The sequence below is a fragment of the Podarcis erhardii genome (genome assembly GCF_964252035.2).
Source record: "Podarcis erhardii genome assembly, chromosome: 3".
Lineage (NCBI taxonomy): Eukaryota > Metazoa > Chordata > Lepidosauria > Squamata > Lacertidae > Podarcis > Podarcis erhardii.
Window position 1 is genome coordinate 32,184,328 of NC_138507.1, and position 72,089 is coordinate 32,256,416.

The following is a 72,089-nucleotide window of genomic DNA, read 5'->3' on the forward strand; positions in this document are numbered from 1 at the left end:
TTTCTTCAGGGAAGCGCCGTATTGGGTACCATTTTTACCCACAATCTCAACATTCTTGGTTCATTTGGCCATCTTGTTACCACCGCAGGCCGCAGGGAGAGCGAGCTAAATGGTTCTGTGACAAGATCTATGATTCCCCCCACAATCCCTTTCTGCTCATCTTAACTTCATACTTCATTTTGTCTGGATGACAACCATACTTGTTGCAGCAGGAACCATCTTAGAAAATAATTCCTACCTAGGAAATTCCTAGAAAATAAGGGGGTGGAGGAGATGCCTCTTCTAAGATGGCACCCACCACCTGCAGATTTGGTCCAGTTCTGTGAGGCCTTGAGGTTCAAAGGGAAAGTGGGGTATTCCAAGGGGGCCACAGGTGAAAATAACACACGGCACAAGACTAGGGGGCCACAGAGGGAAGTGAGAAGTGAAGAAAACAGGGAAGTGATTGAGAAAAGAAAAAAAGAAAACAGAGAAGTGGAGAAAATAGAAAACAGAGAAGTAGAATGAACATAATGGACACAGAGGTGATCTTTGGTTATCCCTCACAGCAATAGAACCAGATTTTAAGAAGCTTGTTTCTGGTCATCAAGCACAAAGGTCCCATCCATCAAGAAATACTTAAAGTATAATTTTTTATGTAATTGCATTTTGTATAAGTTATAAAAAATATAAATAAAACATGTTCTATTTGCAAACAAAACATTTGAATAGCTACCTTTCTCCCAGTTGGACAGGGGAGCCACAGGAAGGAAACAAGGTCAGAAGGGGGGGGGCCACGGTTGGAAAAAGCTTGAAAAACACTGGTCTAGAGCATCCTTTGCCTTCTGCTTTAGTCTGTATGAGCAACAGGACTCTTGCTGCCATGGTAGCTCCAGTGCTCTGCCACACCCCACCGGGATTTGGATCGTTCTGTTACTCAAATTAAGGACTATGAGTGGGTCTACTTTTACTTGGATTCAACCTACTGTAGCATGTTTGCAGGGACAGAAAATTGTCACCGTCAACATCCAAACCCTTTCCACTGACCATTTCCCAAGCTGTTTTTTTAGATGCTAACTTCATTTTCTCCCCAATACAATTTGATTATTGGCATTTCCAGATTTTAGAGGTTGTTGTTTGTTTTGTTTTTTTAAATGAATGCTCTATAAACTGCTAAAGAGAAGCTTGCCATCCCCACAGCTGCCTTGTGAGATAACATTTTGTACCCAGGTGGTGAGGGGGGAAGGAATCCAAAGATAGGGTCGAGAGTGGATGTCTTCTCCAACATACGAAGGCAAAGAAAAAGGTTATCCTTCCTAGCAGCAAATGAATACCAGGAAGATCACAGAAAGCAAGAATGCGCCTGAGCTGCCACATCTATAATACGGACCAACAAGATTTCTTCCTGCTGGGTGACCCGGCTGCACCACCCATCAAAGAGAATTAGTCTCAAAGGAATAGCTTGCTTATGGATTTATAGACGTTGACAATAATCCTAAATGGATGCTAAAGGAATTGACAAATCTTAGCATTCTTCCTCAGTGCCCATGCACCTGGGGGAAACACTGGAGGTCTCAGCATTTTTTAAAGAAGGGAGGAAGTCACTGACAGCTGATAGACAAACAGGTAAGGAAAGCCTAGAGAAGAAGGAGCCATTCGCTGATGCAAAATTCTGATGGAAACATGCAAAAGGAGTGGCCTAGTCAAGGTAATTGTGGACAGGGGATATATGGTGGCAATGAGTGGACTGGCTAGGTGGAAGAGGGATTGTGTTTACAGGCTATTCCCTCTTCCGGTCTACCACATAGCCATAGGGACCTGATCTGATCTGCCAAAGTACCAGTGGATCTCATAGTGCCAGGTTGCTCTGCAATGAAAACTAGCAAATGAGAAAGCTAGTCTGGGTCCTGTGGATTTCTCTTCTGTCTTCCTGTTGCTAAATTAAGTTAAATATCTTTATTACAGTTAATATTAAGAAGTGACTGATATGAGCTACTGCAAAGCTCTTTGCATTGACAACTATGGAACACTTGAGTGGAAGCACATTGTTGTTTGGGGAAGCACTGTGATGTACTGATTCCCACCAGTATCCTGAAATGGCATCGTCCCAAGAGATCTTTGCAATAGCCCTCTGGTTCCCCACTGAAACTTTCATCATACCTAGCCGTTGGCCATGCTTGCTGGGCCTGATGGGAATTGCAGTCCAGTAAAATCTGGAAGACCAAAGGTTCTCCACGCTTGCTCTACAAATCATGTCCTCCCTAAAAGAGGGCACATGTTGCAGTGAGACCTGGAGACTGACCTCCTGGTTGTGGGTGGGTCTATTGGATAGCCACAACACCCGATTGGTAGGTCCCTCATTGCTGAGTGTAATCTGGCCAATGGGACGCGGTCTAAATGGATCAAGGGACCTATATATGCCTATGCACGTGTCCTAGAGCTTCCTCTTTCGGCTTGTGCATCGGAACACCCGCCCACCTCTCCCTACTTGTAGGGCTTTGCGATTGTCCTTGCTATGCCATCGTGTGTCATCTGTCATTGGGACAGGGGCATGGCAGGAATTTTACCCACTTGGCTGATTGGCTGTGGCCATTTGGGTTTCACCTGCCATGTAGCAATTTGTCACAACTTGTAAGGTTGCGGATAGGCTCTGGTTCATGTGATAGGGATGGGAGAACCCTCTCGCCATCCCTATGTGAAGGGTATTCCATTAAAGGAATCCAGGGACTCAACTTGGTTTGGTCAACCCCTGAAAGGGGGTTGTGCCTGTGCCTGAGTCCAGGGGAGCATCTGGGGAGTGAACAGAGTCTGTTCCCAGGCTTTTCACCTGCCTCAGGTGTTCACCCTTGGCTGACCTATGATAGAGCTCTGGGTCAGCGCTACCTGCAAGGGTGTAGGGAGCTAGTCGAACCAGAGCCTATGCAACCACTCACTTTTCTGTAATCAGTAAAGTTGTGGCCTAAATTCTGCCAAAAACCCAAACTAAAATTTGAGTCAAATGTGTCTTTATTCAAGGGGGAAGTCTCTGGGTCTGAACACGCAATGTGCTTTTTGAATCCTTGATCTGAATGCCTCACAAAGGTTATTGATCTTATTGTTGGAAATGCCAACTGGAGTCCCATAAAGCTGATAGGCAGAGGGGGAAATTGACAAAGGCCTGAAGTGTTTCATAGAACAATCCAAGGTAGCTTGGGTTTTCATTGCAGTTGTGGAATATCTATTGCCACTAAACTAGCCCACAGGTGAGAACCAGGGGCTAGGATGAACTGGCTGCCTGGAGCCAACTAAGTTGGTGACTCCCTTGTCTTCCTGTAGAACAATTCTCTATCCTCATTCTTTTCCAAGTGGAGCACCCGACCAGTGGGAAGGTCAGTGGATGGAATGCAAGGAGTGTGGCCATAAATGAGGGGAATGACAGAGATTCAGCCCCCTTGTAATGCCACAGTCTTTCCTATCTGTGAAACCTATGAATGACCTACAGGAAACAAAAGTGGTTGCCAGTAAATCAGATGCATCAGCCCACATTCCACCGGCAGGTGTGCAAACCTGTCAAGAGGAATATGGATGAGATAAACAGGGACAACAAAGAACTGGATAGCCTTTGACTTGAGAGCTGATCCGGATAGTTGGTGCAGCAAAGGTCACCTGAGGTTTCTTCCTATCTTGTTGTTTGGCCGGTGAGAAACTAGAACCTCTGAAGGAAAGCAAACAAATTTGAGGAAATCGTTTGTTGCACAAGGCAAACACATGATTGCTAATAGTATAGCAGGAAATGAACATCCCCTGTGCACAAAGAAACGTTAACATAAAGAACATACTATTCGTTTTTTAAAATGTGCCTCAAAGCTAAAGAAAAATACATCTGAACAAGTCTGCCAATGGTACTCTGTCTTAAAATTCATCAAATTTTCCATTGACTGGAAGCAAGACTACAGCTCTGTTTATCAACCAGAAACCAAAGAACACCTTCCTCTCCCCACTTCTCACATTTTTGTAAGAAGGCTGTAGGCCCTTTTAGGGAAGGAATGCAGAGATTTCCTGCTGATTATAAAAGGTGAGTGATGGAGATGGGGGTACATTAGAAATGATTACAGGAATCCGATATCATTATCTTTTGTACTTCGTCACAACGGCAAAGACGACTACCTGGGGCAAAGCAGACATCTTACTTCCTACATCAGATAATTAGCAAAGACTGTCAGTACACACACACACACATATGAATCCAACTCTGTCTTTCGTTAGATTCAGATTTGTAGTACTTTGAAGAAGCAGATAAAACTGTAGCGCAGCTCAGAAAACCATGAACGCTGCTGCTTTTCAAGTTCATCAGACAACTTCCCCTCCACTGTTATGGGGGTGGGGAGGGAGACCCTATGTTTATATAAAGTTTGGGTTTCAGGCTTACTTTTTCAGATGACAGCAACGTAAGGCGCCTAGACGAAGTGAAGCTTAATCCAGGCAAGACAGAAGCACTTCAAGTAGAATCGAGCTAGGATGCTACCTTGAATAAGAGACTGCATTGCTACAGTGGAACAAGCCTCTACTGGCACAGTTCCTATCCCTGAACCTGGGGGATAGGAACAGCTGAGGAAGCTTACTCATTACATGGATTTGGTAGTAACCTGAAGGGGAGGGTTCAGCAGGGGTAACAGAATCAAGGACCTGGAAAGGATCCAATGGGATTGTTCAGCTCACACCTACCTAGAAAGGACATCCAATCCCTTTCTGGCCTGTGCTTTATGTCCCGCTGAGTCTATGGTCATAGTCAATTGAACAGCAGTCACCTACAACAAAAAGCCCAAAATCTGTTTCTGCGTACAGCTTTCCTTTTAGCGCTTCTGTTTTGCTCTGTTTTAGGCTGCTGTATTATCAATGCCAAGACCTTTGATGTGTACTGTGATTCTGGCATCTCTCAGAGGATGTTGTCTGTTGGCGTATATAGCAGACAATGTAAGTTGTCTGTTGGCAACTTTCGTATATCATTTTGCAATTTTGTCGCGCAGTGGCCCTTTGCAGAGACGCTATTTTAAACCAGTTTGAATCCCATGCCTGCACACATACACGAAAACAGAATTTGTCAGAGGAAATATAGAAGAGAAAAAAATCACAGAGGTTTCAGCCTACCGTTCACAGCAGAAAAAGAGAGAGAGATGTTTCAACACAAGCCTAATTGCAGTTTTGTGAAGCACTGTTGAGACGTGCTGTGAAGTTTCTTCAGGACACAGATTTTATTATTATCATTATTGTTCTTTTGCATTTTGTTGCTACGGCAACTGCTACTTCATGGTCTAGTTTTGCAGAGGAGGCTGAACACCTGCAGGAGCATTGGGGGAGGGATTATAAAGCAGCACTTACAGGATTGGGCCCCAAATTAAGATGAGAAACTCCCCACAAATCCCCCATAAGTGCTATTTCAAAAGGGTTGTGGAAGAGTGAAACTATTTGATGCCCACAAATCCGGTTTCCCTTTTGTATGAATGCTTCCCTCCCTACTCCCCATGCCACATTAATGCTTTCAAATAAAAGCATAACAAACAAACATACACAGTGCAAACAAACAAACAAACAAAGTTAAACAGTGCAATGCTATATATGTGTCCTTAGAATTAAATACAGACTCTCCAAGTGTCCCTGTTTTCTAGGGACAGTCTTGGATTTACAGAAGCCATCCTGGTTTCTGATTGGATACTAGAATGTTCCTTAGGACGTCGCTATTTCCATCTGAGAAATGTTGGAGGGTAGGGAGTTATGTGACCCCCGAGCCAAGAAGATAAGTAACTATAAACCTTTATAAGACACCTGAAGGCGTTTTTTAAAAAATGCTTATTGTTTTTATATATGCTGAAAGCTGCCCAGAGTAGCTGAGGCAACCCAGTCAGATGGATGAGGTATAATAATAATAATAATAATAATAATAATAATAATAATGGAATAGGATGTCCCCATTTTCATTGGAGAAATGTTGGAGGGTATGTAAGTCCAATAAGTGTATAGAATATTTCAGCCTAAGCAGTCTTTTTCTTTCTTTATTGTCAATCCACTTGGTTGATGATAACCAAAATGCACAAGTGAAGCTCAGCGACAAAATGTTGGTGGCGTGAGAACGTCCCAAAGTGTTTTCTTTTAGTCTTTGCTCTTGAATGGAGTCTAAAGGGCTAGTTCAGTTTATAGCTCATTTCCTCCCCCATTCATCTCGGTGTCAGGGTGCGCAGACTGAGAATGTTTTGTGTCTCGGCAGTAAGTCAGATCACTTAACTGCAAGCAGGTAGGAGCACACCAGTTGCCTTTCTTATCTGATGTTGTTGCCTGAACAAGTTCTTACCATTTTAGTCAGCTGCATCGTCCCCTGTGGTGGTAAGATTCACGATTGTGGGGTACTCTGATGTCAACTTCAGCTATTATATTTCCTGGGTGCCTTTATAGATGGATAGATAACTTTAGCTTTTACATTTCATATGTACCTAAAATTATCTCCTCCCCCGTTTAAATTATACCAGATAAGACATGCCATGGTAGATCAGGCCCGACCTATTTTATCAGTGGTCCTTTTGCAATCTAGGCAACGGGAAACTTTAAATTAGCAAAGTAAGAATAAAATGCATTAAAATGTTTACAGCCACTGCTGGTTTGATTAGGAAGCATTGTACACATGACATTAAGTCACAATCCATATATGCCCTGCATCTATTCTGTAACTTCTTAGGAAATACTGCATTTTGATGTGCTTCTCCCCAAACTAGCTTTAATCCAAACTGAGATTTCCACTTTCCTCTGGAACTGACATCCCCTGTTCGCTCATTTTTTACCAGGCGACCTTGTTGACAAATCGTTGCAGTCATGGTTGATATCTGAAAGTAATTCAAATACTTCATATCTTCTATGTAGCTCTGGCACAAGAAACTGGTTTTGCCCAAAGACAGCTTAGGTCAAATAGTTTAGTAATATGATGGCTAAACTATATTACCCCTCCCCCTAAAAAAAACCAGCATAGCACAAAGAAGTTGATTTAACAAATTCACTTTGAAAAATTCTCCTCAAAATTCTCTGTGTCATACTCTGTTGTCAGAGATTTTGCTACATACTTGAAGATTTGCAGAATACTTAATATCCACATCTGACATGCACTGGTATTTAATTTCAAAGCACATCTGTGTTTGGGTTTGTGTATTCTTCCAGGAAATGCAAATATCATGCAAATTTCATTGAAATACAAACCAAACGAAATTTCTCCCCCACCTCTGCCATATGCACTGCCCTAGAACTGGGATTCTTTTATTTAAAACAATGACATTGACATTGCAAGACGGGATGAACTCCCGTTGCTCTGTCCCAGCTTCTGCCAACCTAGCAGTTCGAAAGCATGCCAGTGCAAGTAGATGAATAGGTACCACTGTGGTGGGAAGGTAAAAGGCATTTCCGTGCAGTCTGGCTTCCGTCACGGTGTTCTGTTGTGCCAGAGGCAGTTTAGTCATGCTGGCCACATGACCCAGAAAGCTGTCCGTGGACAAACAGTGGCTCCCTCGGCCTGAAGTGAGATGGGCCCCGCAAGCCCATAGTCGCCTTTGACTGGACTTAACTGTCCAGGGGTCCTTTACCTTTTTTACCTATATGTGTCTACTCAGAAGTATGTCAAGTTCTCATTTTGAATTTTTTTGTTGTGAACTACTCTGTAATCTCCAGGTGCAGGGCAGTATGCAAATTTAATAGATAAACCGGGCATCCTCAGACTGATGCCATTTTGGAGTGGGATTCAACCACATACCAACAAATTCAGGTTGCACGATTTATAGCTGACTGGGAGTTCTTGTGAAGCAAACGTGCTTTCCCAAAAGATTGGACTTTCTGCAATAATGAAATGTGATGGGCAATTGCAGTGGAAAGTGTGGGGTATTACTTGCTTTGATTACATCTCTGCGCAAGAAAACAGAAAGAATGCTCTTTAAACAGCCAATGTGGTCTAATCTCCCTGCAGACAAATTGGGATGACTGCTCAGTACACAGGTTGCCCAGTTGTGCCCTTGCTCCCAGGTTTGTATGTATCGGCTTGGTGACATAGTTGTAGAGTTTAGTCGGCCACGTGAAAGCGTTCCCTTCCTCTGTCTCCAGCCCAGCCAAGCCTGAGTCGCTTCTAGATGCTCCCTGTCTCTGCTGATTATAATTCCTCGTGTATCAAATGTGTGCTTCTGCTGGCGGTTGTCAGCTGGGGTAAGCTACCAAGCTGTTTTGATGTCTACATTAATAATCCAGTAATTAGCGGGACTTTTCTTTTCCCTTTTTGCAGGACGTGGCCTTTTGAATTCCTTTGGCTGTAACGCTAGCCCCACCGTTCTGCAAAGTTATCTGATCTTGGGATCTGTTGAAAGAGAGCACCAGCTGGACATGTGAGATTGCAACTCACTCCTTTGGCTGCTGGGTATTACCAAGCCCTTGAGAAGAGAAGAGAAGAGAAGAGAAGAGAAGAGAAGAGAAGAGAAGAAGAAGAAGAAGAAGAAGAGTTTGGATTTGATATCCCGCCTTTCACTCCCTTTAAGGAGTCTCAAAGCGGCTAACATTCTCCTTTCCCTTCCTCCCCCACAACAAACACTCTGTGAGGTGAGTGGGGCTGAGAGACTTCAGAGAAGTGTGACTGGCCCAAGGTCACCCAGCAGCTGCATGTGGAGGAGCGGAGACGCGAACCCAGTTCCCCAGATTAGGAGACTACCGCTCTTAACCACTACACCACACTGGCTCTCTTGAGGAGGGAATGAGAGGTTTTTTAAAAGGGGGAAAGACAACTGAGTGCCCAGGAGAGGAGGAGATGTGGTGGGCGGCACCCAGAACTAACTCCTTTCATTATGGCACTTCTGTAGCCTTCCTGCCAAGCATTAACATCTTCCCCAAAAATGGTTTAAGAAATTGGAAGAGGAGTTGTTGTTGTTGTGATATCATGCCACCCTCCATCAAAAATTATGCCCCGCTTCCTATTTTCAGCATGAGAATTATTATCTCTTACCTCTGGGAAGTAGCAAATTTTTTTGGGTGGGTTGGCAATCTAAAGGCTAACCAAGGGAGGCGAAGAAAAATTCTCAGAGTGATCTTTTCGTCCAGATCCAGCAAGGAAGCAAGAAAAACACCCAAAGGCTTGATGACATGTTTTACTACAAGCACAGACCTCGGAGATATCTTTTTACAGGCCCCTTTTTCAATTTCTATGTAAATTTCATTGGCTTAATGTGGCTCCTGCAAAGGAGATTTACCGATAACTCTTTAAAATAATGATGTTGTTAATTCTGTCTGAATTACTGAGCTGATCGCCTTAAAGCACTTACGACAGACACATTAATAATATCTAATGAACCCAGCCTGATTACAGCAATAACTGGCTGTAAAACAGGTATTTTAGATGGCAAAACCAACCTCCCCCTCTCTCTCTTTCTTTCTCTCTCTCTCTCTCCTATCTTTTACTATGCCCGCATCCAGAGAATGAGAGCCCTCTTGGAGCACCCTGGAAACTGCCCATTCAGTATGCAAAAAGGGGGATCATAATGTTTGTGCGCACATGTGCATAGAGGTCAGTGATAGCTAACACTATCCCTTCCAGATGTTCTTGAATTACAACTCCCATAATGCCTGGCCATTGGCTATGCTGACTAGTTTTGACAGCAACTGAGAGCTTGTGTGGTGTTGTGATTAGAGTGTCTGACAAGGACGTGGGGGACCAGAGTTCAAATCCCTACTCAGCCATGGGCCCATCACAGCCTCTCAGCCAACCTTCTTCACAGGTTGTAAGTGAACTCTTTATTAGAAAAAAAACCAGGGTCTGCTCAGGGGTGCCAAGCCTAATGAGCACAGCAACTCTTCTTTGGTAGGTCTTGCCCCCATGTGGCAGTTCCCAAAGCTGCCTACCTCTTCTCTCTTGGATCCTTCCCAAGCAATCTGATGCTGGCATGCCTGTCTTTGCTCGTCCCACTAAATACTTCGCCTGGTCTTGAGAGACCAGGTTGGAAGGGAGCTTATCGCAGCAGAAGGGGGAGACACCCTTGTTTCTTCACCAGCCTGACTCACCTCTGCCTCTTGGTCTCCCTCCTCTCCTGCTTCCACTTCATATGCTGATTTGCTCTCTGCCCCAGACTCTCCTGCCAGGGGAGCTGACATGGGCCCCAGGTTATGGGTACCCAGTGCACATGACATCATGATGTCATTTGGCAACATAACATCATGACATCACGCCCACTCCCTGGCCTCGGAATCTGAGTTCCAGTGCCACCAGAAGCTCTCAGGAGACCTCAGAAAGCATCTCTGGGGGCAGCTCTGGAATTCCGGTGCCCAAGATGCTGTTGAAGGCCTTGCGAGACCTTGGAAGTTGCATGGGGGCCCTGCTGTGTGGGTTCTGAGCACCCACAACAAAAATTTTGTGGGTGCTCACACACCAGAACCCCCTATTGTTGGCACCCTTGCTCCCTGCTCCCTAAACTCTAGTACCTCTCCAGCTTCCTGCTCCTCCTCCCACTCTTCTCCCTCCCTCTTCTCCCTCTGACCACTTGCCATTTTCCCACCACCAATCCTCAGGCCCTAAGCCCATCTCCCTTGTGGGTTCCACAGCTGGTGCCTCCCACCATTACTCTGTGTCCAGCCAGTCTGTAACATCAAGACATGGTTTGGTTTAGCGTTATCAATCAGGGAGCCCAGTCTTGTGGTTTGCTCACCCTCAACAAACCATGAGTGGCAGTGCTGGCTGGTGTCCAATGAGGCTCAGAGGGCAGAAAACAGGGAACACCTGAGTAGGTGGAGCCTGAGACAGAGACCGGCAGAGTTAACCAGTTCTGGTTTTGCCCCCATCCTCCTCTCTGATGAGTTTTATGAAAGCAACAGTGAAACTTGGGAGGAGGAAGCTGACATCCCCATGGACCAGTTGAAAGCAAGTTGTCCAGCTGGTGGGAGCTGCTTGAATGCAGGTTGAGATTGGTGGGGCAGCACCCTATTCACCCTAATGGTGCAGCCTTCCTTAGGTTACAGTTTTATGTAACCTAAGTTTTCTTGAGAGTCCCATGGACTGCAAGAAGATCAAACCTATCCATTCTTAAGGAAATCAGCCCTGAGTGCTCACTGGAAGGACGGATCCTGAAGCTGAGGCTCCAATACTTTGGCCACCTCATGAGAAGAGAAGACTCCCTGGAAAAGACCCTGATGTTGGGCAAGATTGAGGGCACAAGGAGAAGGGGACGGCAGAAGATGGATGGTTGGACAGTGTTCTCGAAGCTACCAGCATGAGTTTTACCAAACTGCGGGAGGCAGTGGAAGACAGGAGTGCCTGGCGTGCTCTGGTCCATGGAGTCACGAAGAGTCGGACACGACTAAATGACTAAACAACAAAAGTGCTGCAGGGCAGAGTGGGGTGAACGATTCTTTTATTCTCTTATTCAGAAATATATTCAGGTCTTCCTCTTAGTTTGTGTTTAGCTTTGTTACCCTTTCCAAGAACAAGTATAAAACACAACGGAGCAAACATCTTTATGATTTTCACACTGTGCACCTCTGAGATTTGAACCTATGTTGCCAGCCTCCATAGAACCAGCCGATATATATTATGAGGAAAGCGATCTCTACCAGTTCCCTCCAGTTCCCCTCGTTTCATCTCCAAAGGATGGCAAACACATTTAGTTTTCAGCGCCCTTGAAACGGCAACAGGCAAGATTCATGGTGTACTAAAACAAAAAACAAAAAAACCCACCACAACCTGCCATATCCTTGGCTTTTTAACAGCACACAGGAGCATTCCAGGCGGAAGTCAGTGGCACAACATTCTGTAACAGTTTTCTGCTTTGCCTGATTACATTACACACACCACAGATATTGAAGCATTCCGGCAGTTTTCCAGCACTCCCAGTGAGGGATCTAAACCTTTTGACCTCAAACATCTTATTAAAGCCTATGCTGAACTACGCTTCCACAAGGGAGAGGCGGGGGGAGAGGAACAAGAAACTCCTGGACTTATTCTCTCCTATAATTCATTCAAGTAAGCCCTTGTTGAGTGGAGGACCTTGGCTTTGATGTTAAAGGCTCCTAATTGGAAGGAAGTGAAGTGTTAGCCTGTCAGGCTATTAGTCTCTCATCAAATACTTTAAGAGGTATGGGGGACACTGAAGTTCTCACACTGAGGCAAAGAAACCCAGAGTGGCCTGGTCTTTGTTAAACTCTTTAAACTTTGCATCTGTCTTTTTCTTCTCCTTTTCTTTTTTTAGAAAAGGTGCTTAATATACATTGAATTATCCCTTGAATTTTCGGCCTTTTTATCTCATTTTTAAAAAATGACCTGGGGTTTGCCATTGACATCTTTTGGCAGACCCTCCAAGTGTCCCTATTTTCCAGGGACAGTCCTGGATTTACAGAAGCTGTCCTGGTTTCTGATTTGATTCTGGAATGTCCCACTTTTCCTTAGGATGTCCCTATTTTCATCAGAAAAATGTTGGAGGGAACATCTCTATTTTCATTGGAGAAAGGTTGGATGGGATGCTTTTGGCAGGAGTATCAGGAAAGGAGGATGAAGGGGGAAAGGCTACAGTTGGCAGAGTGTAGGCCTCACATCAGAGATAGATAGCTCAGCCCTCATCTCTATCATGTGATGTAATTCATGTTTCACAGACCCTCCAAGTGTCCCTATTTTCCAGGGACATTTCCAGAATTACAGAAGCTGTCCCAGTTTTTGATTTGATGCTGGAGTGTCCTGCTTCTCCTTAGGATGTCCCTATTTCCATCAGAGAAATGTTCGAGGGTATGGTAGGACACCCCCATTTTCATTGGAAAAATGTTGGAGGGTATGGAGTTATGTGGCACACACACACACCCTGAGCCAAGTTAACTATACAACCTTTAGAAGACATCTGAAGGCAGCCCTGTATAGGGAAGTTTTTTATGCTTAATATTTTAATAATGTTTTTATATATACTAGAAGCTGCCCAGAGTGGCCAGGGAAACCAAGTCAGATGGATAGGGTATATATATATATATAATCATTATTATTAGTTATTATGGAATAGGATGTCCCTATTTTTGTTGGAGAAATGTTGGAGGGTATGTTTTCACTGTGAGCTTTTGAGCGTGATGTTGAATCTCCCCCACCAAGTTTTTCTCTGAGACTACCTGTATTCAGGTTAGCGGGAAGGTCAAAGATTCCATGCTCATTCTGTCTAGCTAGAGTACCTTTTCTGGAGGGATGTGTGACAGTATCCCAAAGACATCTTTCTTCCACCTTTCAACAAGAGATGTCATCTGTATGTCAAGGAGTGCCACATGCAATTATTATAAGCAGCAATGTTGTTTAGATGGGGTGGATTGTCATAATCTGCTGAATGCCATGTTCCTCTCACCTCTGAAGTGGAACAGTGGTGTCTCACAAGTATTTGCCATATTAGGCCTTATGGGGGGTGGGGTCCCTCACTGCTCTTTGATTCTACCATAGCCCTGTGCTAGTTGAGCAGAAACAGTTCAATAAAAGCTCACTGGTTCAAGAACTATTTCATACAGCCAAATACACTCACACCTCGGGTTGCAGATGCTTCAGGTTGTGTTTTTTTGGGTTACGGGCGTGCCGAAACCCGGAAGCACCAGAATGGGTTAATTCCGGGTTTCAGCGGTCACGCCTGCACAGAAGTGCTAATTTGCACTTTGTGCATGTGCAGAAGCGCCAAATCGCAACCCGCGCATGCACAGACACGCTGCTGTGGGTTGTGAATGCTGCAGGTTGTGAACGTGCCTCCCGCACGGATCACGTTCGCAACCCAAGCGTCCACTGTATGTAGTAATGTTTCCATTATTTTCTGCTCGTATTTCAGAAAGGGGGAAAATAGAAAAATAGAAAAAGAAAACCCCACAGACATATTTGCATTCTGGATGTGAAAAAGTTGATGGTTACAGAGAACCTGCTGAAAAAAGACATTACTGGGCATTATTATTATTATTATTATTATTATTATTATTATTATTATTATTATTACAGAATGTGTGTTGGATCATTAACCAGCACAAATCACTATATTTTGGGAGTTTCCAATATCACAGTGATACAAACTGCAGTCCAGTCATATCCAGCAGTGTTCATACTGCATCTCACAGAATTGTGATGGCAGGAAATACCATCAGTTGTGTGTGTCGACTGTATCAGTTGTTTGAAAGCACATGCTTTGAGCAAAAAGCACGCAGGAATGTGAATCTGTGGTGGGTGTCAAGCTGACCATACCCCCTACTCATGTGTCTGGTGTAAAACAAGGAGTTGCTGCCTACCTTGCTGCTGCAAGCTAAATTTGGTGTGCTTAAATTAGATAGATGGAAAGATAGATAGTTTGCATTAGCCACAAGCCATAGCAATAAGATTAAATATACTGGGGATGGAGCTAAATAGTTAGCTATACAAAATACGTTCCAGAAGTTTACATCAATACAAATGACAGAACTGATACATGATCCTTTAGCCACAGATAAAACATGTGAACCAATAGGCTTTATTTTGATGAAAAAAATAAAGCTGAGAAATGTTAGAAAGTCAAACAAATAACAGATCTTATTCTAATCACCCCTGCTAAAATTTTTGCAGTTTATGCTTAAATGAATAGATTATGTGGTGCTCCTATAAAAGGATCCCAACTAAAGCTGTGTTTCTGTCACGGTGTGTTTTTGGAAAAACTGTGATTTTTTTTATTTATTTAAAAAACCCATGAATAACTTTCTGTAATAATTTTCCATGGAACTGTGGTATATGAAAAGTGGAAAATACTGGCAGCCTATGTACAGTGTGTCATTAACGTTTACTGCACTGAGGTATTTACTTTTGCCATGGTATTTGCTCTACTCTCTATACTTAGATTTTAAAAGAAAGCAAGTTTTCATGTTAAATTTAACTCGCTGGAATTGTTCATTTTGAAGCCGCACTGACATCAACTTGTTACATTCCAGCCTTTCTGCTGGGTTAGATCATACCTAGATATTCTTATTCCACAGTTCAGTACAAATACCACACAAGTTCATAGCGGGCACATAATTCAACCTCTGTAGAATTCGAGTATTTCTCCTTTTTCTTATACCTTGTTGCTTCTTCTGGCCCTCATATGGAGCTGTCAGACAAGCTGGACTTCATAAGGCCTTAGAACAGGAGCGAGGAACTTCCAGACCATGTGCCAAATTTTGCCTGGCATAGTTCCTAATCTGGCCCACTGGGACATTTTGCCCAACCGTCCCCAGCTGATGTCAGATGTGATGTCAGCTGTGCGGCAGAACAATGGCTGGATCAGCTGCACAACTGAGTTCATGGGGTGGGGGGCAAAATATGGGGGAAACCGTATAGGAAATAGGCTTGAAGTCTTCATCCACCAGCTAATGGGCAGTGGCTTCAAGCCTGATGACCAGTGGCACTTCAAAGCACAAAGCAAGTCCGGCATGTTGGCTTCAAATCCCAATAATAAATACGTGGCAGCATTGTAGTGTCTGGTGATTGACAGGCGGGTAGCCCCACCCACCCATCAAATTTAGTTCATCAGTCAGTTCAAACTCCCTACCCCTGCCTTAGGAGCCTGCAACATGCTGAAGGAACAACCACTCCCTCTCAAACAGCTCTCACCAGCTCTGGCCACGAGGGGAGCTCTCCAGGGTCCTGCTCAGCAGTTTGCCTTGCCTTGGACTGGTGAGTTTGAACTCCTGGACTCACACCACCTGGTCCTAGCTCTTCAACAACTCAGAGTGCCCTGAACTCTACCTGGCACATACTCTCCCTGGGCACCCGGTAGAACACATGGCAGCAATCTTTAGAGGAAGGTATTGGGACGCGGGTGGCACTGTGGGTTAAACCACAAAGCCTAGGGCTTGCCAATCAGAAGGTCAGTGGTTCGAATCCCCACAATGGGGTGAGCTCCCGTTGCTCAGTCCCTGCTCCTGCCAACCTAGCAGTTCGAAAGCACGTCAAAGTGCAAGTAGATAAATAGGTACAGCTCCGGCGGGAAGGTAAATGGCATTTCCGTGCGCTGCTTTGGTTCGCCAGAAGCGGCTGAGTCATGCTGGCCACATGACCCGGAGGCTGTACACCGGATCCCTCGGCCAATAAAGCGAGATGAGCACCGCAACCCCAGAGTCGTCCACAACTGGACCTAATGGTCAGGGGTCCCTTTACCTTTTATTGGGGCATGAGCTCACAGAGGCCAAGCTCCTCCTCTGATGGCAAATGTGCAGGAGGAGATGCACAATCCTAACTCTAGAGACTTCATTGTGCAATTGACCTGGTAAAATCAGTGTAGGAGGTTGAATGAAGTGAAGAGGGGCTGTCCCTCTTTTGAAGAATGGAACTATGATGAACGGCCTTCAAACATTACCTGTAAGCTCCTTCCTTGTCAGCTTCCACAGGGTTTCCCACAGCAGGTTGGAGTGCTTGTTTGTTGACACCTGAGGAGCAGTTGAGGTATGTCAGGTGGGGTGCCCCTGCGGTGGCACTTCTGCTCCCCTGGTTTGGCATAGGGTGCCCCTGCCCCTGTACATCCCAATACCCACCTCTGGCCACAGGTCTGCTCTGAAAGGAATGTGGTCCTCAGGTATAATAAAGCACCCGCTCCCCAAGCCTACAGTGTCCCATATTCCATTGATTGTGGGTGACATTTGCCAAGGTCTGGCCTCACTGCCATCTCGATCCTGTGAAACCAGATGAGCCCCAACTTAATTTTACATGACTCGTGCCACTGATTCTGGGAGAACTGCTGAGGCTGAAATGGAAACAATTGATATAATGGTAATTGTGCTTGGCATCTTGTGCAATGAGTTATTAGGCACATTAAATGTAGGAGTGAGCTTTCTTTCCCTTTTTTAAAGCTGTTCTGCCCTATTCAGTAATGCAGCCGCATTCTTAGGGAGTCAGCGGAACCCCTTCCACCCTGAGGACAAGGGATATTGAGATGAATCTCCAAAGACATCCAATTACATGACATTTTAATCAAAATGGCACTATTTAAATGTCATCAAAATGTATCACTTCAGCATTTGAGAGGGAAAGGAAGCACCGAAGTGAGGAAATGAGCTACTGACCGTCTTCCTTTCCTACACCATACTGAACAAAGAGTAGGAGCAGGGGTCCTTGCTACTTTTGGAATACCTAGAAATCTAAGAAATCTGGAAATCTAAGAAACTATCCCAAGCAGCAGAAAACACCTATTTCGCTGAGGACAAGCAGGCAATGCTTAGCACCACCCAACTCACCCTGCAACTGGCAAAGCACCTATACACACCCCTTCGTGCATTGTGTTATGGTGTGTGACTTGAACCTCCTTAATATACAGCAGGGATGGGGAACCACTAGCCCTTCAGAAGGTGTTGAAATTCAACGCCCATCAGCACCAGCAAGCATAGCCAATGGTCAGGAGTGATGGGAGCTGTAGTCCAGTAACCCAGCTTCAACACTCCTGAAATGCAACACCCACCCATGTTATTGTGCCCTAACTTTCCTCAGAGGCTTCTGTGGCAGCCATGCCCTGTCCACTTGATGTAAGATCATGATCACATGGTTCTTCCAAGATGAGGCTCACTTACTGCATTCTGAGTGAGCTGACAACTGTGACTTCCCCAAATGCAGGAAACTCAACTGCGTAATTTCTGCGTAACTTCCAGACAGGGGCTTAATATAGTAAAGTGGTTGTAAACAGATATGGCAAATGGGCTGCTGGCCACAGGGTGTTTGCTTGTCGGTCTGTCTGTCTGTCTATCAGATTTCCGCCAGAAAAGGTAAATCTGGGGGAGGGTGGGGGTGAATGCATGTTTTTGATGCCAACAATGTTGTATGGATGCTGTGAAAAAAAATCTTCATGCATGAGGAACATTCATCCCAGAAGAAATGCCCATCTGGAAGCACCCTAAATCTGAAGAAGGATCTGTTTTGATGAACCACATATAGTATTCTCTTGAAGCATTCTTGAATCCTAGAATCATGTTGGAAGGTATATCCTGTGGACCATCTAGTCCAGCCCTCTGCAATGGAGGAATATGCAGCTGTCCCTTATGGGGATTGAACCTGCAACCTTGGCGTTATCAGCATCACACTCTAATCAACTGAGCTATTCTTTAACATGAATCATCACAGATCCCCTTCAAGCTCCTTGAGATCTGTGCCACCCTTGGGCATGTCTCCACTCAGCCATTGCTAAAGACCTGGCAAGCTCAGAGTTTCCCAGATGCATGCCAAGGGGCAGAGATGTCAACACACATCATGTGACTTATCTCGTGCAATTTTTTGAGCTGTTTCTTGGCACATCTTCTGAGAGTCAAAGCAGACATGATGGTGGGAAGCCAAGGTATCACAAGTGAGTTACCATGCAATTTTGATGGAAGTAGAAGTAGAAGTTGTGACCAAGTCAAAGTCATAGTCTATTTCAGGTCCTTGTCGCTTTCACATGTGTTAGCTCATGAGATCCTGTTATCTCCTATTTCCTCATTTTAATGCAGTTATTATTATTTTAAATAATATATTTTTAAAAAGAACTCACGAAAACTTCCACTTACAATATTTGGATGTGTTTTCTAAGCCAAGAGCTGTGTTGGAACACCCAGGAGGTGGGAAAGCCAGTGGATCCAACCTGTGCATTAGTCCAGAAGGTGTGGATCATGTCAGTTTTTACTGGGATTCCCAAGGCTTGAATTCCTCAAACATCTCCTAAGCAGAAATTACTTACAGCAGAGGTTTTCAACCTTTTGGGGACCACGGCTCCTTTGACCAATTACCTTCTTTCTGCAGCTCCCTTTGGGGCTCAGGAGTCCAGTTACATCACCCTTTGCCTGCAGAGCTGGCAGCCTCTCACCCTTTTTCGGACACCCTCCATTGTGGAGTGTTCCCTCAGCTTCCTCTCCTCTCCCTCTCCTTGGGAGTCCTCTGGGCAGCTGCTACTGCCATCCCTGGTCTCTGCTTCCCCTGCCCCAAAGAGAGGTGTCTTCTCACACTGCCCCACAGGGGCCTGGGGTTATCTGTCCATTCCCAACAGCAAGGGCTGGCAGACTGGGCTAACTTGCCCGCTCCCTTGCTTACTCTGAGGCTGCCTCAGCTCCTGGCAACCAGCACCCCCTGGCCAGCCCCAAAGGCACCATTCACCTGGGAAGCTTGTAGCTAGGACCGCTGCAACAAACAGCCATGCAAGCCTTTGGGAGGCAGAGATGCCAGAAGGCATCAGAGGAGGGAGGGAGAGAAGGAAAGAGGGACAGAGGCCAGTATTGCCCACGGCACCCCAACCATCGTTCAAGGCACCCCAGGGTGCCACGGCACACTGGTTGAAAACCACTGACTTACAGAGATGTGCTTGCAGAGTGGCTGAATGTGTTGCAAAGTATAATGCCAGCAATACTGTATCCACATTCTAGTTCAAATGTGCCCATGGGAACTTTTTAACATCTATGCAGATTTGTGTCACGGGCCTATGTACCCTGTTATTTAAGTACCCAGTAGCACCAGTGCTCAACCCTGTCACGAAGTGACAAAAGGGATGCCGAGATTGTCTCATAGGCTGCAAGCCTGCCATGCATTTGAAGCACCCCCCCAACGAGGAATCCTGGAAACCATAGTTTGTCTCTCACATTGATACAGTTCCCGGTGCCCTTAACAAACTACAGTTCCTAGGATTCTTTTTTTGTAGGGTGGAAGGTGCTTTAAATGTACAGTGTGCAGATAGCCATAGATGCAGTGACTGTGATAGATAATGGGTGTTATGCAGCAACAGGGGACTAAAATGTGTGAGCTGGAAAACCCTCTTTCAGAATTATTGACACCCATCACGATGTGCAGTTTAAGACACTCCCAAGCACATCTGCCCTTTTAGGTACTGCGTAAAGTCCTTTTCTTAAGTCCCAGGCATTTGACCTCTGGTGTATTTTCATTTCATTTCTGCTCTTTTTTATAAGCACTGCAGTCAGCTGGTCCTGTTTTCCTTATTGCTGTTTTATTGTGTTTCATGATGCTTCTTGGTAATCATGGTGAGAATGTTTTAGTCGAAGGTTGATATAAATAAATAAATGACTAAATGGGCATTGGCATTTACACTGTGCTGTAAAAGGCAGACCAGCTCATCATTAGACATCCCTGGTTCCTGCTCCTGAGAAACTAGCCTCTGAAGCCTCCTTCTTGCATTATTTTTGTATATGCTCCCGAAAACACAGAGGTGTGCTAGATGGTTGGAGGGGCAGGAGGAATTAACCAAACTCATTAAAAACTTCAAAAGAAGTTCATGTCAGAATTCTGGATCAAAGGATTTAGTGGGTCCTGTAATAGGAACCACCTGGTTTGTTCCTTTAAACACACACACACACACACACACACACACACACCAAAAAAAAAAAAAAACCCATCTAGGAGACATCTTTATTCCCGTTTATAAGTACTTAGCATCAAATGATTTAGAATAGCTTCCGAAACACATTACCATAATCGTGTCATGATAATGAAGTTAACCAGCCACTTCCATCTGATTATTGTTAGAGCATTTAGAATATTGTGTTACTAACGACACACATATATACATACACAATTTCCAATGTTCTCAGAAAGCTTTTATAGGACAAAGGCGGAAGTTTAGCTCCCATGTAGAAAACCACAGCTCTGAAAGCAATGGCTGATAATACAAGGGCGATAACGAGTACTCAAAGGTGTTCAGGTAAACCAGAGCGAGAATTAATAAGATTACACAGCCAGGCATTTTCACTGGGCAACTGCTGTCCATGTAACTTTCATGTTTTCTATATACCCACATGAAAAAAATATCTCTCCCCCCCCGCCCCCCCTCTCTCTCATGACCTTTTTTCTATAGGCATGTTATCTTCATCCTTAGATGCAGCAGCCTACCACCTGCCAAGGTAAACACTTAACTTCAGTAAGACCTGGGCATAGTGATGCTCAAGGCCTCCAGCCTGGTGCTAACTCAGACCTGACACCCCTCCCACAAACACACACCTGGTACTCTTGCTTACAGTTGCCATCTTTGCAACTACCAGATACTCACTTCACCTTGGAACCAGACATCCTTTAGATGGGGGTGGTGCATCTCGTTTTGCTTCTTGAGGTGAAACAGGAAGTGCCGCCATGTCAGTGGTATAGCATGGGGGGCACAGGAGTAGTTGCCCTGAGTGCAAAATTGCAAGAGGGTGCAAAATGTCAGCTCCTGGTGCTGCCTCAATATAGCTGCATGCTTCTGTCACTAGATGGAATTAGGACCTTCACCAGTCTAGCTGCTGCATTCTGGATTAGTTGTAGTTTCCGAGTCACCTTCAAAGGTAAGCCCACAAGAGCGCAATACAGTAATCCAAGCGAGAGATAACCAGAGCATGCACCACTCTGGCGAGACAGTCTGAGGGCAGGTAGGGTCTCAGCCGACATACCAGATGGAGCTGGTAGACAGCTGCCCTGGACACAGAACTGACCTCCACCTCCATGGACAGCTGTGAGTCCAAAACGACTCCCTGGCTGCACACCTGGTCCTTCAGGGGCACAGTTACCCCATTCAGGACCAGGGAGTTCCCCATACCTGCCCATCCCCTGTCCCCGCAGAACAGTGCTTCTGCCTTGTCAGGATTCAACCTCAATTCATTAAGTGCCATCCATCCTCCAACCACCCTCAGACAATCTATTGTTTCTCTATTCATGAAAACAAAATTGATGAAAACAAAATTGAAAACTACCATCTGCATTGGCCTTCGAAACACATACTTTTCTTGATGTGCCTTAAGACCATCCGATCATGACTGAATTCAAACCCCATTGAGCACTTCTCCTGGAGGGGAAAAAAATCTGTGGAATTTTAATCCTCAGGACTGAACTGCGTGCATTTTCTTTGCTTGAGCACTTATTTACGATGTGATTAATGAGTTTCTAGGATGAGTTGTGCTTTTGGGGGGCTCCGGTTTCCATTCACTGGTTATGAGAACACCCGCAACATAAAAGGAGATCTTTACTGCTGTGCAATTTCTAAGCAGTGCATCTGTGTTACTTCAAATGTGCCCCTAGTAGTTTGAACACTCATTCCTTAAAGAGAATGTAAAACTCAGAATTGGGCACTTAGAGAACATAGATTGTCCATATAATATGACCTATGATTCCCCACCCCATGTCTTCTTTCCCATTAAGATTCAAACAAAACAAAATAAGGGACTCTCCGCATCCAGAAAAAAGTGCTTGGTCTGCAAATAAACAAATAATGTTCCTGGTTGGTGTCTTTTCAAACACTGAAGAGCACATTCCAGCACTATAATTTAGGCGGTGGGAAGCAAGCTACTTGGGTAGAGGCAGATAAGCTGCATATCGTCTCTGCTCCCCCTTGTAAAAACAAAATAAAAAAATTCCTTCCAGTAGCACCTTAAAGACCAACTAAGTTAGTTCTTGGTATGAGCTTTCGTGTGCATCATACCAAGAACTAACTTAGTTGGTCTTTAAGGTGCTACTGGAAGGATTTTTTTTATTTTGTTTTGACTATGGCAGACCAACATGGCTACCTATCTGTAACCCCCCTTGTAAGTATTTGCCTGAGATCTCCAGAAAGCACTCCTGTCTGGGGGTAGAGGAAATATGAGGGATTGTGGTGGCAGCTACCAGAGAGTTATGATGGCTCACCAACCCAGACTGGCTGTTACAGGACAAAGGGAGTAAAAAGTTATTTATCCACATCCGTTACAGGCACTTTCTCCTATGTACAAAATGCTACTGAAACTGGCAGCTGAATGTTATTTTAACACTGGCTGTGTCTTTCATTGCACCTAAGGGCAACAGGCCAGCGTAGGGAGCGCAGGTTAGGCCATGTGACACACACAGCTCTGTCTGCTCCCTGCCGCTCAACACTGCCTGCTGCCTGAGGGTGCCACCACACTCTGGCTAATGAGAGGGCCAAAGGTTGGGACTGTAGTCCAAAACACTGAGCCTCTTGGACTTGCCTATCGTAAGGTCGGCGGTTTGAATCTGCATGACGGGCTGAGCTCCTGTTGCTCTGTCCCAGATTCTGGCAACCTAGCAGTTTGAAAGCAAGTCAGTGCAAGTAGATAAATAGGCACGCTATGGTGGGAAGGTAAACGGCATTTCCGTGCGCTGCTCTGGTTTTCGTCACGGGGTCCCGTTGCGCCAGAAGTGGTTTAGTCATGCTGGCCACATGACCCGGAAAGCTGTCCGTGGATAAACGCTGGCTTTCTTGGCCTGAAAGCGAGAGGAGCGCCACAACCCCATAGTCGCCTTTGACTGGACTTAACCATCCAGGGGTCTTTTACCTTTAAAGCTAAAGAGACCTCTGACCATTAGGTCCAGTCGTGGCCGACTCTGGGGTTGCGGCACTCATCTAGCTTTATTGGCCGAGGGAGCTGGCGTACAGCTTCCGGGTCATGAGGCCAGCATGACTAAGCCGCTTCTGGTGAAGCAGAGCAGCACACGGAAATGCTGTTTACTTTCCCGCCAGAGTGGTACCTAATTATCTACTTGCACTTTGATGTGCTTTCCAACTGCTAGGTTGGCAGGAGCAGGGACCGAGCAACCGGAGCTCACCCCGTCATGGGAATTCGAACCGCCGACCTTCTGATCGCAAATCCTAGGCTCTGTGGTTTAACCCACAGCGCCACTTGCATCCATTTACCTTTTACCTAATGAGAGAGCCAGCCCTGCCAATACCTGCATATGGACTTGAGTTGTGTTTTTTTTGCTGCTCAAAACATATGCCTTAACCCTTTCAGAGCCTCATGGAATATGTGCCCTGTGATAAATTCAGTTCCCAGAAGGTAAAGTTGCCACCACACCGACAGACACCTTGTGATGTGGACTGTAGAGAACATCAAGCTAACGTGTTACCCACCCACGATGAGTAAACAAATAGTTTGAATTTGATTGATTTTGCTATAAAAGTTTCCATTTTTCAGTCCTGGAGTTTGCAGCGCTTTAGGGTGCGCTTTTAACATCCAATCTGGTTTCTGTTTCTCAGGGTGCATTTGCTGAGAGGCTGTCACTTCCCCTCCTCTTTGGCTTTGTTTTCTGTTTTTTTGCTAAAATTCTATAATTTTAAAATTCTATAAAAGTATCTTTCAGTTCTTTTGGACTGCTTTTATTGATCCTTTGATCCTTTGAGTACTACCATTGTGCCACTTGGAAGTTTTATTACAGTGAAGTGGCATATAAATTTTGTTAGAGAAATAAACAAAACCAAAAAATAAATAAACAAACAAGCAAGCAAAAGGTCGAGGGAACAAGCTGGAGGAACACACATGGACTGGATGCCACAGTCGTTGAGGGAAATGGGCAATAGATGTTTGTTTCCTGTAAGTTTGGGCCTGGCGGGAATTTGGGCACAGCTACAGCATCGCCCTGCACTAAAAAGGGCTTCCTGCCAAACTGAAGAGCACAGAGGCCACCTTTTGTTTCCTGGGAAAAGTGGGCAAGGCACTTTCTAATACGCCATGGCAACCGTCTCAGCTAAGAGTGTTGACAGTGGGAACTGAACGACTAGAAACAAAACGGAATCGGCTCAGCTGGAAGGAGAGCAGCATTCCTAAAATATTTGACAAGGCTTTAAGCCAGCAAGGAAAAGAGATCTTTTTATCTTGTTTCTCTCCCTCCCGCCTTTTTTCTGTCTTGGCTAGAATGTCTACAATTCTAGCAGCAAAATCCCTCTTCCTCCTGCTCTCTCTCTCTCTCTCCTCATAAGGTTTTCATAGCTGTGCACACACGTCCCGAAGCACGTACCATCTTTGCTTCTAAAGTTTTCCAGCAAAAAAAGTAACGTGGGTGGGGACCCTGTGTGCGAAATGCACCTGGAACACGTTACTGATATGTGCCTGACTTTGAGGTCCCATCCACACCACTTTTACAGTCATGAAGAATCTTGGGAGCTGTAGTTTGTTAAGGGTGCTGGGAGCTGTAGCGCCATACCCTTAACAAACCACAGTTCTCAGAATCCTTCGGAGAAGCCATGGCTGTCTGTTAACATGGTACAAGAGTGCTTTAAAAGGATGATGAGGCTGTGGCCTGAGCTGGAACAACATAAAAACACAATATAAAAACACATAATGAAAGCAAAAACAAGAGCAGCTCAATAATTCCACACATACACACCCCACAACACATTTTAGAAAAGCCTCTGGTGTCAATCAGCCAAAGACCTGGTTGAAAAGGAACGTGGGTTTTTTTGCCTGGTGCCTAAAGGTGTATAATGAAGACACCAGGCGAAGCTCCCTGGGTAGAGTATTCCACAAACAAGGAGCCACTGCAGAAAAGGCCCTTTCTCATGTTGCCACCTCCTGGACCTCTCATGGAGGCGACACACAAAGAAGGGCCTCAGAAGATGATCTCAGGGTCCGGGGTGGGTTCATATGGAAAGAGGCGGTCCATCCTAGCAATTGTTCTGGGACATTAGGAGCAGCTTGGTGCAGGCATGTCTTGCTCCACAAAAGCAGAAAATTGCTCCCACATGGTTGCCATTCTTCACAAGTGGAATCTAGGATGAGATGTATGAATACCTGTTTCCTTGCAAATGTCAGGATATGAGTATTAGGGAGGTTAAGCTATGGTTACCAGATTTTTTTCAATGAATCCACTTTTTCTTTTCTTTTGAAGCTGAGTAGCAACAGGGAGCCAGTAGTGGGGATGCTGAGGCAAAAGACCCTGGGCCCAAGCACACATGCATATTGTATAAAGGTGCAAAGCCCTTCTTTTGCACCCTGTGAAACATAAATGCTCTGAGTTTTTAAAAAACTGGGCAATGGCGCACCGACCGCCCATGACTCCCAAGGCTCCCCCAATCTCCTTCCCCCTCCCCCCTTTATTTTGACTGATCGGGGGAGGCTTGGGAGTCGTGGGCGGGCAGCCATTGCCCAGTTTTTTAAAAACTCTGTGCATTTATGTTTCACAGGGTGCGAAAGAAGGGCTTTGCACCTTGCCTGGCAGAGAAACCGTGTGCCTTGAGCCCCTCCTGGGCAACAGCCACCCGCCTGTGATTCCCAAGCCTCCCAAGATCTGTCAAAACATCTGCAGGAGATCTGTACCGCCGGACGTCCCTGGTTCCCCCTCGGCAGTGGCAGCAGCAGTGAGCAGCGAGCAGCTCCTGAAGCCAGCCAGAGCCAACTGCGCTACCAGGCTGGCTCCGAGCTGCTGAGGCTGCCGCTGCCATGTTTCCCGGGGACAGATTTGCAAATCTGGGGACATTCCGGGGATGGAATTTGTCCGGGGACAGATTTGCAAATCCGGGGACTGTCCCAGGGAACCAGGGACATCTGGTAACCCTAGGTTAAGCAGCAATCATTGCTGTCCAGTCTCTAAGAGGACCATGCCACCTGACATCCATACTAAAAGAACTAGTGTAGAGAAGATACAAACTCCAAAGTCCAGCTTGTTCAGGACATGAGTTTATGCTTGTAGCAGCCAGGAGTGTCATTGCCAGAAAGAAAATATGTCAGTAGACAGACCCGGTTTGGAAAATGGTGCATGCTAACCCTCAAGCCTGCTTCAAAATCAAATCCTCCTTCTAGAAATCCTTTAATCCCAATCCTAGAACTTTGTGGCTTTATTTACTCATGAGATGAAGGGAAAGCCTTCTGCATATGCTCAATAACACTCTTTCTTATTGCACTGGCCAGCCTCAGTTCAAATTAAAGCCTCCTAGGGGAGTTTTAATTTCTTCTGTTTTTTCTTTTTCCAAAATGAGGATCTTCTCGGAAGAGGACGATGCAGATTTTACAATTGAAAACCTCACTAGGCGTGCTCCTTTGAACGATATCGTGGTGCAGACACACTAACAAGTGTGGAGTTATGAAATGCAGCCAAGAAAGTAAAGACACAATAAAAAAAGTGGGGCATCCCAAAAGGAACCAGTTTTCCAGAAGTGATGCTGAAATGAAAAAGGTTCTCATCAGCTTGAACTATGGTTAAGACTCTGCCAATTATATTTAAGGATAATGAAAAATAAATACAGCTGAGCTATTAGAATAGCTGCGAGAGTTAAAGGTCTGTCAGCACCTCCATTGTAAATCTAGTTTTTCAGTGGCTTAAAAGTGCAGTAAAAATGGATTCCAGCTCTAAACTTGGCAGACAGTCATTGCGGCTTCAGACTTTTTTTCTTTTTCTTTTAAGGAGGAAAAATGGGATTGGCCTGCTTTTTAAAGCTGCTCAAATGGTAGACGTTGACATTTTTTCCCAACACTTAAAAAAAAAGTTTTTAAAAAAATACTTTGATTTAAAAACAAAATGATGCAAGTTATTAGTACTCCATAATAAGAACTAGCCATGTGCTGCTTTTGGGGCTGGTCCAAGACTTTAAAAGGCCAAAAGAGTTCAGATGTGGGTCAGCAGACTAAAATAATTGTAGTCCTTTAGGGTGGGCTTTTTAAAACAACAGCTCCAAATTGGCCTAATAATTCAGCCTGTGTTGGCACAGCTTTCAGTTTTTGCTTCAGAGGGAGGCTAGTGCCAATATTGTGCAAAAGTCCAACCCATGTTCTTAATCACCCAACCTCTTTCCTTTTCATTATTTGCCTTGTGTTCAGGTTAGGGGAGACTTGGGCACCTGAGTGCCACAGCGAAAGCATTATGGAACAGTCCAGTTGTCTTCTGTGTTGATGCAGCAAATAATTCCTGACTAGCAAGGTGCCCACCAGATGATGGAAACGTACGAAACAATCTGAAACACAGGCTAGCTCTGAATTCCCAAACATGCCAATGGAGCAGCAGGTGTTGGCGAGGGCTGGTGATGTCTCCACGTCTCTTGACTGTGCACTGAGAGAGGCTTTTATTTACTGCTGTTCTTCAGGGATGTTGGATTTGTGGGTTGCACTCTGCTTGAGAAGTCAACTAGGTTCCCTGAATTGAGCATGCTACTAAGCTCTCTCCATTCTTAAGGAAATCAGCCCTCCAATACTTTGGCCACCTCATGAGAAGAGAAGACTCCCTGGAAAAGATCCTGATGTTCGCAAAGATTGAGGGCACAAGGAAAAGGGGACGACAGAGGACGAGATGGTTGGACAGTGTTCTCGAAGCTACCAGCGTGAGTTCGACCAAATTGTGGGAGGCAGTGGAAGACAGGAGTGCCTGGTGTGCTCTGGTCCATGGGGTCACAAAGAGTTGGACACGACTGAACAACTAAACAATGACTACCCTCTCTTTCCTCTTCAGGTTTCTAGAGGCACTTTTCCTGCACAAGCCAGGGAAGCAGTTTGGGAGGACCTGGCAGACAGGCCTGATGGTTCACAGACATCGGGAAATTGTGTATGGAAGACCATCGTGGTTGATTCTGCTTGGCTCTGTATGGTGTGGACCGGATTTTTGGGGCCACGGAATTCAAGGGCTCCCTTCGTTCTTGCTCCATTCACACCAATACTCTGCCCACTTCTCGTGAGAAAGAGGAAGACACATAGCCACAGAACATTTCTGAGTTTTATGCATTTGAAGGCTAAGTAAGAAGCCAGTGGGAAAGGGTTTTCCATGGCAGAAGGTGTAACAAGGGAACACAACTGTGTGTGGAGAAAGGCTGGCATGAATCCATAGAGGAGGCATCACCCACCAGTGTTTGGAGCTCTGGCATCACTAGATAGGAGACTGCATAAGGGTCTCAGGTGTTCCTTCTAAGCGATAGAATAATGCAAGTGGCCCAAACAGGGACCACTTCATGTGGAGGAACCAGCGCCAAGGGCCTTCTGGCGGTTCCCTCACTGCGAGAAGCAAAGCTACAGGGAACCAGGCAGAGTGGTGCTCACCCTGTGGAACGCCCTCCCACCAGATATCAAAGAGATAAACAACTACCTGACATTTAGAAGACATCTGAAGGCAGCCCTGTTCAGGGAAGTTTTTAATGTGTGACATTTTAATGTATTTTCAATCTTTGTTGGAAGCTGCCCAGAGTGGCTGGGGAAACCCAGTCAGATGGGTGGGGTACAAATAAATTATTATTATTATTATTATTATTATTATTATTATTATTATTATTATCATCATCATTCAGTGGTGTGTGGGTCAGTGGACCAGCGGGGCTAGGCTAGTCCCCTAAATGTTCCTGGTAAATTACTATTAAAGCCTGGTGCCTCCTTCCCGAAGCCCAGGAAGCTTCTGCCAGGCTTAGAGAGGGAGGCACAATGCTCACTCATGCCTCTGGCCCTACTAAAAAATTCACTGCACGCCACACAGGTGTTCCTTAACACGCCAGTCAAACATGTGTCTGTCTCCATGCATATTATGCACGGGATGGGAGGCCGGGCTAGTCTGTGTCTGCACACATGGGGAAGCGGGTGCTCTTGAACCTTCTGGCAGAAAGTAGCAGCCTGACGCCACGTTCTCTCCCCCTAGATACTTAAGCACACAAGTTCATCACACCCTGGACTTCACACTCACGGACAGCCATTGTTTGGAAAGGTGAAAAGAACAGGGAAATGATATGCATAAGTAGAGTTAAATATTACATTGGGAGGATGCTCAACACAGAGTCATCATTTTCGGTGGTATTTCCACTGGCAGTTCCCTCCCTGCGAGAAGGAAGGATACAGGGAACCAGGCAGAGGGCCTTCTTGGTGGTGGCACCCACCCTGTGAAATGCCCTCCCATCAGAACTTTTAGAAGATATCTGGAGGCAGCCCTGTATGTGGATTTTTTTTATTGTTTGATGTTTTATTATGTTTTTATATCTGTTGGAAACCACTTGGGAGTGGCTGGGGCAACCCAGTCAGATGGACAGGGTACAACTATGATGATGATGATGGTGATGATGATGATGATGATGATCAGTGGAACATCAATTTCTTTCCAGTGTTTTACTATCCTAGGTCCAAGCAACTCAATGCAAGCATTTATTTTTTATCCAGCATTTTGGCAACCCTAGATTACCAGGATAATCTTATCCTTTAAAGAGAAAGTTTCCAATAGAAATGAATGCATTTTTAACAACAGCAAAAATCTCTCTTTGTCTTTTCACATTTTAAACATTTTTAAAGGTGTCGACACATTTTTCAGCTAAAGGCAATTGAGACAGCTTTGAAAAGTGTTATTTTTTTAAAAAAAAATCTTTTATATGTATAAAAAACCCAACAGCCCAACCCCAGTCTGTTCTGCCACCTGCATGTGGAATGTTTTAATGTCTTAGGAAGTGTTATTTACACTAAGTAAGCTTGTCTGAGAGAGTGTTTCTGGCATTAATCTATTGTGTTAATTCTTATGCACTGCGGGGATTTTTCTCACTTAGTTGTTATTTGCATAATAAGGTGGCTTAAGGATAAGATCTCAGACTGTTGAGGGTTTTTTTTTTTACTGCTTATTTTTAATTTTCTTGCCTTAATTGAACTTGCACGCTGTTGCCAGAGCATTTGGTATGATTCATTACAAACTCGATTGCACAGCAGGGTAACTCAGAACTCTCTGAAGAAGAGATCTGATGCATCTGAACGTCATTTTGGGATATATGACTTCGCAACTTTAATGTGTATTGTTTTTTATATGCGGCAAGATTTCTAGATGGCACAATCTGGAAAAATATTGCTGTGGTTAAGGTGTCATATCCAGAGCCGTGATTAAAATGTTTAGGGCAACTGAGCAAAGGAAGCTGATTAATACCAGAACAGGCCACTAATCTATCTGGATCAATACAACCTACTGGGGTGATATCTAATACAGTGGTACCTCGGGTTAAGAACTTAATTCGTTCTCAAGGTCAGTTCTTAACCTGAAACTGTTCTTAACCAGAAGCACCACTTTAGCTAATGGGGCCTCCTGCTGCCACCGCGCCGCTGGAGCACAATTTCTATTCTTATTCTGAAGCAAAGTTCTTAACCCGAGGTACTATTTTTGGGTTAGCGGAGTATGTAACCTGAAGCATATGTAACCCGAGGTACCACTGTACATTACTCATTTGTGTCTACCAAAGGCATTATGGACACGCAAACTCTGGATGAAAGGGAGAAACAAGCTAAGAGGAAGGCACATTGGGCGAATCCTCACCGTGATCAACTGGCACGCAACAGGGGCAGAGAAAGCGGGTGCAGTGGAGGCAGACCGCCCCAGGTGCCCTCACTGAGGGGGGAGACATTTGGCGCACCGCTTGTCTGTGACTCCCAAGCCTACCCCGAGCCATCAGGGAAAGGAGGGAGCTGCGCCGCTTAGCCGGCAGCATTCCCCCCCTCCACCTTTGGTGTGTTTTTTTGGTCTGTTTTCCTTTTTCTTTTTTTTTATTAAAGATTTTCTTGTTTTACAGAAGTATGTGTAATGTCTCTTGTATTATTTCCGTGTAACATTTTTACAAATCAGTTTCATTTGTTTAGGCGTTGGGGCCGGAGGGAAGATGGGGGGGGGGGTCGGTTGGCAATGTTTCTATTTTGCTTAATGTATGTAGGGTTTCGTGTCAGTGTTGCTCGTGCTGTTCATTTGTGTTTCTTTGATGGTGAGAGAGGTTGGGGTTGGCCTAGGGTGTGGCTGTTTGTTTGGGATTGGCTGTGGTGGGTGGGTGTTTTGGATCAGGTTAGCCATATTGATTTGTATGCTGTTGGTGGATTTTTGTCATTGTCTTGTTGGACTGTGTATGTGATAAAGGGGAGCCATTCCAGGGTAAAGGTGTATTCTTCTGTTTGTCCCCATGTCAGTTTCAGTTTATTGGTTAATTTTCTAGTAGGGCTGTTTCCCATACTATTTGGTACCATGCTTATTCCTGACAGGTCTCTCCAGTGTCTGGTTATGGTGTTTCTGGCCTCCCCCTTTGTTTTGACAGCTGGGGAGGCTTGGGAGTCATGGGCAGGCGGCGAGCCTAATATTTGCCATTGGCAGCTCACTCCGCCCCTGTGGGCGGCTTGCTCTGCTCCTGGCTGCAGGGAGCGTGCGCTACCCCTTGCACCCAAATGGCTATCCTGCACCTAGGAGTGCACCCTCTGTGCCCCGGCCCCCTTGGGAGTGCCCGCCGCCACCCTTGGGAACGTGCCCACCCTGGGTAGCGCAGGCGTATGCTGTGCCACTGGCACCCAGAAACCTATGTCCCCATCGTGGAAGGATGTGCAGATCCAGAATTGGCCTCCACAGCCGGCTACGAACACACTGTTAAGACCATATTCACAGAAGACAGTCTTACTTGGTTGTAAGTGATCACCAAAAAGAAAACCTAATGCGTTACACTCAGAGTAGACTCACAGTCGTAAGTTTCTTATAAGTAATATTACAATCTGTCTTCAGTTGGTGGATTCGAACATGTTACGGGCTGACAGCCTGACCTAAGGCAAGTCCCAGCAGAAGCATTATCACCATACAAACATATGTCCTTTTTTGTTTTTAAAGTAACAAATAGGTTTGCAAATGCATATCCAGGCTAAGGGTGAGTCTCAGGTCTGAGAGTAGTTGACAACTACTGGCACACTTTGTAACTTAGGTTTCAAGTGTTTCACACAGGTGTATCTTCCAGATCTGGAAATGCTGGGGATTTGTGTGCAACACATGTGCTCTATCACTGAACAGTGATATCCTTCCCAAAAGAAAGGACCATTAATTCCTTTTTCTGGGGCCACCACACAAAAGGCCCCGTCTCTTCTGCTTGCCAGCTGAACTGACCCAAAAGGTAGACACATGAAAAGCGCCTCTGAGGCTGATCTTAATGTCCAGGCAGTCTTATACCTGATTTAGGCAGATAACATTTATGACCAGGGCTTTAAAGCTTATGTAAGGGAACTGCCATCAGCTCAGAGGCGAGAGGTGGAAGAGCAGTTGTGTTACAGGGAGCTTCCGAAGATCTTGCGAAGCAGTTCTTCCTCTGGCGAGGAGGGAAGCCCTGCCTCCAGTGGGGAAGGGGCGCAGGGACCAGAAGATGCTAGGGAGAGCCTCAACACCGAGCCTGAGCAAAGGGGAGGGGAGGCAAGTCCCCCTTTGCCAGCGCCCATGTTGTGCAGTAGGTTTGCATGCAGAGAGATAAGGAGAAGGATGGGGGTCACACGACTGTTATGCTGGGGAAGGTATAAGGACCGCCCACTCCCAGATTCTGCTAGTGACTGAGCAGACATGGACTTGTGACGCTCTGCATTGTAAGAGAGTTTGTACGGATAATAAAGCCCGGAAAAGACAGGTTGGAGTCTTGCCTGTTTGCTCTCAAGCAACCACACCATCACCTGACAGCTTAAAACCAGCCAAGAACTGAGTGGCAGCAAAGGAACTGCAATTGCACATTAAGCAAAACATCAAAGCCTTTTCGACCTGCAAAACAGCTGATGGGTGGCCAGGGTGCAGCTGCGGAGGGGGAAGGAGAGATGAATATTAGAATTGTAGAATTGTAGAGTTGGAAAGGATGTAGAGGGTCACTGAGTCCAATCCCCTGCCATGCAGAAGTCCTAACTAAAGCATCCATGACAAATGGTCATACAACCTCTGTTTTAAAATCTCCAAGGAAGAAGAGTCTACCACCTCCCAAGGGAGTCCATTCCACTATCAAACAAGACCTTACTGTAAGAAAGACCAAACAGTAAGAAAGACCTTACTGAAGAAACCCAGATGCAGACCTCGTATGGTCCACAAGCCAGGACCTCTCCTCTTCTCCTGGCCAACACGGTCTGTTCCAACAACACATGGCAGCTGCCCCTGGTGTGAAGATTCTCAGGTGAACATAGTGATCCATATAAGTATATTCCACATGCTGTTCGAACTAATGTTATGGTAGCCATAACATGAGAACCGACATGGGAAATGAAGGTGTGCGAGAGTGTTTTGCCTGAAATCCTTCAATTTATTTGTTGCTGAGATCTCGCTTGCATCCAGATTTCACCAGCTGAAGTCCAAGACTATACGCATTAGAAAGAGTGGCCATCATTAATTGGAGCAGGGGAGAGTGCTGAGATGTAAGATATTCTTTAAAATGGGCACCACCAGCTGCCTTTTATCTTGATCACCTCAGCTACTAATGTGCAATAAACAAACCCTCCCATTGTCAGCCTCCTCCATGTTCCATGCACTAAAATTAAACACCTTTCATAGCAATAGTGGCAAGCCACAGACCACATCCTGTGCATAATTGCAACTTTCCCACTGGCAGACTTTTTTACTTTTCCACTTTCACAGATGTTCTGCTGAGATATTGTGAGGCCCTGCATTCGAGTACACATTCAAAGATGTTTCCTATTTCTTCGTGGTGGTGGTCTTTCCGTGGAACGAGCGAAACCCTGGCCAGTAGTTATATTGTGACCACTAATATTTTAAATACAACATCCTGCAATTACTTCACTTGTTCTAAGATCCTGGTAGCAGCTCATGACTCCCAGGTTGTGAAACCCTGAGCACCAACTTGATTACCTTTACATTTTAACACAGCAGTTGCAGAGGATGCTAAAATGTGATCATTAAACTCTTACCTCCTCCAAGCTTATTGCTGGTAAGGGTGGTGGAAGGTGAATAAATGAGAATCCTGGAATAAGGAGCTCCAGATGAGGGTAGAAGGGGGGGGCTGGGGTCCCCTAGGATTAACTGATTAGGACTGAGCCCCCTCCTCCCCAAAGTAGATGGTGGGGAGTTGTTGCAGTCAAGAGTAATTGATAATGAAGCAGAAAGTATGCATTCCATTTTCTATGAGCCAGCCACTGAGGGCATCATCTACACACTATGGTCAGTGGTAGGAGATTACGGGAGCTGTTGCCTGAAACTGGGTTGCATGGGGTGTTAGCGGAAGGGTAGGACCTCTGGTGGGGAACACATTATGCTCCTTCTGGGGTAACTTGTCCACTTTGGTCCCCATCCTACACTCAGCTCTCATCTGCAGCTCATAGAAGATGGCAGCATGTGACAATGGCCACACCTTTTGACTAGCTGGCTAAACCAGGTGAGCATAGCTGATGGGTCTCAAACCCTCAGTGATTTTGGACTTCATCTGCATGTGAAGACAGGCTCTGGTAGGTTGAGCTAGGGTTGCCATATGTCCGGAGTTTTCTGGACCTAAACAGAATTGGCCATCCTAAGCAGTGTCTGGACAGGAATATCTTAAATGTCCAGGAAAATGTATGGCAACCCATGTCAGAAGCGTAGATTCTTTGTTTTTTGAGATTTTGCAAAAAATAATAATTTAAGAAATCATTTTTAGAAATATGGCAACCCTAGATGGAGCAGATAAGACCAACACTCCATTGTGTCTCAAGACAAGATGGATGCTAATAGTCCAAAACACCTGGTAGACTCAGGGTAGGCTGGATGTACTGTTCTGCTGAAGGAGCCCACTGGGCAAGGCAAGTGTTGCAGCACCACGGAGAGCTCCATGTGAGCAACTTGTTCATCTAAAGTGGAATGGGGTCTTTTGAGCTTCTGCCTCCAGTCCACCACTCTTAAGCTCCACCCCATTTGTGAGACCTGCAGTCCTTAAAGGGCCAGTGCCTCCCAGGCCTGCACATGGGCACTTCTTCCGCACTTCCTGGACTCTCACCAGGTGTCCTTCTTGTGCTCTTGGACTGGCGAGGAAGGTTGGGATGCACCTTAGGCTCAGAGGACAGTTCCCATGAGGATCCTGGCTCTATGGGCCCCAGTGCTCTGGGAACAGGTCCAGGGCTCCAACCTTGGGTTGATTTGTCTCCTAGCCACCAGTATCAGGCTTGAGCAACACGTTCAGTGTCAGATACCAGGTCTGGCTCCTTAGTCAATGACTCTGCAGCCTCTGTCTTGATTAGTGCTGGATTAATTGATTTAAAACATGCCCACTTTTAGCTGGCAGCCGAGCATTGTATAAAGACATTATTATTCATTCAAATGTGCTTAAACTCAGGCATGGATCGCTTCTGTACTTGGCTGGCTCAGTTGGGAGTAAAATTTAGCCAACTTGTTCATGTTTTCTCATGCCCCTTTTACTCTGTCTTGAGAAAGCCCAACGTAATACAGCCAGCTGGCCAAATGATATCATCCAGCTGCATCTCCCCACCACCACCACCTGAGTTTGAGTTGGCCTGAGATGGAGTTTTTATGATCTGGGAGAGGGAATTGCAATGCTGCATGGGTTTGCCTAACTCTCCTCCCACTGTTTGCCCAATCAGAGCTGCTGCTTCAAAGCTCCTTTTAGACTTGTTAAAAGACAGACACAGCACAATATTAAAACATCTTTGAGCATGGCGATCTCTCTCAGACATACAAATAAAATGAATGGTTGGTTGAGTTAGGGTTGCCATATTTAGAAAAGTAAAAACCAGGACACCCCGAAAGTTGTTGAGCATTTTTTAAGAAACCCCCAGAATTGTTTTACAAAAATGCTAAGAAGTCAATTTTTCATTTGACTTGCCTGAGATCCAGCGCCAAGCGCTACATTTCGGAAATCCATTCCACTTTTGAAATCCCAGCAATGCCTGGGAAAATCCAGACGTATGGCTGAGTTCTTTTTTTTAGGCAGTGATTCAGAGTGGCTCAGTGTTTTGTTCCCTGCAAAACAAGCCAATTTTAAAAAATTCTTTTAAACTTTTGAATGCAAGGAATGTGAGTGAGGGCAACACATCTCCACCAGGTGCCTTCTTAGAATCTCAAATGCTACGTTGTTTGCATAAAAATAGCTGTTTGGAAACTCCCGAATTTTGCTCTAAAAGGGAACCGTGAATGATATGATATCCCCGTTTTTGGAAACTCCTTCTCTGGGACTGTGCAGCATTTGGGTTATGAGGTGTTACTGAGAGTTTCGCTCTCTCTCCAGCCCCCTTTTTTATAGGTTGCGCAGCAAATTCCATCCTCACAGATGTGTTAAAAGCCATGGGTTCCAGGAGTTGAACTGCCAGGAGCTTACAGCTGAAGGTTTTCTTTGGCATTTGGGCACAATGATTTCATCAGGACGTGGAGCAAAAGTCAAAAACTGCTGTTGAGTTTCAGCATGTTAAGACTTCAGCACGGCAAATCCAGAAAGGGATTTGTGGGGAAGGGGGAAGCAGATTCAGCTTCTATGTGTTCCAGTGCAGAATTACAGAATAACTGCAGCTCCTTTGTGCAATTTAAAACCTCCATATAGAATGCCCACAGAACTGCAGCCATTCACGTCATTACAGACTTTACAATGGGATCATGTTCACGGGCTTTCACAGCCCAGCTTCTGCTCTGTTGGAATTGCAATAAATATACCTGGGCAAGTCCAATAACTGAAGTAGCCAAACTTTGTTTAGCATTCAAATAACAGCTGACCCAGTGTCTTGTTTGTTCCTGACCAATAATACTCTGTAAAAAAAAAAAAAAAAGTTGCACTTTCTTTAAGCACAGCAAATGTGGGCAAATATTAGCTCTTGAAATCTAAAGGGGGAAGTTATTCATTCACTCAGCAGTGCTTTCAAGCTATCAATCTTCCAGGTATTTCTATTAGCCTTAATCATCAAGGTTGTTTATTTGGAGCAGTTTCTAAGAGAATAAAGGTACCTTTTGGCTCTTATCTCCTGTCATCAAAGCATCCATTAGGAAATCTAAGCCCTGCAGGCAAGCTCTAGGGATTACTCAAAGAAGTTTTCTTGAAACAGGCAAGAATCCTGGTCTCTCTCTTCAACGCACAAGAGTTCAGCTGGAAAAAACACACCAAAAAAAAAAAAAAAAAACCAACAACCACGGAATCTGAAAGGAAAGATTTATCTTTGGGTTTTATACAATTTGAACAGGACTTTGTTCAAGGGAAATCTATAGATAAAAGCATTTTAAATGGCATGAAACAAAGGCAGGCTTTGCATTCCTAGGAGTGCTTATTTCTAACTTACCTGCTCAAGTTAAAAAAAAAAAACCAACAAGCAATTCAACAAAACAAAACCAGAAGGAATTTTCTAGATTCTTGAAATAATCCCATTAGTTACTGGAAGGGACTGGTTGCCAGCTAATTCACATCTTCCCGTTTTCTTTTTTTAAAAAGAAATATTCTATAGGTGTTGTGAGGCGGCATTTTCACACCAGCTGAAAAATATCGAATCAACATTCCTGAGAACAAAGAGGGAGGTTTGCATTTTGGAAGAAATATTTAATTAAATCACACTTTGACAAAGGGCTGGGTGTGATGCATGGATATATAAACTGGAATTCCCTTGACTTTGGGGCATTAATTTTTTTTTAAAAAATGAAGTCAACAACAGGAAATGATTCCAAATTGTCCACCTACTCTTAATGCAGGGTTTTTTTTGGCCGTTTGTGTTCTGAACTTTATAGATGTCAGAGTGCTCCATCATTATTCCATTACTGTGGGAGAGATATTTAGGTTTTAAGAGGGAATGCAGGTAAAAGGGAGATAAGCAGTCCTAGTGAGCAGGGTAGGGAGGTCAAAAGGTGGTTTATTTGGATGGGGTGACTTTTCCCCAGTGTTTCATGTTTCCTTTACGAAAAAAATAAAATAAAAATTGAGTACCATTTCATACAGGATATAGTGGTACCTCAGGTTAAGAACTTAATTCGTTCCGGAGGTCCATACTTAACCTAAAACTGTTCTTAACCTGAAGCACCACTTTAGCTAATGGGGCCTCCTGCTGCCGCCGTGCCGCTGTAACACGATTTCTGTTCTCATCCTGAAGCTAAGTTCTTAAACTGAAGCACTATTTCTGGGTTAGCGGAGTCTGTAACCTGAAGCGTATGTAACCTGAAACATATGTAACCTGAGGTACCACTGCACTGGATGAAGTGGCCCATGGCAGAAGCATTTTTAATGTCTGATTTATATTCTGTTGGAAGCCACCCAAAGTGGCTGGTGCAACTCAGTCAGATGTGCAGGATACAAGAAATATTATTATTATTATTAGCCACATAAAAGACAAATGTGGACGCAGGTGGCGCTGTGGGTAAAACCTCAGCGCCTAGGACTTGCCGATCGCATGGTAGGCGGTTCAAATCCCCGCAGCGGGGTGAGCTCCCGTCGTTCAGTCCCAGCTCCTGCCCACCTAGCAGTTCGAAAGCACTCTTAAGTGCAAGTAGATAAATAGGTACCTCTTTATAGCGGGAAGGTAAACGGCGTTTCCGTGTGCTGTGCTGGTGCCGGCTCGCCAGAGCAGCTTCGTCACGCTGGCCATGTGACCCAGAAGTGTCTCCGGACAGCGCTGGCCCCCGGCCTCTTAAGTGAGATGGGCACACAACCCTAGAGTCGGACACGACTGGCCCGTACGGGCAGGGGTACCTTTACCTTTAAAAGACAAATAAAGGGACCAGTCCCTGCAAGGAATCCGGGTGCCAACTTTGTACCCATATCTATTTAGGCATCACTATGATAGAACCTATATGGGCTGTGGGTGGCGCTGTGGTCTAAACCACTGAGCCTCTTGGGCTTGCCGGTCAGAAGGTCAGTGGTTCAAATCCCTGCAATGGGGTGAGCTCCTGTTGCCCTGTCCCAGCTCCTGACAACCTAGCAGTTCAAAAGCATACCAGTGCAAGTAGATAAATAGGTACCGCTGTGGCAGGAAGGTAAATGGTGCTTCTGTACACTCTGGCTTCCATCATGGTGTCCCGTTGCACCAGAAGCAGTTTAGTCATGCTGGCCACATGACCCAGAAAGCTGTCTGTGGACAAACGCCAGCTCCCTCGGCCTGAAAGCGAGAGGAGCGCCACAACCCCATAGTCACCTTTGACTGAACTTAACCATCCAGGGATCCTTTACCTTTACCTTACCTTTATGATAGAAACTAATATTGATCTCCACAATATTATGGGCTCAGTCACCAGCTCATTGTGTCATGTGACATTTGCCATCATCTACCAGCAATGCTCTTCTGCGTGCTACGTAAGGCAAACCGGCAATTCGCTGCACAAAAGAGTAAGCAGACACAAGCAATGTTGACATCGGAAATGGCAACACCCAGAAACCAGTAGCAGAGCATTTCAACAAACCAGGACACTCTGCGACTGACCTTAAGGTGCCCGTTCTCAAACAAAGAAACTTCAAAGTAGTGAAACCACACTGAATCATCAGGAAATTCAGTTCCATCGTCTGTGGCTTGAATCAGGATTATGGCTTTTTATCACACTATGTGTGATAATTAACTAACCAATGTCAGGATTTTAGTGTTATCACCAATACTACCTTGTCAATTGATACTTTTTTTGTGTGTTTACATATCACAGCCTGTTGGGGGTTTTTTTTTGCATTTCATTTCCTCTGACCTCATCTTCTCCACCACCCTAATCCACGTGACTTTGGGGGGTTCAGTTCCAGGGCTTATTTGCTAGGCTCCTAGTTGGTTTTTGGCAGGGGAGAATGGAAAGGAATTCATTTTCCTGAAAAAGTCATTCCTACCAGGAGTTCCAACTTGGCCCCACAACTGTGGGTGCCCCAGGCTGTGGGTGCCATGCAGCGCGCATGGCCCTGGTACCAAAATTTGTGGTTGTCCTGCCCTTTCACGGGAATTTTGTGGGAGCTCAGGCACCCAGGGCCCCAGGGCACTGGTATCTATGATTCCCACTGATGATCATCTTCAGCTGTCAGACACAACTGTGCTCTTCTCCATCTCCCCTCCCAACTTCTCTTCCTGCATCATAGCACTCATTGTGCCATACGTCCAGAATTCAAATGGATTCATATGTCTGGAATTCAAAGGGCGAAATTAGTGGGGGGGGGGATTTCTAAAAATCAGCAAAATGTCTGGGTGTGTTTGAGTATCACTCTCTGCCTTTTTTGGCCAAATTCCCCCCAAAATGGGTGATATCCCCCCCCAAAAGCTCAACAACAACTTTCATGTTTGGATTTTTATATCTTGAAATATGGCTACCCTATATGGTAAATTGAAAAAACTTCCTTTTGCTTTCAGCAGATATTTGTCTGTAGCAGTTTTTTGATGCCTGAATTGCTGAGGTGCCACGAAACACTTCAAGGGCTCACTGCTTTAACTCATGCCACGTTGTACAGAGCCCTCTTCACCTCTGAGAAGCCAAAATTTCCTCTGAGGTGCCTTGTTTGCCTTGGGATTAATCTGAACACAGTGCACTCCCCTAGTATATAAATGTAAAGGGACCCCTGCCCATTAGGTCCAGTCGTGGCCGACTCTGGGGTTGCGACACTCATTTTGCTTTATTGGCCGAGGGAGCCAGCGTACAGCTTCCTGAGACGTCTCTTTGTACCCAAACACTCTTCTGGGTCCTCTTCTTCACCCACTGTGCCCTGATTTGTCTTCCTATTGGTATTTCCATGGGAATGACTGGCAGCTATTCACGTGTGAAGGAGAACGTAACGGGATGCCCTCAAGTGTACTATTAGGGCTTAAGGCAGGGTGGGGAACCTCTAGCCTGCAGGCCAATGTTGGACTGCCATTGGGCTCTGGGTTGGCCTGTGAGGCCTTTTCCCCAAACCATGCCCAAATCCCAATCAGCTGACTTGATTTGTGATGTCATCTGTGTTGGGATACTGCCAGGGAGACAGGGGCCATCGTGCCTCCAGGTCGTCTCAGGAAGGTCATGTGGCCAGCATGACTAAGCCACTTCTGGCGAACCAGAGCAGTGCACGGAAGCACCGTTTACCTTCCTGCTGGAGTGGTACCTATTTATCTACTTGCACTTTGACATGCTTTTGAACTGCTAGGTTGGCAGGAGCAGGGACTAAGCCACGGGAGCTCACCCCGTCGCGGGGATTTGAACTGCCGACCTTCTGATTGGCAAGTCCTAGGCTCTGTGGTTTAACCCACAGCGCCACCCGCATCCCCTTCCCTAGTATATACGCCTCCTAAATTAGGATTATATTTCATGCATTCAATGGTGTGGGCTCTGGCTCATGAGCTTCTTCATTCCCTGTTTCTATAACATCCAGGCCTTACTGACAACTATATCCTTAAGAAGAAGATCTTCATTTCCTTTTTCGAAAACATCTGGACTTCACTGACAATTACATCCTTGAGCACCAGAGTTCATATGAAGTTCACATTCTCGTTTTCTGCTTTCATAGAGGGGACCCCACTGCAATCCTTTCTTCTTTTCTTTTTTGCAGTTCTCTGGGTTGCTAAAATGGCTAGGAACTAGGGTTGCAATATGTCCAGAATTTTCCGGACATGCTCGGCCATCAGAAACAGTGTCCAGGTGGAAATCATTCATATGTCTGGGAAAATTTGGACATATGGCAACCTATGTCAAAGTCTAGATTTTGGCGAATTTCCTTAAAAATAACTAAAAAACTGCAGAGAGAGAGAGAGAGAGAGATTTGCAAAAGCAGCTCAACTTTGGGCAAAACTAAAGAAAGCTCAACAACTTTGGTCCTTGCCCCCCAAAAAACTCATCAACTTTGCAAAAAAAAATCAACATCTTTTGTGTCTGGATTTCTCAATTTTTGAGATCTGGCAACCCTATAGCAACCCATAATCCTACTGAAATCATTGTTGGTGGCACTACTACTTAGAGGATAGGCCTATCACAACAGCTATTAGTTTGTTTTTATTTATTTCATGGCTGGCATCCATGTGCCACCCCAATTAACCACGTCCTCTGGGCAGTTCACAAAATCGAAATAAATAGAATGCAGGTACAGCCAGCTGCCAATCAGTACAAAAGCTGCACTGGCACAAAAATAGCTTGAAAAAAGCACAAGATGCAGAAAAATAGCACTAAAATCCAACAAAGGGGTCACGATGTCTACGTATGGAACCCCAGGGCTTCCCGCAGGTATTTGAGTGGCCACTGTGTGATGCAGGTTGCTTAACAATATTGACCTTGCTCTTATATTTATGTATTGGCTTGTCGTCTTTTCTTTTGCTAAACATGCAAGTGCATGTCAAATTCTTAGTGTCAGCCCCTAAGTTTGGGAACTCCTTTCCCACAGAGATGTGTCTGGCACCTTCATTATACAAAGATTCCTGCATTTCAGGGGGTTGGACTAGATGACCCTCATGGTCGCTCCCCACCTCACAGTTCTACGATTTTATGCTTCTAAACTTTCCTCAAATGCTGAAGGCACACCTCTATATTCTGGTTTTTGACACGTGAGGTCCATGTTTTTTAGGGCACACCTTATTTCTGTGTTTGCAAGTTGTTTAAAACTCAACAGCATTGTGTTTTAAATGGTTGTCACCTGTCCTTTGGGTGAAGGAGGGTTATTCATCATTATCATCATAAAATGTTATTGTAAGTGCTATTTCAGCCCCTGAGTTAACCCCCCCCTTTTGAATACACAAGTTTTTCTTGCAGTGTACCTTTGACTCTTTTGCACACATTTTTACCATTTGAGCAATTGCCATATTTAAGATGGATATATAATTTTGCATAAAGTTGTGTATTTGGATTCGGTCCGAGGGGCTGTTTCAGTAACCAAAACCAAAACCACCCAGAGGGCATACAGTAACCAGCAAGAAGCAAATTAACAGCTTAATTTATGTTTATACAACACTTCTAGCTGTATTTTTTTTCCTTAAGCACCCAACAACATATGTTAACATCCACCATAAATTTATTTTAACTATTGCAAGTGAGGATTTTTAAAAACAAACCTTTTCTTTTTTTTAAAAAAAAGCAACAAAAAAACCCCTATGATTTGACCAAGGCCATTTCTCCATAAAATGACTTTTCTTTCAAGCTTCTGTACAACGATTTAACAGAACTTACATCTGGCAATTTTAATGGGAAGAAAAAGGCATCTTATTAGTTGTTCCTTTCATGTCGACCATTATGACTTGTAAAGGATTGTCCTGTAATTAGCTAAAGGTTAAAAAATGGTAACAAGACATAAATGCTTAAGGGTGTCTTCATCTACCTGGATATTAAATGAAATTGCAGCAAACACATACTGTACATGGCCCCTTTATAGTGCATGTAATTTTTGGCTTTTATAGTAATAAAAAGCCAGCCTTTTTGTATAAACCATCTCCATGCTCCTTACTGCCTGTGGTACCCTTATTTTGTGTATTCCCCTCCATTCCTTTATTCAGCTCATTTTATAGGATTCTTGCGGCTAGCCAGCTGAACAGCAAATGTAGTGCCTCCCCTTAATTTTTCATGATGTGCTGTTACACAGCTTAGGGGACTCATTTGTGAAAATATTCTGAGATGATGCAGGTGAGTAATTCTTCGGGATGGGCTGGTTCTCAGCAAGGCAAGCATCAAAATCTTCCCGATGCCCATAAAACTCTCAGCATGCGCATGCTTACATATACAATTTGCATGGTGTATTGAAGCCTCAAAAGAACAACTACAACAACCATTTTATTATTTATATCCCGCCCATCTGGCTGGGTTGCCACAGCCACTCTGGGTGGCTTCCAACACACACCAAACATTAAAAACTTCCCGATACAGGGCTGCCTTCAGATGTCTTCTAAAGGTTATATAGTTTTTTATTTCCTTGACATCTGATGGGAAGACGTTCTACAGGGTGGGCGCCACTGCCGAGAAGGCCTTCTACCTGGTTCCCTGTACCTTTGCTTCTCACAGTGAGGGAACCAGCAGAAGACCCTCAGATGAGGACCTCAGGCAGACCAATGGGGGTGGAGACGCTCCTTCAGGTATACTGGGCTGAAGCCATTTAGGGTTTTAAAGGTCAGCACCAACACTTTGAATTCTGCTAGGAGCCAGTGAAGATCCTTTAAGACCGGTGTTATATGGTCCTGGCAGCCACTCCCAGTCACCAGACTAGCTGCCGCATTCTGGATTTGTTGTAGTTTTCACGTCACCTTCAAAGGTAGCCCCACATAGAGAGCATTGCAGTAGTCCAAACAGGAGATAACAAGAGCATGCACCACTCTGGAGACAGGGTGCAGGCAGATGGGTCTCTATTTTTAAAAAACCCAATGTACAGTGGTACCTTGGGTTATAGACGCTTCAGGTTACAGACTCCGCTAACCCAGATATAGTACCTCGGGTTAAGAACTTTGCTTCAGGATGAGAACAGAAATCGTACGGCGGCAGCAGCAGGAGGTCCCGTTAGCTAAAGTGGTACCTCAGGTTAAGAACAGTTTCAGGTTCAGAACGGACCCCCAGAACAAATTAAGTTCTTAACCCGAGGTACCACTGTAATTACACCCAGCCAAAAGGTTCTGATTCATTTCTCAATGAAGACAATGGAACCTTCCGATGGACACCAATAGAAGTGATTAAGAGCCAAACAATTTAGGGGCATAGCTAGACTTTTAGCCCAATGGTGGCACAGCCTTCTGCCGCTGGATATCAAAGGGTTTCTAAGGAAACACAATGACCTTAATTAGCACTTTCATTATAGTCCTGAAAAGATTATGCTACAAGGGCTGAGAGGACCCCAAAGGAAGCTTGCCAAATTTGAATTATCGGAAGAAATTGGGGGTGATTGCTCAGAGCTGTCTTGGACTTGAGAAGGGCATCTTGATATTGGATAGTCATCTGTCAGGGATGCTTTAGTTGAGATTTCAGCAGTTGTAGGGGGTTGGACTACATGAGCCTTGGGGTACCTTCCAATTCAACAGTTCTATGATGACATCACTGAAATGTGATTTTTGCTATGTTATTATATTTCTGTTTTGTGATGTTATTATGCAATTGTTATTATGCTATTATTTTACTTTTAATGTACAGTCGTATGTTGGTTTTCGAACAGCTTAGTTCCCCAACGTTTTGGCTCCCAAACGCCACAAACCCAGAAGTAACTATTCGGGTTTGCAAACTAATATTGGAAGCCGAACATCCGATGGGGCTTCCACTGCGTCCGATTGGTTGCAGGAGCTTGCTGCAGCCAATCAGAAGCCACACTTTGGTTTCCAAACATTTTGGAAGTCAAACGGACTTCTGGAACAGATTCCATTTAACTTCTGAGGTACAACTGTATAGTGTGGATGTTAGGAACCCTCCAGATCTGCTTGGTTGGTTGTTCAAAAGGCAGCTTTCAGGGCTTCTTCAGGGTACTGCTAGATTCAAATACTTGAGTTATCTGAAGGGAGCCCCAAATACTTTCTTCCAGTTCTGAAATGAATAGGAGTGTTAGAAGTATTGTCCATTTGGATGTTTGAGAATCTGGAATGGTCAGAGATTTTTATTTTACTTTTAAACCGCCAACTTTTCAGAGTTCAGCAAAGATGAAATACAACCAGTCTGGACATTCCACATACAACATTTTTCTTTTCCATCTACACAGAGAAACATATTCTTCTCCACCAGGCACATAGAAGGTGAAAAGTTCATAGTACAAACTGGGCGATGGGAGCCCCTTATCAAGAGGCCTGCATATCGGAGATAGCGGGGGGGGGGGGATCCCATGTGTTGCTCCAGATAATCCATTATAAGTTAAGAACTATTTTTAATGGAATGGTAGAGGACATAATCACAGAGCCTTTTATGTAAATAACCTCTGCAGACATGGCGGCTGCAGCAATTTTCAATCTGCCCTTTTCTTTGATGCCTAATTTTTCATGATTTTCCAATAATCATGCCTCTTTCCTGCAGACCTATGCGTTCTTCAGTGTCATCTGCACAATTCCCAGTGCATAAGAACCAACAGAGAGAGAGAGAGAGAGAGAGAGAGAGAGAGAGAGAGAGAGAATACTGTATTTTTCTATGTATAACATGCCCCCGTGTATAAGACAACCCCTATTTTGTGGGACTCCAAATTTAGGAAATGGGGGGGATTGCCCAGACTTGTTGAGCTTGTTTTGGGGAGGATTTCCCAGAGTTGTTTCCCATATTTCAAAAAGAAAAAAAACAGGGTGCTATTTTTAGAAAGACCCCAAAATTGAGCTTTTTAAAAAAACTCGTGTCATCAGGAGGAGCCACATCATCGGGAGGATGATGGCACAGCATCAAATCAGACTCTTGAGTGCGAGTGACAAGGCCACGTGGCCATTGAAGCTGCGTTGCACTCGGCTTGGTGGTTTGGCCTCCTCAGTCCCCTCAATATTTGGGGGGCTGAGCCCCTTGCTAAGAAATATTAAGGGGGCTGACGGCACTTCCACCCCTCAGAGTTGGCACTCCTGCATCTCCGCTGGCTAATATAAGAGCTTCATAACTAAGAGTTAGTCAGCCTAAGTTAGGTTTTATCCTTCCTCCCTTCCAACCTCTTCCCCTTTTATTTTGTGTCTGTTTAGATCAGGGGCTGTCAACCTGGTCCCTACCGCCCACTAGCGGGTGTTTCAGAATTCTAGGTGGGTGTTAGGGGGTTCTACAGCACAAGCTGAATCCTTCCATCGAGCACTGGTGGGCGGTAAGGAAATTTTACCATCAAGAAAGATGCATTAGTGGGCATACTGGGCCCATCACCTCCTGGCAAATAGAAGGGGAAGAAATGGAGGCAGTGAGAGATTTTACTTTCTTGGGCTCCATAATCACTGCGGATGGTGACAGCAGTCATGAAATCAAAAGACGCCTGCTTCTTGGGAGGAAAGCAATGACAAACCTAGACAGCATCTTAAAAAGCAGAGACATCACTTTGCCAAAAAAGGTCTGTATAGTTAAAGCTATGGTTTTCCCAGTAGTGATGTATGGAAGTGAGAGCTGGACCATAAAGAAGGCTGATCGCCAAAAAAATGATGCTTTTAAATTATGGTGCTGGAGGAGACTCTGGAGAGTCCCATGGACTGCAAGAAGATCAAACCTCTCCATTCTGAAGGAAATCAGCTCTGAGTGCTCACTGGAAGGACAGATCAGATCGTGAAGCTGAGGCTCCAATACTTTGACCACCTCATGAGAAGAGACGACTCCCTGTAAAAGACCCTGATGTTGGGAAAGATGGAGGGCACAAAGAGAAGGGGACGACAGAGGACGAGATGGTTGGACAGTGTTCTCAAAGCTACCAGCATGAATCTGACCAAACTGCGGGAGGCAGTGGAAGACAGGAGTGCCTGGTGTGCTCTGGTCCATGGGGTCACGAAGAGTCGGACATGACTAAACGACTAAACAACAACAATAAGGTATAAAAAGGTAGACTACCCCTGGTTTAGACCATATGCCTGACACCAGGAAATGGCTTATGAATGACCTCTGTATGGCAGCCTTTTTTGGCTGAAGACCAGGATCAAAATGCTTCAAAATAAATAAAGGTATTCTGCATTATATGCCCTCTGCAGTCCTGCCACTAGTTAAGAAAATGAATTAATTCAGACAGACAATGACAATGTACGGTATGTCTAAAGGCCTTTAAAAAAAGAACTTGATAGTGTAAATGGAAGAATCCAATACAATCACATTCTCTTCTCCCCCACCCCTCCCCAAGAATGGCATCTACAGAGAGGTGGCAAATAGTCCAGAGAGCAGATAAAAGATAATTTAACAAGAAGCAAATTGTAAAGGGTGACAAAGTGTTATTTCCATAATAAGCTTATCTGAGCAAACTTTCCCAGAGCCTTAGTGAGTTCCTGAACAGGGTGTGGATTTGGCAATAGTAAAGAAACAGGCCCCACAAAGAATGCCTGTTGAGCTAATGAATGCTTCTGAAGTGGTTGACTTTCATTTCTCTGGCTTGGATCGCTGCCACCTTTACTCTCATGTCAGACTTTGCTTAATTGGCAAATATGCCTTCAAAGTCCTGTAGACCCTTCCACATTGCTCCCTCGGCTGTTAATGTTTAATTGTGATTTGTTAAAGGCATACTAGCAGTTGATAAAAACTGAGAGTCTGGGCGCTTTATTGCCCTTATAGACCAGCAAGGACATGGCATATCCCATTCTTTGGCAAACATGGGCATTTTTTAAAGAGAGAAGCCAAGGTTGAAAGTGACAAATTTCTTCCGTTTGGTGCAATGAAATATAAAAAAGTCTTCCCTTGAGGAACATTATAACTACATATTTTCATTGAGTCCTATCAGCCAGCCTTGAGAAAGATTAAGACAATTTTTCTAGTAGCACATACGCTCCAACATTTCTCTGATTAAATGGGGACGTTAATAATAATAATAATAATAATAATAATAATAATAATAATAATACTACACCGCTTATCTGACTGGGTTGCCCCAGACACTCTGGGCAACTTCCAACATATATAAAAACATAATAAAACACTAAACATTTTAAAAAACTCTCCTATACAGTGGAACCTGTTTTCAAGTTTCTCGGAAGCTGAATGATTCGGAAACCGAACGCCAAAAACCTGGAAGTGAATGCTTCCATTTTCAAACGTGCCTCGGAAATTCAATAAACCATTTCCATTCTTTTATAAAAAGTTTACTATCTTGATTTCTTATTTTTTAAGTACGGTACCGTATTTTCCGCTCTATAAGACGCCCCAGACCATAAGACGCACCTAGTTTTTGGAGGAGGAAAACAAGAAAAAAAATATTCTGAATCTCAGAAGCCAAAACAGCAAGAGGGATCGCTGCGCAGCGAAAGCAGCGATCTCTCTTGTTGTTCTGGCTTCTGGGATAGCTGCGCAGCCTGCGTTCGCTCCATAAGACGCACACACATTTACCCTTACTTTTTAGGAGGGGAAACGTGAGTCTTATGGAGCAAAAAATACGGTAAGTTTCTGCATATTCCATAAGTTTTTGTATCCATTCTTCTTTCGTTGGGACTTCTTTCCATTTTTGGGCTAATAACATTCTTGCTGCTGTCCTCGGATACATGAATAAATTTCTATACTGTTTAGGTCCTTCTACCTCTATAACTAGGAGTAGTTACTGGTTCTTAAACCAATTTCATATCTGGGTTCTCACCAGCCTTAGCAATTCTATCTTCCATTATTTTTCCTAGTGTAGTTTCTCCCTCCTCTCTAGTTTACTACACAGTTGCTGCTTTTTCATATACCAGAAGAGGAGTATCCTGCATCTTTTTCAACAGCTACTTAAATCTGTCTGGGGCAGAAGAATGTGACAATGGCCCGGTATGATTTCCAATTCTCGTTTTGAGGTAAACCATAGTTTACCCAAACTAGACACAACAGCAAACAATGGTTTTCTTATACCAGGAAGTGAGGGAGGGAGCAGGTGATGGAAAAGGGAGCAGTTGAACCTGAAGCCTCCTGCCCAAAGCCATATCATTGTTTGGCCATTATATCTGAAGCTGAACTGGCCCAGGATGTTGCCTTTTTCCAAAGACAACACATCTATAAAGTAAAAGGTAAACGTAAAAGTAAAGTACCCCTGGATGGTTAAGTCCAGTAAATGCAAATATGGGGTGCGGCACTCATCTCACTTTTCAGGCCAAGGGAGCTGGCGTTTGTCCACAGACAGCTTTCCGGGTTATGTGGCCAGCATGACTAAGCCACTTCTGGAGCAATGGGACGCCATGACGGAAGCCAGAGCACATGGAAACGGCGTTTACCTTCCCACCGCAGTGGTACCTATTTATCTACTTGCACTGGTGTACTTTTGAACTGCTAGGTTGGCAGAGCAACAGTAGCTCAGCCCGTCACATGGATCTGAACCACCGACCTTCCGATTGGCAAGCCCAAGAGGCTCAGTGGTTTAGAGACCACAGCACCACCCACATCCCTCAATCTATAAAGTAATATAATAGAATCATAACAATCATAGAATCATAGACTTGGAAGGGACCCAGGTGTCATTTTGTCATTGCTGGATAATTGCTCTTGTCATTGCTGGATAGCCAGAAAGAGTATTACTCTTCTTGTTATATCATAGAGTTTAGTTTCATGCCATCCCAAGCAATGATCTCCCAACAGACGAAAGGTATGAGGTCATACAAATCATTATGGATTGTCACCTATCATACATTACCTGTGAGCTCAGCCATTGACATCCTCAAAATTTAAAACAATGTGGATTTCCACTTCACTTTGGGGTTGGTCTGAATAAAAAAGGTTTAGACAAATGTAAAACTACTCCCCACCCCCTGCCTAATAGCTCATTCATAGGGCTTTTGAACTAGAACTTCCATAGTCAAAACAAGCCAGATCCATGACTGGGAATAACAGCGTTCCTTTCTCACAAAATCAGCAGCTTTTCAGCTGCAAGAAATTACCAGGATTTCCAAAGACTTTGACTGAAACAAAAACACTAATAAAATGATTAACAGATTCCCCCTCCCCTTGGCCTGTTTAACACTCAGCACCTTTCCTTAGCTTTCAGCTTAATTTCATTGCTTCATTTATTTTTACAAGGTCTGTTCGAGAATAGCTTGGTTTTTTATTTTTATTTTTTATTTTATTTTATTTTTTTAAAAAACTCACCTAGTTTACAGGGAGGCCTAGCTGAGGAAATCTGATTATACCACAGTGGAAAGGCCGATGTCAATATCACCCCACAGAAAATAATGGCTTCTTGCACACAACTGACAAATGCCATTGTTTTTGTCTCATGCCGGGAACACTGCGACTTCCTCTTTTTGTGCAGCAAAACGCATGCTGGAAATCTTCCTTAAGTCCAAAGTATAATTCTTTTTGTTAGCACAAGCCATTTAGCAGACAAGTGGAGTCAGGGGTTCCCTTTTGTACTGCTAGTATATAGAATTATAGAATTGTAGAATTGGAAGGTTCCCTAAGGACTTTACAGCTGTTCCATCCGGGGTTCGAATCTGCAACCTTGGTGTTATCAGCACCATGCTCTAACCAACTGAGCTATCCAGGACTTTCATGTTTAGGTTTGATATAATAAATACAGTGGTACCTCGGGTTAAATACCTTCAGGTTACATACGCTTCAGGTTACAGACTCTGCTAACCCAGAAATAGTACCTCGGGTTAAGAACTTTGCTTCAGGATGAGAACAGAAATCACGCGGCGCAGCAGCAGCGGGAGGCCCCATTAGTTAAAGTGGTGCTTCAGGTTAAGAACAGTTTCAGGTTAAGAACGGACCTCTGGAATGAATTAAGTACGTAACCAGAGGTACCACTGTACAAAGGTCACATACACACCGTCATTTAGAGCACTCTTATACCACTTTAATATTCACCCTCCCCACCCCCATCCCAAGAACTGTATTTGGCTAAGGGCTGTGAGAGTAGTTAAAGGTAAAGGGATCCCTGACCATTAGGTCCAGTCGTGACCAACTCTGGGGTTGTGGCGCTCATCTAGCTTTATTGGCTGAGGGAGCTGGCGTACAGCTTCCAGGTCATGTGGCCAGCATGACTAAGCCGCTTCTGGCGAACCAGAGCAGCGCACAGAAACGCTGTTTACCTTCCCGCCGGAGCAGTACCTATTTATCTACTTGCACTTTGACGTGCTTTCAAACTGCTAGGTTGGCAGGAGCAGGGACTGAACAATGGGAGCTCACCCCATCACGGGGATTCGAACTTCCAACCTTCTGATCGGCAAGTCCTAGGCTCTGTGGTTTAACCCACAGCGCCACCTGCATCCATGAGAGTAGTTAGAACACGTTAAATAAACTAGAGTTCCCAGGGTTCTTTGGGGAAAGCCAAGACTGTGCATCCCTCCTTCTCTCAACCAACAGCTGCAGAAGACCCCTACTTCCTCACTGTTGTCAATTGACATCTCTACCTGGGCAGACCTCCAGGTGCTTGTGGGTAAAGCAGGTGTGTTATGAGGGCTTGGTTTCGATATGTGTCTGGGACAGGCTCAGCCTAGAGGTACCACATCTGCAGGGTGTGCAGAAATGCACAACTCCTGCGTAGCTTTTGTGTTGATCCAAGTAGCTTGGCCTGATTGGGCAAACACATTTCTTTCTCAGCTTCATCTGATCTGAAGACAAGTCAAGGTAGTATTTTCTGCATTGCATCCTTGAAACATATGTTTATACAGCGTCTGCTATTGTCATTTGGGGGGGGATAGTATTAATAATGGTATTATAAATTGGCATTGTAATAATGAGGTTATTATTCGACTGTAATTGAAAACTAATTAAAATTATTATTTTTAAAAATTAGAAGAAAACATTAGGGTGTATAAATATTATTGTGGGGAAAGATCTAAAAATTCCAGAAGATAACATCATTTTAAATTATATACTGAAATAAAGGTAAAAAAGGGGAAACGACCCCTGGGTGGTTAAGTCCATCAAAGGCGACTATGAGGTGCAGCGCTCATCTCACTTCACGGTATATGGGGCCAGACAATCAGTCAACATAAATGGATTTTCTGTGCCCTCGCATCTGCAAAAAGACTGATACACTGGAAGGACAAAAATATGCCCCCCCCCCCCCTTTGATCAATGGATAGACAAAATGATAACTCTTGCAACCCATGAAGGGATCATCTTCAGACGAAGATTATGCATGGACAAATTTAATGATATTTGGAATGTATTTGTCAAAACCATAGCGACACATGGATTAACGTACACTTGAGGGAAACAATATGTTTAATGATGATGATTATGATAAGTCAAGGTAAGGTGAATGAGGTCCTCTGTGGTACCATTAAAGTGCAGCAAATGGTATTTATTTTATCCTTGTTAACAGAAATAATGTGGGATGCCTCGTTCAGGGATTCGCTCCAGGGTTATCTCTGCCATCCACTTTCAACTTGTTACTGGGGGTGGGAGGAGGGGAACCCTAACTATATTTTTGTTATAGCAGAAGGCAGCATCTGGATTTCACTAGCTAAGTATCCAAAATTATGGCACCTTTGAAATTAGGACTGTCAGATCAAACTTTCAAAAATGAGGGGCAACATATTCCTCCCGTGGTGTTCCTTCTGTGGAGCTTTATGAAGTGGTAATGTTTTGAAATAAGAGCTATCCATATGTTTCTATGATGTTCTGGAAGAAGGAACAACCCTTTAAGATAAAGGTCATTACTTAAAATAGAAGACATCTGGCAGTCCTATTAGATACTTTCCTCTTGTGCATGAAATATTATTACAAACCAGACAAAACCCAAGGACAGATTCCCAGGAGATCCGCACCTAAATCTCCACATTCCACACACGAGTGTGTGTGTGTAATGGGGTGGCGGGAAAAGGGAGAGGTGTTGCTCCCGTAACTGAAATATAAAACCTTAACAGTTGTGTTGTGAATAAGATTGCTGCCTTTGCACAATTGACTTTTATTTCTTTGTGGAATTCAGAATGAAGTGTATATCAGAAACTGTGCTCTCTGTCCCCAGACATTGGACTCCAACTCCCATAAACCAGGTTGGCACCATTGCCATTATTAGAGAGCAAGGGAGGAATTCATGGTGAGTTCTGGAACCTCTTTTCCCCGAAAAATAGCACTGCTAGTAGCAGGGATGGTGGGAGTTGGAGTCCAGCAACATCTTAAGGAAAGACACTGAAGCCACTTGTGAGCTTCTGGAGGCATCTATCTTGCCCGTCTCACATGTGAAAAGGAACCAGGAGTCTTAGTAGACCACAAGCTTATTGTGAGTCAACAGTGTGATGCAACAGCCCAAAAATGTGAATGCTATTCTAGGCTGCATCAACAGAAATAAGGTAAAAGTAATGTCAGGAGCTGGGCAGAGAAGGAGGAGTGGTGGAAACTGCCTCCCCATCCTGACCCTTCCAGGGAGGAGGAAGAGGAAGACAGTATAGATTTACAACAGGGGTTGACAGAGGTCACAGCTCAGAGGAAGAGGAGGGGGAGAGTTGGGATATAATGGGAGAGGAGGAGCAGGCAGAGCTGGAGCAACAGCTGGCTAACACGTTGTCACTAGAAAGCATTTCAGACCCACCATCTCCCAGAACCATCTCCTTAGAAGTAGGAGAGCAAAGAACTCCATGACAGAGGGCATTTAGTGGCACCCATAGAGGAGGTGATGATGATGACGAATGAGGAAGTGAGAGAGAAGCGGGGTGGAGATGCACTCTGGACAATGCCGTTATCCAAGAGGCTGGGTTCTACAACCTCTCTCTGTAAAGTTTGAAATAAAACGGGAAACTGTTCCTTGTCTTTATGCCTTCCTGGGCAACCAGGAGCCACTGACAGCACCATGACAGGTAAAAAGGTAAAGGACCGCTGGGTGGTTTAGTCCAGTCAAAGGTGACTATGGGGTTGTGACGCTCACCTCGCTTTCAGGCCAAGGGAGCCAGCATTTGTCCACAGACAGCTTTCAGGGTCATGTGGCCAGCATGACTAAACCACTTCTGGCACAACAGGACACCGTGATGAGTGCCAGAGTGCATGGAAACACAGTTTACCTTCCCGCCTCAGCGGTACCTATTTATCTACTTGCACTGGCATGCTTTCAAACTGCTAGGTTAGCAGAAGCAGGGATAGAACAATGGGAGCTCACTCTGTTGCGGGGATTTGAACTGCCGACCTTTGGATGGGCAAGTCCAAGTGGTTCAGTAGTTTAGACCATAGCACCAGCTGCGTCCTGATCAAGGGTAGTCATATTGCCACTTTATTCTGCCTTGGTTAAATCACACGTGGAATCCTGTGTCCAGTTCTGGGCACCACAATTTAAGAAGGATATTGACGAGTTGGAATGTGTGCAGATGAGGGCAACCAAGCTGATCAAGAGTCTGGAAACCAAGCCTTCTGAGGAACAGTTGAGGGAGTTGGGTATATTTCAGCCTGGAAAAGAAGTGGAGGAGAAAATATATGATTGCTAAAGGGCTGTCGCATGGGAAATGGTGCAAGCTTGTATTCTCTTGCTCTGGAGGGTAGGACCTGAAACAGTACCTTCAGGTTACAAGAAAGGAGAGTCTGACTAAACACCAGGAAGAACTTTCTGACAATCAGAGCTGTCTGACAGTGGAACGGACTTCCTCAGAAAGCTGTGGACTCTCCGTCCTTGGAGATTTTAATGCAGAGTTTAGATGGCCATCTGTCATGGATGTTTAGCTGAGATTCCTGCATTGCAGGGGGGGCTGGACTAGATTACCCTCAGGGTCCCCTCCAACTCTACAATTCTATTATTCTTTCAGAAAGCATGCATCAGGGAGCTTGACCTTTAAATACAAACTGATTCAGTTTCCTCTCCCATCCCTACCTGGTGAATAGGTGAGCAACCTCAGGCCTGGGTGGCTGAATGCAGTCCTTTCATGGTTCTAAATTCTTCAGGGGAGCTGGGGAGTGGATGGTTGAAAGTATGGGGCTGGGGATGTGTGAGAGCAGCCAAGACCCTCATCTCTTCCCTTGCATGATGGTAATAATGTATACATAGGGTAGTGGAGGAGAATGAGTGAATAGGGCTATGGTTTATATGTCTTTCTTGCTCTTCAACTCGTTTTAATCTACAACTACAGTTTGCATCCATCTTTAACAGAAATCCATCATTTTGATTCTACCTCTCTGTGTGTGCTTTTCATAACAGGCCATTCAAACAGAGAAAGATAGGTCAAGAGCTATAGTGTTTGGTGAATGAGCAATTCAGAAAGTGCAAGGAAAGGACCACTGGAACGTGTGTTTTCTCAAAGCCACATTTGCTTTTGCAAGGCTACCAGGGAGAATAAAAAAATGCTCTGACGTACTGACTTATAAAAGGCACTTAAGCACATTATAATCTAATCAGACTTGGAGGTTTAGATGGCTTGAAAAATACAAGGTTGGGCATTGTACGCTTGTGAAGGAATTACGAGCTGTGGTTTTCCTCAACGAAGTGAAAGGATGTCTTCCTCCATTCAGATTTCCCCACCAGGTCCAGCAAACAATCAGTCACCAGAAATTGTCGGGGTTTTTTAAGAAGAAGGGAGGGGGAAGAAAAGAAAATTCTTTAAAGAAGTTTCTCTTAGTTTGGGCCCAGAGAGTAAACTGACCACAGCATAGTCTCTCCTGAAGACGTGGTTTCCTCCGAACACACCGCTGTTCCTTCAGAGGACAATGCTGTTTTCATCAGAGCAATAGTCAGTTTAAACATACACACACAAAGAAATGTGTTCGGGACTGATAAATTCCTTAAAAGGTACAGAAACCAATCTACAAACAGCATATGTAAACTCTTTCCCCTACAGCAAAACTGTGGTAAATATGCCTTCACTGCATTCTGATGTATTGGGTGTATTGAATAGCGAAGCTGAATGGCAGGCAAAGAAAATATCCAAAGAAATGAAATATTAAATCTCAGATTTAATTGAGTTTGAGATGGTGATGACACACCCCAAAAGGCAGTTGGATATGCAGATTGGATGAGGGTGGGGGACTTGTGGTGTAGAGAACTGGATGTTGCTAGCCCATAGGCAGCAAGGAGCCTCAGTGGGTGCAATCGAGTGAAAGCCCATTGCTGGAAATCAATAAGGAATCAGTCTTAAGCTGAGTGGACTTTAGAAAGCGAGCTGCTGTTAAGCCTGTTCCATAGATTTCTATAGGATTTCCAGGTGGACAGGCTACAATCCTGTATCCATTTCCCTGGAACTGAGCCACACTGAAGTCAATTGACCGTCCTGGATAGCTCAGTTGTTTAGAGCATAGTGCTGATAATACAAAGGTTGCAGGTTCAATCCCCAGATGGGACAGTTGCAAAGTCCTGCATTGCCACGGGTTGGACCAGATGATCCTCAGGGTCCCTTCCAACTCTACAATTCTATAATTCAATGAGATTCACTTTTGTGGAGATTTATATAAGACTTCCCCCCCCCCCAAAAAAAAATCATGCCTGATGTGTGCATTAGAGATTCCAAATTTGTAAGGGAGGATTGAATCTGTGAACAGCAAATCCATAATACTTACTAAAGCACTGGAAATAAACCTAGTTCAGGCTTCCTCCGGCTGTTTCAGACTAGCACACCTATCATCAGCCTTGCCCAGGATGTCCAGTGATCAAGAGAGATGTGAGCTGTACTCCAAAACATCTGCAGGACACCAATAATAATAATTGAAAGGTAAAGGTAAAGGTACCCCTGCCTGTACGGGCCAGTCTTGCCAGACTCTAGGGGTTGTGCGCTCATCTCACTCTATAGGCCGGGAGCCAGTGCTGTCCGCAGACACTTCCAGGTCACATGGCCAGCGTGACAGGCTGCATCTGGCGAGCCAGCGCAGCACACGGAACGTCGTTTACCTTCCCGCTGGTAAGCGGTCCCTATTTATCTACTTGCACCCGGGGGTGCTTTCGAACTGCTAGGTTGGCAGGCGCTGGGACCGAACGACGGGAGCGCACCCCGCCGCGGGGATTCAAACCGCCAACCATGCAATCAGCAAGTCCTAGGTGCTGAGGTTTTACCCACAGCGCCACCCGCGTCTCAATAATAATTTACGGTTGTATAAAAAAGGGTTAGCTAAGATAGCTCAGTGTTGGAGACGTGGCAAGTACAATGCCTCTTTGGAACGTATGTTCGTACAGTGCTCTGTACTTAATAGGTTTGGAGAGAAAGGGCTGGACTGTGGAAAAAGTTAAATCTTTCAGCGGAGAATATTTTATGGAACTATATACAGTGGTACCTCGGGTTAAGTACTTAATTCATTCCGGAGGTCCTTTCTTAACCTGAAACTGTTCTTAACCTGAAGCACCACTTTAGCTAATGGGGCCTCCTGCTGCCGCTGCGCCGCCGCTTCACGATTTCTGTTCTCATCCTGAAGCAAAGTTCTCAACCCGAGGTAATATTTCTGGGTTAGCGGAGTCTGTAACCTGAAGCGTATGTAACCCGAGGTACCACTGTACCTGCAGTATGGAAATTATTAACAGGACAATGGAAATGGATTTTCGGTACCCAAATGGTGGCCAAGAAGAGAAGACTCCCTGGAAAAGACCTTGATGCTGGGAAAGATTGAGGGCAGAAGGAGAAGGGGACGACAGAGGACGAGATGGTTGGACAGTGTTCTCGAAGCTACCAGTATGAGTTTCACCAAACTGCGGGAGGCAGTGGAAGACAGGAGTGCCTGGCGTGCTCTGGTCCATGGGGTCACGAAGAGTTGGACACAACTAAATGACTAAACAACAATGGTGGCCAAGAGATTGATACTGAGGAATTGGGAAAATAAAAGTATGATACCCTTCAGTCAGTGGACTGACGATATGACATCTCTTGCAATTTATGAACTTATGCTCACTGGCACAGACTCTGTATGGATAAATACAATCACATTTGGAATGAGTTTATACAAAATGTAGCTGGCTATTAACACATACATAAGCACTAGGACAATAACACTATACCAATTTATATAAGAGTGTATGGGAATATCATATATTACTTCTTTCTTTCTTTTGCATATTCTCGCTTTTATACATAACTTTGTTGTTGTTGTTTTTCTCCCTCTCACTTTTCCTTTTCTTTCTGTATCACTTTTTTCTTTTAATTGAAATCACCTTAATAAAGTATAAATACCACTAATAGTCATGCATAAATGTGAACAATGTTTCTAAGCTCAGTTACACATGCTAATGAAAAGCTACCAGAGCAATCAGTTTATACTGTTCTTGTATGCTCTGTATGCAAAGTGGCATATCTATTTTTATATATGTATCCCTCAGCACCCGTGATCTACAGACAACCTATCTCTAAATGGAGGGATTGGGCAATTTATACTCCTTAGGGATAAGGTTCCGTCATCTGTCACTGGCGCCAAAGTTAAGACGATACATGGGAAAGATTATCGGTCAGTAATTAGGGATTTGTAATTACCTAACTAGAAACTAAACCGTAGTTGATCCAGCCATTCAAATAAAATGCAAACTCAAGGGTGTGGGTCATGTTAATTGGAAGATCCTATTGATGGAGGTCATAATCTGAAGAGTAGCCTGATATCCTCTGGTCATTTCTAATGGGGCACAGTTACCCCACTGTGAGGTTGCCGTGGTTGTCACGCCAGTTTTGTAGTAATGATGAAGATAGTAGAAGAATCCGATTATCATTTGCCTCACTGAAATCAAAATCACTGTGTTTTTGAGAAAATGTAACTGAGATGCAATTCAGTCTCAGAAGGTCTTCTCTCTCATACACACACACACAGAGAGAGAGAGAGAGAGAGAGAGAGAGAGAGAGAGAGAGAGAGATTCAACACGATCACCTAACATGTTTCCATATGTCTTTTCGGAAACAGACAGTTATAGAATTGTTACCTGAAAAGAGTTGAGTTTATGATTGGAGTACACTGGATGTAAATGAAAAGGTTTGTCTTTCTTTCTTTCTTTCTTTCTTTCTTTCTTTCTTTCTTTCTTTCTACAAACAAACAAACAAACAACAAACCCATGCAAATCAAAATGCTCTGCTCTGCCCCACCCCAACTTTAGCTGGGTGGTGCCTTGTGCTTTTAAAAGTAGCACCTCTGTAGTCATTGCATGCTGACCTTGTTAGCGGAAGCTTTCATCACATGTTGGCTGCTCCCATGTCAGTCTCATTAATTTGCACGATGATAGGTTGAAAAAAAATTAATCTCTCCCTCTCTCTCTCTCTCTCTCTCTCTCTCTCTCTCTCCTCTGTGTGTGTGTGTGTGTGTGTGTCAAAAATCAGAGTTAAAAACAAGATATTTCTCCATCCAGATTCTGTTGGTCTTACGGAGTGCTCAGAAGACACAGGTTTGTCATGCTTCTCTTTAGCAGGCACAAATTAATACTGTGAAGTGTCCTGCAAGTTTAGCCGTGTCGCACCCTTTAATATGCTTTCCCCTGTTTTACTGGTGCTTTGGCTTTGACCAACAACAAGAGAATAATTTGCCTGTGATGAGCCTGTCTAGATACTCTCATACTGTTGACAGTGTTGTCCCCGTTGCATTGAGTGGTTGCCAAGTTTTGTGCAGCAGCGGGACCACCTTCTGCACATTGTTGGGTGTCTCGTGTTATGGATGCTGGTGGCCCATTCGACCTGTAAAATTAGCCATTCCATTAGAAAGAGTTCTGCCCATTTCATCGCATCCTGAAATAAATTATTCCGTATTATATCACCTTAAAGATTTGCCTGTTGCTGCTGCAGAGTACTTATCGGGCTCCCTTAGTACTGATCTATAATTCAATTAGGTATGTAACAGATGAAAAGAACTTAAGTCTGTTAGTGGCAGAAGGCAGACATGCTCACTAATGAGGAATCACAAGAGCATTCTCAGACAGCGCACTGATCTGCAAGGCATTATGCATGCAGGAGTTCAATTATGCTAAGGACCTTATTCAGCTAAGAGAGTCAAGGGGTTATTCAGATATGTATCTCATAGTTACACATGGCTTATAATGGGCACTACTACACTTCATGAATACCCTGCTGTGCAATGCTTGGATAACAGTACGGGGTTTTGTTTTATTTCATTTAGCTTTGAGGGGTGAGGAGGTTCTCCATTGCAATTCAGGGGCTGTACCTATCCTGCTGTGACTCTTGGGGTGAGAGTAAGCCGCATGGAACTTAATAGGACTTGCAATGCAATCCTATACATGTCGACCAATAAATTAGTCCCACTGAGTTCCATAGGGCTTGCTCCTAGGTAAGGATGCATAGAATTGCAGCCTTATTTCCACACCCTCCAACATTTCTCTGATGAAAGAAGGAATGTTCTATTCAACAACAACAACACAACACCCCACCCATCTGATTGGGTTGCCCCAGACACTCTGGGTGGCTTCCAACATAGATAAAAACAAAACATTAAACATTAAAAAAAAATCCTTCCCTATACAGGGCTGTCGCCAGATGTCTTCTAAAGGTTGTATAGTTACTTACCTCCTTGGCTCATGGGTCACATAACTCCATACCATTCAACATTTCTCAGATGAAAATAGGGACATCCTAAGGAAAAGTGGGATGTGGGGCTCAATTTGGCCCAAGTGCTCCAATTGCCTTAAGGTCAGCCCTGATGAGACTGTGCAGGGGTTGGACTGACAAGGCCTGCACCTTCTAGGTCCCTGGTGTAATGTCAGTATATGGAAACATCGCCGCTGCAGACAGCCAGATTGTTGACATCACATGATGCACCTATCTGTGGGAAAGAAGAATTTCCCAGGAAGTTCACAGGCTGGAAAAGTCTCTGTGAAGAGTGTAATTTGAAACCTTCCATTTGCGCATGTTCAGGAAGTTTGTCAGACGTGCTGGAAGAACTGAACTGAAAGGACATGTTTTTCTGTAGTGCTGTAATGTCAGGAATAAACATCATGTAAATAGATTTCTGACTACTTTTCTTTCCCCTGCGGAAGCAGGAGGAGGGGGTGTGCATTTTTACCCACTCGGGAAAATGTCGCCTATCAAAATCTCCCTGGTGTGTCCGAGATATCAGCCAGAGGAGGTTACCGGTATGCAAGCTCCGAGGACAGTGAGAGGGGCCAGCATCTGTGGAGGGGGCTTGCAAAACAACAGGTGTCACCATTCAGAGTACAGACTCAAGGACTTGTTATGGAAAGAAGGGGGGCACTTATTGGAAAACAGTTTTGTCACCTCCCCCCCCCGAAACCCTGAGACAATGAGCCCAGCGACCTTTTATTCACAGTCACATAAGCACTACACTACAGCATGGCCATAAACTTGTTCAACCACTGAAATATACACCCAATATGTAGAAATATGTAGCAATGGAGATTTCTGTTACTGCTTTATGAATGAACACTGTGTTTTATGAATGGATTCTGTATTTTGTGACTTACCTAAGAGCCACCAATAGGGAGCTCTAGAATCTGATAGCTAATCAATTGGGTACTACCAAACAGCGACCCCTATTGCTGAAAGCAGGTAACCAGCAGGGAATGCTTCAGCTCAGCCTTTGCACTGTTGACTGAACACCCCCTGCTGTGCAGATAATGGAGAAAGCTCATAAATTGTATCCTTTCTGGCATTCTGGCCAACTCTATTATGCTGGTGTAAACCCTGGTGCACCAGAAGCACAGAATAGCAGCAAATAAAATCCGCTCATACGTCAGCGACTGATAAGACTTATCAACCAGTTCTTCCAAAGTCTTCCTAAATGATAAAGCTCCAAAATACAGGCCAAAAGAGAGCAGGTCTGGGAAGAGCGAGGCATACAATGGACACCACCAGTGAAAAGTCCCTGCTCCACATAGATCTTTCCCTGTCAGTTGATAGAGTGCAAATTTGCCCTCCTTCTTGACGTGGAATGCTGTTTATTGGAGTGTCCAGGCCCACTGGCTGCATAAAATATCTATGGCCAGAAAGACTTAAAAATCATGTGATTATGCCTTTTTCGTATTTCAAAGAAAGGAAAAAGTGCAAGATATTTAGATACGTTTGAGTTAAAAAAATAATTAACATCACACATCATCTGCATGGAAGTTGTCAAACCAATTAACCAACTAGAAGAATTAGTGTTAATAGCACCAGTTTTCCTATAACTTGATATTGCTGGATAGTTTTGATGAACAAAACATTTTTAGTTTGCTTTCTGTTGCCACCATGCAACTTTTCTTTATTAGTGCCACTTTGTTTTGTATGATTCCTTGCAAATGAAGGAAAACAACTTTTCTGGTTGTATATGTTGATAATATAATTTTGGTTACCAAGGACAAACAAGATTGTACAAAAACAAGATTGGGTGCAGGCCTGGCCAGGGCATAGGCGTCCTGACTGTGACAGAGGTGACCTGTGTGCATGCTTGCTTGGTTGATTAACAGCTGTTGGGAACTTCAAAGTCCCTGCTCTCCCTTCTTATGGTCTTTGTACTGGACCTGGAGACTCCAATAAAGAGCATTCCATGTCAAGAAGGAGGGCAAGCGGGCACTCTATCAACTGACAGGGCAGGAGTTACATGGAGCAGGGCCTTTTCACTGGTGGTGCCCATTGTATGCCTTGCTCTTCCCATACCTGCTCTCTGGGATTGACGTTCCCAATTTTCCACAGCAGGAGCAGCGAGATGCTAATTATTTCCCCCAAGAGTTAAATGATAACCAATCAGAAGCAGCTACAGGAGAATGATGAGATTCAGGTGAGGGTCAGATGCCTTGTCAATCCCAGCAGGTATAAAAGAGGACGACCTGGCCTGCCCAGGCCCCCAAAGAGGAGAAGCTTAGTGTTAATTCAAAGAATTTGTAACCAAGAATGGAATCCAACACATTTGTTCCGCTCCTTTTCACCTGGCCACTAAGGACCAAGCTGAACACATGGTCCATACTACCAAAGATGCGCTTAGGCGCATAGTGCATGGAGACTGGACTCTCCGGTTAGTGGAGTTCTTATTGGTCCAACACATCACCCCAAACGCAGTGACCGGCCAGAGCCGGGCGGAGTTGCTTATGGGGAGGAGCCTCACTACCCTCCTTGATCGTATGCACCCCGACCGGGCTCTTGAGCAACGGCCATCCACTGTGGTGTGGGGGGCTCCAAGGGGGTTCTCTGCGGGGGACACTGTGTACGTCTGAAACTATGGGCACAGACGGGGTTGGGTCCCTGGTATCATTGCCCACTGTACAGGTCCGGTTTCCTACAAGGTAGGGTTGGAGGGGGGACTGGTTTGGAAGGGACACCTTGACCAGATCAAAGCCAGGGCACCTCCGAACACAGAACTTCAAGCAGAACCAGAGGACAGAGAAATGGGTACTTTGGGAGATTCTGTGCCCAGGCCAGAGTGGGAACCAGATGGGTTGCCAGTGACTGAGTTACCCCAGCAGGGCGACTTCAGGCTGGAATCCTCAGTGGCTCCATCAGCAGTGACTCCTTTGGAGCCGGCCGCGCTGACCGCCCCACTCAGACTGCGGGTACTGTAGGAACCTCCTGGCACAGGAACCGCGATGGTCCCAGCAGGAGCGGAAAAGGTCGGCACACCTTGATAACTATGTTTGTTCCTTTTGTTAGGAAGTTGGGTGGAGGAGTGTTATGTATTGGGTTTAACACATTTTATGTTACGAGGCGCGTTCTAACCAATCGTATAAGCGTTGGTAGACAAACATTCTAATGGCAAGTAAGTGCATGTACTTTCAACTGTCAACTGTCAACGGTCAGTTCATGCTCAGTTTATTATTGTGTTGTCCAGTCAGTTTGATTCTTGTGTTCCTATGAGTGAGCTGTTGTCACTGAGAAATGTTGAATAAACATAGTGGGTGACCCAGGAGGTGCCCATTGCATGCCTCGCTCTTCCCATACCTGCTCTCTGGGATTGACGTTCCCAATTTTCCACAGCAGGAGCAGCTACTCCTCATACCCAACATTGGAAACGGGGTGGAAGAATGTCCAATTCATTTTATCAAATGTATTCATTGGCTATGTGGATGTGAAATATGTCCCCCCCAATCCACCCCACCAATATGCATTTTCTCTTGGCAAACAGCAACCTCTCAACTTGCCAATGTAAATGTAGCTGCAGTGAACTCAGAGAATTAGTCATAACTACCAGGACAAGAATAAACAAAGGCCTCTCTACCTATATGCAAGGCAACATGGAGGAACAACAGTTCGCTTTATCTTATTTAAGGAGGGCAGACAAAAGGATCATTGCTTACTAATACCATTTAGGGGGGAAATATGTAAGTATTTGATTACAAACCTCAATGGGATGTTGTTTAAAATAGGAGCTGAGTGGTGACAGAAGCCTATGTGAGTCATCTGGTATAATTATGATTTTTCCAGCCTCCCCAATTTCTACCCCTTTTTTCTGTGGGAGGACTGACAGTACAGTGCATGGGTGTGAAAATCCAGGGGTGTCTACGTCATGTACCAAAATGCAAGGGCCTCTGCTTAACGTCTCTGTCTCTTGTGACCAGTCCCCATGCCCATTATGTTGGAAAGTGACGACGCTATCTAGAGACCAAAAAGTTAGGAAACATTCTTGAACACACTTAATTCCTTGGTTCCAGTGAAATTCTGGGGCTGCACACCAGATTCAGCCATAGCCTGAATCCAAAACTGAATCGAGCCAATTCAGAGAAATCTGGGGTTCATCCAAGTTGAGGCTGCCCCAAATAGGTAAAGGTAAAGGTAAAGGACCCCTGGATAGTTACTGAAAGTCCAGTCAAAGGTAACTATGGGGTGCGGCGCTCATCTCGCTTTTCAGGCTGAGGGAGCCAGCATTTGTCCACCGACAGCTTTCTGGGTCATGTGGCCAGCATGACTAAACTGCTTCTGGCTCAACGGAACACTGTGACAGAAGCCAGAGTGCACAGAAATGCTGTTTACCTTCCCGCCACAGCGGTACCTATTTAACTACTCGCACTGGTATGCTTTTGAGCTGCTAGGTTGGCAGGAGCTGGGTCAGAGCAACAGGAATTCAACCCATTGTGTGGATTTGAACCGTCAACCTTTTGATTGGCAAGTCCAAGGGGTTCAGTGGTTTAGACCACAGTGCCAACTGCGTCCCGCCAAAATAATCCCAGGTGAGGCCAGGCTGCTTTGAGAAATCACTAGCCTTGAATGCTAGTGGTATATGGGTTGTGAAGGAGGGATTTCATTACTGGAGAAACGTTTTCAAAATTGTACCAATAACAAATGTTTGCTAACCTTTATAGGAAAGGAATGTTTTATAGGAAATAGATATTTTATGCAGCCTGAATGGTGTTGCTTAATTTATTTAATAATTTATTTAACATATTGCTAATATGCTCTTCATTGTAATGTGATACACAGTTATAAACAGAAAGATAAAAGAAGCAGATAAAATAATATCAATAACGATCCAAGTGTGGTCAGGCAGTCCAGCCGCCCTCCATGAGAACCTGCTGCAAGAGTTGTGTTTTCAGTTGGCAAATTGTGTTGTCCTTGGTGCTGAAACTGCTTGTGAGGAGCTTCCTTTTGGACACAGGTATGATACATTTCCAAAACAATGTTGGAACTGCTTCTCAGAGGTGTAGGAAGATCAGGTAGTACCCGGTGTGGAAAATTTCTTGGTCCCCCCCCCCAATTGATTCCCCTGCCCCTGCAAAAATGGTTTTACATTTATTCATATTTTCTTACAAAGGAATGTGGATTCTGGGCCTCTGATAACAAGTAGGCGACTGTGGACAGATACTTAAATCTACAGGGTGGATTGTGTTTTGGCTTGTGTTGTTTTATTTATATTTATTTAATGTTTATTTATTTAATAAAATTTATTTTTTTAAAAAAAAAACCTGCAAAGTGGTTTACCAAAACAAAAAACATATCAGTTAATATCTTGACCCTGCTCCAATGAACTGAAATTTCAGCCTTCATGACATAGGAAGGCCAAGTGAACAGCTACCAGTATTTTCATGGAGGAGGGTCAAGATATTAACTGATATGCATGAAATTTCATATATAGCGATATAATCCCTAGTGCAGTAAGGTAAGACCTTTGGAGCAGGCATTATTTTATTTTTTTAAAGTTTTTTATGAACCGCCCTAGTAGGGCAGTAATTGTTCCTTGATAATTTGTCACCCCCCTTCATGATGGCACCTGGGTCAACCCACGCCCCACCCCCACCCTCCTTCCGACGCCCCTGCTGCTTCTTGCTGTCATTTGTGGGATGCTGCAGATGAAACTGCAATTGTTCAGCAGTAACTATGAGAAGTCAGCTTGCAGAGCTATACTCACTTTTAAACCTCTGCAACAAGGACGGAGAACCTGTGTCTCTCCATACATTGTTGGATTACAACGCCCATCATCCCTAGCTAGTATAGCCAAGGTATAGTATAGTATAGTATAGTATAGTATAGTATAGTATAGTATGGTATATTTCAAGGATGATGGGGTTTGTAGTCCAACAACACCTGATGGGGACAGGCCTGAGTGGGGACAAGTGGGGATGTGTGCCCCAGGTAGCAGGTTAGGGGCATGGTCACCCACCTATTCAAAAAAGCAGAACCTAGCTGGAACATAGGGAGTCACCTCTCTCTCCCACCATTGCCAGGGCAGACCCTCCAAGTGTCCTGATTTTTCAGGAACAGTCCCAGATTTACAGAAGCTGTCTCAGTTTCTGATTTGATCCCAGAATGTCCCGCTTTTCCCTAGGACGTCCCTGTTTTCAACAGAGAAATGTTGGGGGGTATGGAATGGAATGCCCCTATTTTCATCAGAGAAATGTCAGGGGGTATGGAATAGAATTCCCCTATTTTCATCAGAGAAATGTTGGGGGGTATGGAATAGAATGCCCCTATTTTCATCGGAGGAAAATTGGGGGGTATGGAATAGAATTCCCCTATTTTCATCAGAGAAATGTTGGGGGGTATGGAATAGAATGCCCCTATTTTCATCGGAGGAAAATTGGGGGGGTATGGAATAGAATGCCCCTATTTTCATCAGAGAAATGTTGGGGGGGGTATGGAATAGAATGCCCCTATTTTCATCAGAGAAATGTTGGGGGGGGTATGGAATAGAATGCCCCTATTTTCATCAGAGAAATGTCGGGGGGTATGGAATAGAATGCCCCTATTTTCATCAGAGAAATGTCGGGGGGTATGCCAAGGCCTGACTCTCTTTTATATTTCTGCTGGACCAGCAGGAACATAAAACAGGAGCCAAGCCCTGACAACAGCATGGCATGGCTGGCTATAGCTTACCCACCTCCTTCTGCTTATTTAGAAATGGTGGGCAGTTGTAGAAAGGCCTGCCCCAGAAGAAGAAGGTGAGAAGCTGTGGGCCATGGGATGGGACACAAACCTACAGGCCACCAAAAGAAAAAAAGTCTGCACAAGACAGGAAGGGGTGAAAGACTTCCTTAATGTGTGTTTCCTCTTCCTGTCACCACTGCCCCTGCAACCAAGAGAAGGAAGACTCTGGGGGTGCAGCAAGAACCTACAGAAGACAGTGGCGACACTACAGAATTTTGCATGCTCCAGCAAAATTTGCAGATCCAGCACTGCGAGTTCTCCAACCCTGTTCTATAGCATCTTATTGTGACAATAAAATAAGAGAAAGTCCAAGATTCAAAGCAGATTTAGGCATGGGGGGGGGAGTGCTCATGAGAGGTGAAAAAGGGGTAAAGGACCCCTGGACTATTAAGTGCAGTCAAAGGCAACTACAGTGGTACCTCAGGTTACATACGCTTCAGGTTACATACGCTTCAGGTTACAGACTCCGCTAACTCAGAAATAGTGCTTCAGGTTAAGAACTTTGCTTCAGGATGAGAACAGAAATTGTGCTCTGGTGGTGTGGCGGCAGCAAGAGGCCCCATTAGCTAAAGTGGTGCTTCAGGTTAAGAACAGTTTCAGGTTAAGTACAGACCTCCGGAACGAATTAAGTACTTAACCCGAGGTACCACTGTATAGGGTTTCAGCGCTCATCTCACTTTCAGGCCGAGGGAGCTGGCATTTGTCCACAGACAGCTTTCCAGGTCATGTGGCCAGCATGACTAAACCGCTTCTGGCGCAATGGGAGCTCACTCCATCACGCAGATTTGAACCGCCGACCTTCCGATCAGCAAGCCCAAGAAGCCCGGTTGTTTAGACCACAGCGCCACTCACTCCCCTTGTTCATGACAGGCTTTTAGTGAAAAATGTGGCAATAATAAGAGGAATTTGGTCTGAAGTCAGTATATTGCCATAAAAATTAAGAATGTTTATAATTAGGCATGTGCTTGTTTTTTGGTTATTTTTTAAATCACGCCCTGGTCTCAATCAGCTCGCAAATTAAGTTTTGCTCCCAGTCACCCTTCCAAGCACCCTCGTCGTGCTTTACAACTTTCATTCCCCACCAAATGTACACAGTGTGGCACTTTGAAATATTAATAGCAGAGATTAGCTAGGCGGAACACTCTGTCTCGATACAGATTTTTCTTTTATGAAAATCTCAGAACTCATTATGAGTCCCTTTCTTATGAGCTGCAGCATAATTTGCACAGCCAGATGTAATTTCTTAATTTTTTTGTTGCTGCGAATGTTGCTTTTTTCAGAACCTCCATGTCCTACACTCGGATATCTCATTCTCTTTTGTTTTCTTTTGGCCATATCTCAGAAATGGTGTAGAACACCCATAAAACCCTCAGAATGGTGCCTCCTGAGCATTCATCTGCATGTACGAGGATTCAGTTAATAGTAGCATGTAGTAGCTCCTTTGAAGTCGCCTTTATACTGGCGCTGTATTGTATTATAGTTCACAATCTGGACCAACACAACATGAAGGGCCTCAGCTGGACTTTTAATAAGGCAGGAAGTTCAGCATTCAGGCCTTTGCTTTTGCCTTTCTGTTTGGGGACAAATTAAAAAGGCCGGATAAGTCCAATGCCACATGTCCTCAAACACATCAGAAAGTGCCAATATTTCCTTTGACCTGATTAGCAAAAGTGGCTCTGATTTTAGAGACATTCCTTTAAAATGTTGGGGACTCACCACAGATTAACATGATGGCCCTCAATAAATCCATTTGAATCCAGTAACAGAAAGTGTATTTGTGATGGGGGGTGCTTACCAGACCTTCCTGCAGGTGGGTCACTGCCATACCCTCCAGCATTTCTCTGATGAAAATAGGGACGTCCTATTTCATCATCATCATCACCACCACCATCATCATCATTTACACCCCTCCTCTGACTGGGTTGCCCCAGACATTCTGGGCAGCTTCCAACATATATAAAAACATAATAAAATATTAAACACTTCTGTATACAGTGGTATCTCGGGTTAAGTACTTAATTCGTTCTGGAGGTCCGTTCTTAACCTGGAACTGTTTTTAACCTGAAGCACCACTTTAGCTAATGGGGCCTCCTGCTGTTGCCACGCTGCTGCTGCACGATTTCTGTTCTCATCCTGAAGCAAAGTTCTTAACCCAAGGTACTATTTCTGGGTTAGCAGGGTCTGTAACCTGAAGCGTATGTAACCTGAATAGTCTGTAACCCGAGGTACCACTGTACAGGGCTGCCTTCAGATGCTTACTAAAGGTTACTTATCTCCTTGGCTCGGGGGCCATATAACTCCATACTCTCCAACATTTCTCTGAAGAAATAGGGACATCCTAGCATACCCTCCAGCATTTCTTCGATGAAAATAGAGCTGTCCTAGGGAAAAGCGGGACATTCCAGGATCTAATCAGAAACCAGAACTGTCCCTGAAAAACAGGGACACTTGGAAGGTCTGCACTGCTGCATACCAGGAAGGAGAATGCAAGGGGAAAGGTGTTGTGACCACCAGCACTGTGCAAATGTGCTCCCTGAGCCAATGCAGGGCTTCTGCCAATGTGTTTGCACAGCGCTGACACTCCCAATCCCTTGTTCCTCCCTGTGACCTATCTGCCAGGAGATGCAACCCCACCCCACTGTCGGCTACTGAATCAAATTAAGAATTATTGTTGCAGCTTGGCTCTAGGGCTCATAACACTTGGAGGGGATTCTCAGCTGCTTGTTTTCCCAAAAGCATTTAGCTTTTATGATTTCAACACAGCCTCATTTATAACCAGGTGGAGCTGGTTAAAAGGTAGTATTTGACACAAGGCCTGTAAAACCCAGTCAGCAAAACTATGACTATGCTTCTTGTGCCCCCCCACCCCTTGTGACATGGATCTTTGTAAATACTAATGCCAGATGTAGGCCTAGGCTGCTGACAGATGTCCCCAATAATTATATTGTTGCATCTTTACTGAATTTAGCATGATACTGGCATATGGCAGTGTTGCTACAATACGAGGGCATGGAGCCAACACTGTCATTTCCTGTTTACAAAGTAATATGTTTGGGAGCCAATGGTGATTGGAAAAGGGTGGAATCTTTTGATGAGTGCCCACGGACAATGCTTTCAAACGGGAGCCGAGGCATGTAAATTCGCAGATTAAATGCTCAGTTTTAATTAATCAATTAATTAATTGAAGGCTCAGGATGAACAGATGAGCAGATAGGATTTGGGATGGTTGAGACTGAGTCAATTCCTTCTCTCCACTCCCCGTTAGTCTTGTGTCTTCATCATCTTTGCCTGATGCAAATTCTCACTATGATATCTTATCATTTTAATAGATTTAAACTAAAATTTAGCGGTGGGGTGGGTTTACACACTGCTATTTTTCCAGAAAAAGAGGTGCCAGGTCTCACTGTGAATGCCTCCCTCATTCTCTTAGAATGGCAACGGCACCCGCCTGATTTCCAGCAAGTTCCAGTTGGGGGGGGGGAGCCATGGGTTTACACAATTTCAGTGCTGATCACTGAAAATGAATGCTATACGTATAATAACAAAAGCAACTTTTTCTAATGCTATTTCTCTGTAAAATTCCCTACCAGTTTGAGTAACATAAGAACAAATGTACATATTGTGGTTGCTACACAAAATCTGTCTTGAGTTGCTCCTCACAGTCCTATGTAGTGGTAGGTCACAAATGCACAGTAGTTTGCCAAACATTTTGCTACATCCACAGCAGTGTCAGATTCCTGGGGTTCCAGGCGTGCTTTACCCAGGGTCTGTGTTTCCTTTTGGAAAACGAGGCAACGCGGAGATGGTAGTGTCTTTATGATATACGGTCTATTTACATAACTTTTTTTCCCCCATCTCTGAGACTGTGATGGAGAGGTTCACGGCATTACACTCCATGAGGGCCTTGCCATTTCTTTGCCTGTTACCTCAACCACTGGGCTTTGGGAAGGCAGTACAATGGCTGCCGGGGTAGGGGAGGTGTCAAACATTGCTGAGGGCCATCCAAAAGAAGGCCCTCACGCTGCATTTTGGGCTGCCCTGCTTCAGACTCTCATAATTTCAGTCAACACATTGGGGGGTTATAAAATGGCCACCAAATTAAGGGGATGGAAGCTGAGGAACTGTTCAGAAGTGCTACTGCCTACTTGAGTGAGAGCTCTGGCAGGGACAGGCAAGTGAGCACT

The 72,089-nt window shown here is 44.6% G+C and overlaps 1 long non-coding RNA gene and 1 pseudogene across 2 annotated transcripts in view; both read right to left on the reverse strand.

Annotated features, from left to right (window-relative positions):
- The window catches only part of LOC309338648 (large ribosomal subunit protein eL43 pseudogene), a 347-nt pseudogene extending 287 nt beyond the window's left edge, over positions 1-60 (reverse strand). The window contains exon 1 of the transcript in view: positions 1-60. This exon is cut by the window's left edge and continues 287 nt beyond it. The product of the transcript in view is annotated as a large ribosomal subunit protein eL43 pseudogene (transcript).
- Positions 61-6,301: 6,241 nt separating this feature from the next.
- Positions 6,302-59,645, reverse strand: LOC309339512. Its single transcript, XR_014155430.1, has 3 exons — positions 59,544-59,645; positions 57,215-57,336; positions 6,302-6,397 (listed from the first exon to the last, which is right to left on the reverse strand). It is a non-coding gene; the product is annotated as an uncharacterized lncRNA (long non-coding RNA).
- Positions 59,646-72,089: the final 12,444 nt, after the last annotated feature.